Source organism: Sinohyriopsis cumingii, chromosome 8 (genome assembly GCF_028554795.1).
Source record: "Sinohyriopsis cumingii isolate HCF-2022 chromosome 8, ASM2855479v2, whole genome shotgun sequence".
Lineage (NCBI taxonomy): Eukaryota > Metazoa > Mollusca > Bivalvia > Unionida > Unionidae > Sinohyriopsis > Sinohyriopsis cumingii.
In genome coordinates this window covers 66,005,982-66,076,291 of record NC_142968.1, presented here as the reverse complement: position 1 = coordinate 66,076,291, position 70,310 = coordinate 66,005,982, and the positions used below count along the sequence as shown (strand labels likewise).

Below are 70,310 nucleotides of genomic sequence, written 5' to 3'. Positions count from 1 at the left end.
ACAATCTATTTATCTAAATACTGTATATTTTTTAAATGCTTAAATAATATTAAACATCATTCAATAATATTAAACAACATTTTATTGAGGAACAGTTTTTGTATTGTCTGATTAAGTACTTTTTTGTTAAGGTATTTTAGAAACATTTTTTATTTGACGTATAACTTCGATTGTCTACGATTGACCATTTTAGAATAGTTTTAGAAACAAAACTTTATTTAAGAGCTTATGCATATTAGGAATTTGAAACTTAGAGAATAGCTCCTGGAAAAGCAGTGTCCATGAGACGTAAATGGAAAAGATGACTACTTTCATGTTTTGTTTGTTAGTGTTGGACACCCTGTGACTCAAAATTAATGTCAGAAATAAATGTTAATCACCTCATGTGTACACTCTACATAATATAAGGACATTTGGAGAGGAGTCAGAAAATAGCCCTTATTCAACATAGTCATTTTCTAACTTAACAGTAGGGCATGACTTTCTTTCGGTACAATGAATCACACACTTTCGTAAACGTTGGAGGTTTCTTCAAAGGACCAAACCTTCCGTGATCTAGAAATAATTGTCGAAAGTTTCCATTACAACGTCATGAACTGTTCACATCGGATCGACAATAATTCAACATGTCTCAATGAGAATCAAAAGGGTACGAACAGTGGGTTTGAATCCAGGCGTAGATTGCTACTTGTTGTCACGTGTACATACCGTAAGGGTCGCAGTCATGAACTTCTGGCAAATGCAGGGGTACGACTTGCTGATTGGTCTGAGTATATTAAAGGTGTATGATAAGGCCTTCAGCCATTTCTATCATTCCAAAAGTTTTAGACATTTAGGCAAAGGTGTCGCTGAGTAACTCATGGAATCTTTGAATTGTAATTGTCCCACTTTCATCAAAATGATTTTGGCTCCGTTGTTGACAACTGATGGCAACTACGCCCATTTTTCCAAATAATGTTTCAAAGAAATTATCCGTAGCATCCCAAGAGATTGTCAGTCATAAAAGTAGCGTATCAATGACATTTCCGGTAACGATTGACCTCATCTTCTCTTCAAGTGTCGTCAGTGGGATGTAAAATCCACTCGGCAAAATCTCAAAGGTGCGAGAGCCACGAAATCACGTCCACTTGGAATCACGCTACAGATCCGACGAGGCTGAAATAAAGGTTCTTGAATGCACTTATCGCATGCAGGATGAGCCACCCAAACGTTTTGAATAATAATAATAATAATAATAATAATAATAATAATAATAATAATGAGGACTTTGTATAGCGCCTAATCTTTAGAAGCTCTAAACGCTTTACAACACCTATAACATACAAAACATATATAATGAGCAGCAGAGAGGGCGAACAGACCCAAGAATTCCGACAAAAAAAATAAACAAAAATAAAATCATCTCGTGGAAAGGTCCAGATTTTTACAAATAAACGTTTCCTTGAGATGTTTTTATTTTTTTTTGAAACCAACCCCATCAATAAAACCTAAGTTCGAAAAGGTAGCTGAAAAATAAAGTACTCTACGTGTTTATTTCCTTTTTGTTTAATTTCCACGGACGACCAACGTTGGTAGGCGCCCTCTCTGCTGCTATTTATTAAAAATTCAGAAACGTTAAAAGAATTTATCAAGACCCACACGATATCTTGTTCTAGGATCATGTAAATTTATTGTTACAAATCCATGCGGAGTAGCTTGCGCTCGTGAGAAGAAATTTCTGAATTTATTATAATCCCTGTCACCACCACACCAAGTTTGATGAATATTTCTAAGTGTGTGTGTGTATACACCATTAAACACAACTAAAATATTGCAGTTGTCTCTGGTCACTTTTGGTATTTGTGTATACCGTTGAGTAACATAGATCACATCTGTATTTTTATGTCTGCCGCGAGAAAATATTATGGCTGGATTTGATTGTTTATCTAGCATCACATCATCATACACAACTAAATTATTAATAAATCCGTCTAATACATCAACGGACGGTGCTTCATCAATATATGTTATAAACTCTATAACATCATTATCTTCGTCCAGTAATCTTGCGTTTTCATTGAAATCTTTAAGTACATCATAACATCGTTGATCATCAACGGCTGGTGCTACTAAATATAATTATCCCATTTCAACCATCTCATTATCAGATTAAGTAATAACTGCGACTTACCCGATCCAGATGGTCCTATGATAATCATTCTGATGGAATTCGGTAGCGCAGGATGATGCTTAACAGGTTCTCGTTTTCTTGTCGCTGAGAAATCAATTATATCCATATATTTTATAACATGAATTTATATTGTTTACGCTGTAAAGTTAAAACTCCAACTACTGATTTAGCTACAGTTACAACAAAAAATAAAAAGATAGCGTATGGTGGAAAACGTTCTGTGTGCGGTAGAAAGAAGTTTTCGTTTTTACCTAATAAGCGCGGTGGTGATATTGCTAATTTGATGTCAAAGTTTCCAGGTACTCCATGGGCTAAATACTCAGGAGAAAAACATCTACCAGGATATAATTATTGTGGTCCTGGTACTCGACTCGATATCAGACTTGATAATCAAGATCAACCAAAACCAGGCGAGGAACCAGTTAACGCTATTATTAAAGCTTGTCATGTTCATGATGTAGGTTATAAAAGTAAAAATTTACAAGACAGGCATATTGCAGAGGTGAAATTAATTCATGCATTAAATTCTATAAAAAAAAATAAAAATATCAGAGAATCATTAGGTAATTGGTTAGTAAGGTCTGCGATTAAAGGTATATTAGCGTTTGGGTCTGGTAATATATAATAGAATTAATTTATTATTCACCAAGAGGATATTGGAGAGGCAAAGCAGCAATTGGTAAACTTGCTGATACAGCAGCGGTTAAACATTCTACTGCTAAAGCGTGGTTATCCAAACAGGCAATATGGCAAATTTATCCACCACCAAAGAAACGAATTCAGTACGCGTATTTCGATGTTAATGTTCCTAATGAAGTTCATCAAGCTGATATTCTGTTTTTACCATATGATACTGTACGCAGAAAAACATATAAATACGCGTTAACCGTAGTTGATGTTGCAAGAAGATATAAAGAGGCAGAGCCGCTATCAATAAAAACAGCATCTGAAGTAGCCGATGCGTTTGAACGAATTTATCAACGAGGACCCGGACCACAAGGTGGTCTGCGATGGCCACAATTATTACAGGTTGATCCTGGTAAGGAATTTCTTAGTCCAGTATCATCGTTGATGAAACAACATAATACCAAAATACGACGAGGTCATACTGCAATTCACCGTGATCAGGCAATTGTTGAGCGATTTAATCGAACACTTGCTGAGCAGTTATTTGGATATCAATACGCGAGGGAATTTATTCAGGATAAAAGATCTCGCGAATGGGTTGCAAGATTACCAAGCGTGATAGCTGCATTAAATAATGAGATTACACGAACAATCAACATGAAACCCATTAATGCAATTACAACAAAAAAATATACCAACACAACGAAAAGATATTGAAAAACAAAACATATTGGGTGATGTTACAGTTAGATATTTATATGAACCGGGTGAACTTGAAGGTGGTAAAGCGAGAGCGACTGATCCTATTTGGAATGTTACCACACACAAAATATCCACCGTGACAAGATCCTCAGGTAGACCTGCAATCTACAGACTAGATTCGGCTGCTCCTCAACGTGGATTTACACGTGAACAGCTACAAATAATTCCCCAGGATACACAACTATCACCGCGATCACTTAACTAGCACTGGTGCCAGCGCCCCGACGTCGATTACACTCGAGACAGGTCAACATCACATTTTCTCGTGTATGACCGCGACTATTATCTTTTCTGTCTACGGTAAATTGTCTTGAATCATTACTCGAATACCTCCACAGCATTATACAATTGCAACTTGCGCAATGATTATTCTGCTGATGTTTTAACTCAATAATAAATTCAACATCAAGATCAAAGTCGCGTTTATTTTTTTAATCAGATTGTTTGTATCCGATTAATTTTTTTCTTATTATATCATCATCGATGATGTTAAATTTATTAACGATTTCAGGAATTATAATTCTACGTAATTGAGATATTTTTCTAACCCTCGATACCGCTAAATAAACTAAATTTGACCACTCGATACGATCGTCCACAATCCAGACTCGTGTATCAGAAATAGTTAATCCTTGAGACGAGTGGATCGTCATAGCGTATCCCAATACCTATGGAGATTTGTCAGCGTGTAATGCATCTTCGACTACACTGATATCAACGGCGACAATATCATTTAATACGAGATTTTGTTTTTCAGTCTGTCTTGGAATATCAACATTAATATTTTGTTTTCGTGTATCGGATGGTCTATAGCACAACGGAACAGGCAATTCTGAATATTTTTCTTTATGCAGTTGAAATAACTGCTGTTGTAAAGCGTCTCTGATTATTTTTCTGCTTGCTACTATCAAATCAGTGGGTCTCCATAAATTTAAAAAATCACTCATTGAGGTCTCTGAGATCACTCCACGTATTATTTCACACTGAATTTTGTTTGATTGTAATCTGATTAATTTTTTAAACTCCTTTAAATTTACATCGAGAGCTCTATGATCATCATCTATTTCTTCGTAATAATCAAAGAAATTTTTTAACCAATCTTGTGGAGATGGTCCAACAAAAGGCGGCGGTTGACCATGATCGCCACACATTATTATAGCGGTATTTTTCGTCAGTAACCAATCAAGAAACGTTTTTAATGTATTCAGTGACACCGTACATATCTCGTCCCAAATAATTATTTTAGGTATATTGATCGCCACACGTTATTATAGCGGTATTTTTCGTCAGTAACCAATCAAGAAACGTTTTTAATGTATTCAATGACACCGTACATATCTCGTCCCAAATAATTATTTTAGGTATATATTTTTCTCCCATTCGTTCAGGAGTCCATGTATCCCCGCGCCACCGAAAGAAACTATGATACGTGCACGATTGTACTTGCCGTTGTTTCATCTCGCGTGCAAGTCTATGTGTGGGTGTCAGCACGATCATATCTGAATTTCTAAAAACAATTGCTCGAGTCGTTTTGCCGCATCCACCAGGTCCATTGAGATATACTGTCTTATATCTAGTTATTGGATCACTCACTGACGGCGCTTTCGACATTTCTGATATTTTATTACACTTACGATAAAAATTTCTTATCAGAACATCTGCTGATTCTGTATAATTGTGTAATATTTCCTTTTTAATCCTCCACGAACCCCATCGTTCATCATTACTTGTAAATTTCATAACAGACTCTAAATATTTGCTCGAAATATGAAACGAATCTGTTGCGACTCTGACTGCGGTCTCAGGAAATCTATTAATCATCGATAATAAATTTATTGAAACATAAGCCAACATAGAAGATCTTAGATGAGTATACTGTGGGGAGACATCATTTATCTAACTAACGATCGTACCCAATTTTGTTCCGTCTAATAAATAAACACCTTCTCGATTTACAAATATATTTCTCGCTGTTGTATCAGCAATTATAAAATCGTATTCGGCATCATCTAGAATTAATCGTGCGTGATGTCTTTTATGAGTAAATTTACCTATAATTTTTGTACCGAGATCTTTTGCGGTTTTAAGTTTAATCTCGAGAATTTTAGGAGCTTCTTTGATGATATCATCTTCGGAAACATCAGGACATTTTTCCTTAAATTCTTTAATAACTTCATCGAGATTGATAGAATCTGGCATGGGCAACCAAACTTCGGTCTGAGCGTGATATGATATAATCGCCTCACTGACAACCAACGATGTCAGTACAGCACAATCTAACATATATCGTAACAAAACTATAGGTACCCAACGTTTTTCACAAAAATGACTGCCAAACCAAACATAACAAATCTTGTGAAGATTTTCATTAAGCTCGAACGATTCAACACAAGCGAATCCAGTTAGATCAAAATCAGGTAATGGTCCATTAATTGCCACTCGCGTCATCTCGTTTGTAGGGTGACCAAATCTTTTAAAGTACACAGAACAATCTCCGTATCCTAGAAAACTTTCCGGATAACATGCAACCATATCAACCGAAATAACATCATTGTAATTATACGTGGTATTCCATAATCCGCCGTGTCCGCATTCGACGCAACTTGCGCGTACGTCCTCGAGTAAATCAAATCGTGTTGGTTTCCATGATTTTTTTTTTCTCTAGCAAAATGAGCCGCAACAGATGGAACGGTAAAACAATTAGTTAGTAATTTATCGGTATTTTCCGCGAAAAACTTCTCCGCGAGATTTTTCATCTCCTCGTGGAGAGATTCTGTTCTTTATATTTCACCATTCGGTCTAACAAACTGATCGAATCCACCTTCCTCACTACTTTTAAATAACCATACCGATACAGGATCGTTTTTACTTATTTCGTTGGTAAAATCAAACATACCTCGGGGTAAAATCTAACAGTTCGATCACGTGGAAATGTTGTTACTGCGATGGTCCATGCGTGCGCGTTATGATCAATAATATTTATTGGAGCTCCTTTCGATTTATATTTTGATTCGTACAGTATTTCTCCCGTTATTGTTGATACTTTTATTGGAAATTTTAATATTTTTCCTAACTCAGCAACATCTTTTATTGTAGCACCGGTATCCTTAACTAAATCAGCCCACGAGTTTATTTTTCACGTCTTAAATCAGTTAATCCGTTTCCACGCATCGCGTTTGTAAAGTGTTCTATTACTCGTTCGGCTACACAATTTAACATTGAAAATTTCATTGGTGCCAGTTCATCAACTTTGGGTTTTTTATTTATCTCATAGATTCCATAAATAACTGCTGTTACAGGATACGCTCGCTCATAATACGGTTTGTCAATACCCGTCAATAGACCCGGTCTGGAATTTTTACTTAATATGGCGATTTTATTATTACCAAGGACAGGATCATATTTATCATGGATAATCCAACTACCTGTTTCTGTTAGTACAATAAATTTTACTCTGAAGAAATATTTTTGATTGCCCTCGTACTCAGCGATGTAGTTAATGATATTTGCCGCTCGCTTGTCATTCATTGTGGCGTCCTTGACAGAGTCAAGGCGTATAATCTTGAACGTTGACCATACATGAGATGCACCATCTGTGTAAAATTCTTTCTTAGCGTCATGAATTTTACTGATCAAACTTTTATTTTTCGGATCAACCAGATCTCGTACTCGTAAGTCAGAAGATAATCTGTCGAGATTAAATTTATATTTAGAAGGCCTAGTTTGGGATAATCTCTCGAATTCGTTCATATAATTAAAACAAATATTTAAATAAAAAATATTATATATACAATGTCTCAATGCAGATGGTTCATGATCGGTTCAGTAAATCGATGCAATAAATCCTGCAGAAAGGAATTTTGCTGGATGCACTTACAAAATATACGTCGAGGAAGTCTAGGACCAATACCGTGTCTGCGATGTGCTGTTGGGGTGCGAGGAAAAACAAAATTATGTGCAAATTTCAGCGCAAAACGATTCAAAGAACTTAAAAGATATTATGACAAAATAAATAATAGTAGTGAAAACGCTGTAAAATCAGTGGAGGATTATATATCAAGATTTCAGACAAACAATGATTTAAACAAATAATATTATTGTATAAATGGAGCAAAATAAATTTGTCCCACATCCTGTCATCAAGAATTACGAATCAGATCCTAATGGCATGATTAGAAATTGCATATTGAAGAGACCGGTTGGTACTGTTGATAATACTGGCTATCTTAGATTTACTGTTGGGAATAAAAGATATCTCTGTCATCGATTTACGTACGAGTGTTTCTTCGGAGTGATCAAAGATGATCTTGTTATTGATCATGCTGACGGGGATCCTCAAAATAACTCCCTATCCAATTTCCAAACTATCTCACAGAGTGAGAATAGTATGCGTGGTAATACTGGAAGATGTAACACAGTTTCTAGAAGGGTGATCAAGGCTACAAACACAGAAACTGGCGAAGAAATTATATTTCGTTCGATATGTTCTGTTGCGAAATACTTTAATATTCACCCATATTCAATACAAAAAGTATCAGAAAATATATATAAAACTGTTTCTCAAAAACATATAAACAGAAAATCATCTTCCAATATCAATAATTATCATCACTACCTTAAATTATATTTATCATTTGAGGAGACCCAGTACTATATAATCGTATACTACTGAATTTTTGATTATACAAAAGGGAGATTACTTTGTAATATATAGTTTTCTTCGTAGATTTCTGATTTTTTTATGGTCGTAATTAGTCAGTTTAATTACGTCGTAATTAATTACTCGTAGAAGTATATTTATGGTTTTTAAATATTCCCATCATGCAACATAGCGGATCCATTACGAGAAATCAGGGCAATGTACAACCGCTGTTATTGATCCGCAGGTAGCTGTATATGCTGCGTTTACAATCAGCTTAGAAACCGTTGTTATGGTGCACAGGTGTATTTCACAATCCGTTATTGATTTCGCAGGTTGTATTTGCAGTCTGCTAAGGAACCGCTGTTTATATATTCAAAAACCGCTGGTATAATGCAAAACCGTTATTTTAATGCAGAAACAGTTATTTAAGTGTAGAAACTATTCTTATTCAGAAACCGTTGTTTTAGTGTAAATATATTTGAAATTAGTTCCTTTTCAATGATTATTAGCTATATATTAACTTCCGAAACAGGTTTGTAACAAGTTTCGATAGCTCAGTCGGTATCGTATTGGACTGTGACGCTCGCTGTCCAGGATCGAATCCCCATGGCTGACAACTGGTCGGTGGTGTGCGCATAATTGCGATTTTTATAATAATTGGGGGCACCGCAAAACCCCCTGCTCGGCAAAACTCAACCACATATCAACCGTTGGTTGATACATATTTTCGTATCACCCACGGGTTTGATTATTGTGGGTGGGGTTTTGCTGAGCGTATATGTTTGTATTGTCCTTTATTTATTATATATATTCATTTCATTCATTCATTGTATATATTCATTTCATAATATATGTTGCGCCGTCCCATGCATAATCTGAGCTCGATAATACACTCGATAGGGGCTCGTCATTCATAATCTGAGCTCGCTAATACACTCGATAGGGGCTCTTCATTCATTGTATATGTTGTGCCGTCCTTGAAACATCCCGACGAACTCGCTAAACACTCGATAGGGGTTCTATAGGGATAATTTTTTTAATTTTAAATATTTATATATTATATAATGAACCATGAAACTATCAAAGACATTATTTCTGCTATCAAAAAACTAGAAGAAAACGGAATTAATATATCTGATGAACTAAATCCTGAAAAGATAATATCTGATTTTGAAACATTAGAAGAACTTAAAAATGAAAATAAGTATGTTCTATCATCTCAATATAAGTTCATAAAGCGAATTCAGGCAGCTATGTTTCAATCACTAGCTATGGTGAACGATGATCAAGTAAATGAATTTGTTCCTCTTTCTGTCGCAGTAGAAAAGGTCAGATCGAGATTATCCAGCGAGTACGAAACGAAAAACAATCAGTACCCGCATAAGATACTTAAGAAAAATTATGTCAACAAGTAACGACCAAAGCAACCCTGTCTGAAATATTATATATTTATTCTGAAATATTTTATTTATTCTGAGATTATATTTATTCTGAGATTATATTTATTCTGAAATATTTTATTTATTCTGAAATATTTTGTTTATTCTGAGATTATATTTTTTTCTGAGATTATATTTATTCTGAGATTATATTTATTCTGAGATCATATTTATTCTGAAATATTATATTTATTCTGAAATATTATACTTATTCTGAGATTATGTTTATTCTGAAATATTTTATATTTATTCTGAGATTATATTTATTCTGAAATATTATATATTTATTCTGAGATTATATTTATTCTGAAATATTATATATTCATTCTGAAATATTTTTTTTTTCTGAAATATTTTATTTTGTTCTGAAATTGATGGGCTAGTTGGTACTCAGAATCATGCAAATCAATCAATTTTGTAATTTTGATGGGCTAGTTGGTACTCAAAATCATGCAGACCAATCAAATTCATAATTTTGATGGGTTAGTTGGTACTCAGATTTATGTAAGATGATCAAATTTGCAATTTTGATGGGTTAGTTGGTACTCAGATTTATTCTGAATTATTATATTTTTTCTGAATTATTATATTTATTCTGAATTATTATTTATTTCTGAAATTGATGAGTTAGTTGGTACTCAGATTTATGTAAAATGATCAAATTTATAATTTTGATGGGTTAGTTGGTACTCAGATTTATTCTGAATTATTTATTTTTTCTGAATTATTATTATTTATTCTGAATTATTATTTATTTTTTCTGAATTATTATTTATTTTTTCTGAATTATTATTTATTTATTCTGAATTATTATTTATTTTTTCTGAATTATTATTATTTATTCTGAATTTGATGGGTTAGTTGGTACTCAGAATCAAACAAACCAATCAAATTTATAACTCTGATGATCTAGTTGGTACTCAGAATCATACAAACCAATCAAATTTATAACTCTGATGGGCTAGTTGGTACTCAGATTTATGTAAAATGATCAAATTTATAATTCTGATGGGTTAGTTGGTACTCAGATTTATTATTTATTTTATTTTCTGAATTGCCAATTAGATCGTCGGGTAAAGTTGCTTGATTCTCTAATTGATTTTAATTGAATAAAATATCAAAACCAGTAAAAATTACAAAAAATCAGTAAAATTAGCTCAAATATCAGTAAAATTAGCTCAAAAAATATGTAATTTTTTACTGATTTACTGGTTTTTACTGGTTTTCATATTTTATTCAATTAAAATCAATTAGAGAATCAGGCAACTTTACCCGACGATCTAATAGACAAAATCACCCAAGATGGATAAAATACCCCTCAAAAACACGAAATGTGTTGATTTTTCACTGAAATTCAGAAAAAAATAAAATATTTCTGATAAAATAAAATAAAATATTCTGATAAAATAAAATAAAATAAAATATTTCTGATCCACCCGTTGTTTTATTTATTCTGGAATATTATTTTTTTATGTTGATCGACTTTAATACAGGAGTGTGCATAATTTAGAATCTGATCTCTGCTACAAATGATCTCGATAATATGTTTTTGACGGAGCTCATCTACCTGTTTCTGTGTTAATAAGAAATCCTCACTTCCGTATTCATCAATAACTAAATTAACGCTAAATTGTTCTGTGTTTTGTGAAAACGCTGTTCTGATGGCGTTTTCAATTACATCTTTGTCATGTATAAAAACCCTCACGTGCTGGTACATTATATAATATTTACTTGATTAATTAAGATTTCACATACAAATTTATCACAAGCTCTTCTCCACGTATGTCAATTAAGCGATTAAGGTGGTCTGTGAGCTTAAAATTTATTCGTGTTAACATATTATTGTGACACCGCAGATACACAGGATTAGTTGGTTCTTGCACGATTAAACTTCCAGGGGAAACTTGTGGTGTAAATGTATATAAAATATATCCCTGTTGAGCCTGATTTGATTTTCCGAGATCTATTTGATAGCTACTATCGACTACGTCACAAACCAGATTGACCACGATCGTGCTGGTTATATTAACGATTCCCGGAGAAACGAGCCTGCCGCCGCCATGTGGATCATTATTATATCTTAAAACAGTTGGAGGTGGTGCTAGTTTTCTCCACGCATCGAGTATTTTAGGAAAATATTCATCAATGACATCATTGACAGATTTTTTTAGTTCATTCGCGTTATATCCGGAGAATTTAAAATTTGGTAGATCAGCTTCCTTTATTTGATACTTGTCTAAAAAATTATTTTTGCCATGGTAGTCTGCTTTAGAATTAATTACTGTATTAATTAATCTCTGGTTAAGATATTCCATGTCGGATACAAGTTGATTTAATATTTCTATACGCGTAATGATTTCTTTGCGTGAGCTTGTTATATCAAAAAGATGTTCTTGAAAGTACTGTTGTAGTTGCTCTAGTTGTTGTTTATGATGTTTATTAATTTCTGTAAATATTTAATAAGTTCAATTGTGTTAATAATAACTAGGGCAGCTGTTCCGAATTGTTTTTTCGGACGAAACTGACCAATAAAATATATCTCTATCAGGGGAATAAAAAAAACGTATCACCAGCTTTTGAATTTTTGGCATCAATTAACGTTTTTTTATACACTGTATCAATTTCGTGATATGATTGTCCATCTGTGATATAATCAGATTTTTTTTATTCTGGTGGTCCTTCATACACCGGGGGAATATCCGGCCAACCTAGTACGGATCTTATCGTGTACTGATTGTACCTGTATTGTGCACCGTCCATATATTTTAATGCAGTAACCAATTGAGGTGTTTCAGCTACAAATTCCAAACACCACCAGTAAGATGTTGAGGTTAATTTCCTATCATCTGCTTCCAGAATAAATATTTCTTCGGTTCCACTATTTAATATAACAGATACAACCCGGGAAAACCTATCCGTTGGATGACGCCATGGATACGTTGTAAATATTTCAAATTTTGCAGCACTAAACACAGACAACCTGTACACGCCAATGACTGTTGCGGTATATTTGATAGTTTTATTTTGCTGCGACCATGTTGCAAATCCCGATGATACCGTGTATACGATGTTGGTAATATGCCCGGGAGTTATTCCATCTGGAATTTTAATCAAATTGGTTTTATTAACGATCTCAGGAATCCCCGCTACGATGTCTTGCTGTGTTCGTTTGATCGTGTCTAGGTTAGTTTTGATATCAATGAGTTTTATGTCAATGGCGTGCGGAGTGCCGAAGAATTCTTCTGCGGTTTTTTGATAGTTTCTGCGAAATCTTGCAAAAGCGCCCACGTGAACGTCATACTCAGCCCGCAGCGTGGATAATTTACCATCTACGGTGTCGACGTATTTTTTTTTGTTGCTGCGTCTTCGTCGGATGTTGGATCTCTTAAAACTACTATTTTATTTCCGTTCATGCTTAGTTCACCCGTCATTGTGTCGCCGGTGTTTCTCACACGATTAGCAGCGCTTCTTGCAATTTCATCTCTGATGGTTGTAAACGATATACTTGAATCCCTGATTTTGCCGCTGTCAGTAAATACGGGGATATTATCCGTAACTGCGCCGAGTACTCGTCGAACTATATCATTCCATCTGATGTTGCTCGTTTTTAGTTTTCCGTATCGATCCTGAAAAATAACAACCTCATATGGGTCAACTCCAGCCAGGTTCATAATATCAGCAAGTTCATCTTTAGTCGCGTACTTCGACAGATCAACGTTGGATTTTTTTTTACTGGTAGAAGAAGATCTTCCGTAAATATCAAACATTATAATAAGACCTATTGTTTAAAACGAAGCGGTTGCTTGTATAATCATGCACGACCTTATGTGGCGGTCTGGATGATTTTGATATAGCGTTAAGCACATTAATTACTTCACGACCACATATTGGCGGATCTATCATTGTTTGTGTGGGTAGCGTTGAATACCAAACTTTTGAACCAGAGGTTCTTGCGTGAAGTGGTGCGACGTACTTGATAAATTCAACGGGTGGAGCTAACCCGTATGAATCAAAATAAACAATTCCACGTGGATCAACCGCGTATGATACCCAATGGGTACCGGGTCCTGAATTCGAGTCTAGATTAATAATACCTGTTTCGAGTTTGTTTGGTCGGTCCGGCAATTGATCTCGCATAAAAACACCTCTAAAGTTTTCTATTTTTAATTTTTTAGCAACATCAAGTAAATCAAAATTTGATGCTGGAACGTCTAACGTGGAAGCCTCAGACCTCTTCCCCAGCGAGATCCCGGTAATCTTAGACCGCGTCCCTTGTTTTTGTTATATCGTCCACCAGTAATTTTTTCGAAAACTTTTTTACCCGCCGCTCCAGCAGCACCTAACGCAGCAGCTTTTGCTAACGCCGGTGCAGCAACTGCTGCAAGTAGTGCTGGTATTGCAGCTAATAGTGGGAAAAATCCACCTATCTTAATCATATCTTTTATAGCACTCGGAGAAAGATGTAATTGAACTCCGGTTTTTGATTCTAGGGCTTTATTGAAATGTTTAATCTGATTATTTGTCAACGATAATTTGTTTGGACCGCCACCAATCTGATCTCGTTTTAGTGATATTTTATTTCCGCATTTGTTTGCGTTTTTTGATTGTAATTTTTTTTTACCTGACCAGGAGTCAGAGTAACATTAACATGACTATACGACATTTTTATATAAATAATATTTTTCTAAATAATTAAAGATTTTCCACTGGTGCATCAACGACTCTCATTCGACCACTACCACCTTCAAGTAACATGGCTTTATCGCTGAGCATGACCGCGATTGCTCTGTAAGGACCATAAACAAATGGTGGACCATCCGCGATTTTTGGCAGGGCATTAACACGAGCTCGAAAGTGTATATCAACGACAGATTGCTTGGATAAATCAAGATGCTCCAGCGAAAAATAATAAATCGGATATAGTTTTGTAAAATCTAGTTGTGATATTTGCAAACCAGTATCTATATTTTGATCACGTCCCATGAATGACATTAAACGATGATATGCACGCGCTACATGATTTTGATCAAAATTTAACAATATATCTTCAGTTGGTTCTTGATGTCCATTTATCCGCAAGGAAACTTCATTAACTTCAAGTTTGTCAAATATCATATGTGAACGTTCTTGATTATTCGTCCGAGCATTATCCTGCAGCGCAATAAAAATATGTCGTGGTGCAGAAACACCTTTTTGTGCTGCTATATGCCATGTAAATAAACCAATAATAGAACTTTGAATAGCATCTGTGGTTACTGTCAACCATGATAGCAATGATTTACCGCCTTGATCCATAAAAGATTTGAATTTTTGTTCTTCAGTAATAGATGGAGTCATTACTGGCATCCACAGTGAAAGTTTCGTTATATTTACTTTACCATCAGCAACACCAGCACCTCGCCAGATTGCATCATTATCACCACCTTTTCTTACGAGCACAACTATGTGTTTAGCTCCAAAGATGACCTTTCTAACATTTTTGCAAAATCCAAAGATGGGAGATAATGGAATTGCACATGAAAAATTTCTATCATTTCCTGACAACGCTGCTTGGCGTGTTGCAAATCCCAAGTTGAAAGTCGTATTAACACTTTTTATCATATCAAATTCACCTGCTGGTCTATCCCCATGTTCAAAATCAACTGGTTGATTAGCAACTGAAATATTTTCTGGTGCTCGTAACTTAGTATATTGAACATGATCAGAGTGATTAGTAATATCCTTGGCAAACATCATTGTTGGACCGGCTGATCTTGTAAAGTCGTCAGAATATCTCGCTAATCCTATTATTGTTGTAGCAACATCAACATCCTTCTGAATCGATTCGATATTTTTTGGCGCTATCAAACAACGCCATAATCCCGTTGTTGACAAAACCAACACGCAAATTAGCAGCATATGGCGTATTAGCTACAACATTCGTCACAAGTCTACCTTCTACTTCAATAAACGCCTCAGCAGGCAAGAAATATCTACTTGTATCGTGAACCTGTAATTCGATTCTTCCCCGCTGATTTGGTTGTCTTGCGTCATAAGAATAAAACTGATAATCACGTACCTATTCATACTTAAGGACAGGTGCCTCCATATCAAATGCTGTGTCTGATTCGCGCTTGAACATTTTTTATTATAATTACCATTTTTCCAAATGGTGATCTAACTTATCGTCGACGAAGACCACTTCCTGCTATTAAATTTGCTGTTATATTTTTTCTGCTTCTTCAGATAATTCTGCTAATTTTTTATTTGCAGCCTGATTTATTATTCTACTGACATCTGCTGGCATCACCTCAGTACTTGCCAGTTTTACTGGTTGTGATCTTCGTCGCAATAATCGTGCTAGTCTTTCTTTAATCGCCGAGAAAGCCCTACCAGCAACATTGACAATTGCTCCAGGAGCTTTATCACGAACAATATCAATAGCTTTCATCGATAATTGTTTTGCAACGGGTGCTACTTTTGGAGCTATCCTTGTAAATAATCCCTGTACAACATCACCAAGTCCATCTCCGTAAGTAGCTCTATAAATTGGTAATCGTGAGTTTACCGCTCTGACCTGTACGGGTTTACGATGATTATTATGTATGATCATCTTATTTTATTTGTTATTTATCTAACAACTAGTCATCAACAAGTTCATCGATAAGTTCTCGGTAAACGCCGATATCCATGATACCACCTTGAAATAATCGTCGACAAATATCAGATGCTTCATTAATTATTTCTGGTGAATTATTTCCAGCTCGTTTTCCTCCTATGAGAACTTCTAACCGTGACACATCATTAATAATATTATCAGGACAAACAAAATTATTTCCCAGACCACTACCAGTAGCACCGAGTACATCATCGTCAGGATCTTCTTTTTTAGAATCTATTTTACTTGATAAAAGAGACAATTTCTTTTTCCGCTCAGTCTCTCTCTCACTCAATTCTTCTTTTTTTTGTCTCGCTCTTTCTTTTTTTTTTTTTTGTTCCATTTCTGCCAGCATCCTTTCCCTTTCTTTTTTAAACTCTTCAATTGATGAAGAAGATTGTTGTTGTTCTATTTGTTGCAGAGGTGGAGGAAGTTGATACTGGGAGAATTCTTCTTGTTTTTGTTGTCTTATTCTCTCTCTATGAAGTATTTCTAATTCTTCACGAAGAGAATTTGTTTTTTCATAAGGGGGATCTAAAATACCAGATTTGTCAGATATATAATCTAATATTTTTTCGGGTAATTTTTCTCTTTCAGTATTTCTAATTTCTTCAACAACCCCTTCTCTGAAATTTGTAATTAATTTTATATTTTCTTTTACTGGCCAGGGTTCAGGTGTATGTTTTTTTCTCACGTCGGCGACTTCAGTACGAAGTTTTCTAATACTTTCAAGCATTTCTTCGCCGACAGGTGGAGGTTGAGCCGCAGCTATATCAACTGGAAGATCTCGTAAAATCTTCTTTGTCTGTTTAGTTCTTCTTGCTATTTTTTCAGCTTGTGCCGCAGTTTGTTCTAATACCGGAAAAATACCCTTTTTCCTCTTCTCATCTTCCTCCGCAATATCTCCCCATATAGTTTTTTCAACAGCCGCTGAAACTTTCTTAGTAGCTGCAGTGATAGGTTTAAACAGTTTTTTAGTGTCTTCTTCGTACTCAACTTGTGCTTCTTGCTGCGCTTGTAGATTTTTTCTAAATTAGTCTCTGACAGGAAGAAATTTTTTAATTGCTTCTAATGGTTCTCGTGCTATTCTTGCAGTATGAGATTCTGGATGTATCATTATTTTGATATAACAATTTTTTAATTAATAGCAGCAGAGAGGGCGCCTACCAACGTTGGTCGTCCGTGGAAATTAAACAAAAAGTAAATAAACACGTAGAGTACTTTATTTTTCAGCTACCTTTTCGAACTAAGGTTTTATTGATGGGGTTGGTTTCAACAAAAATAAAAACATCTCAATCAATCGTTTATTTGTAAAAATCTGGACCTTTCTACGAGATGATTTTATTTTTGTTTATTTTTTTTTTGTCGGAATTCTTGGGTCTGTTCGCCCTCTCTGCTGCTTAATGACATGATTACAAAAAACAAACACCATGAAATTAAAAAACATAAAAACATGCTGAAAATATTTTACGTCGGAAACACTATTAGGTCTTAAAATTTGTTCTTGCAGTCGAAATAAGTGAGTTTTAATTACACTCTTGAATGGAACTTTTAGTCTCCTGAGAACAATACAAGTCAATAAAGAAAAAATCCACACGATGGTCCCGTTTATTTTTCTTGTTCTGGTCGTCATTAAACACTTCAGTAGCTCATTATCATATCTCTGAATGTTACATTGTTGATCTAGCTCGACGACTTCATCACCATACGTCATTTTTTCTAGTTGATACCCGAGAACATGCTAGCCATCATACCGCCTCAAACCGATCTATCTCTCAGCCAAAAGGTTCGCGCTGAATACTTTTACAGTGTGACACACACATCAAGTGGATACAATCTGCTAGAAAGGCAGTGAAGAAAGGAAAAGTGGATCCTATTTCGTGCATAGTAAACCTCGTTTCAGGCACCCTTCCATCTCCACGTAAAGTCTTTTTTTTTCCATATCGCCGCATCTACTCCTGGTAATGGATCACGATGCCTTTATATACAAAGGGTAATCGAGTTTAAACATCATGCCTATGAACGACGGTTAAAGACCTGAAATGTTGACATAACCCGTTGATCAGTAACCCATTCGTCAATTCGAAGGTTTGATCAAGTGCAAAGTGGTACCTCCAGCTCAGTTGGACTATCTTGTTTTACCACATTCTTGCCATGGGAAATTGATGTTTCTTTAACGCCGCTCATGTGCTAAAACATGTACTCAAGATCAACTTTGTTAACACAAGGAGGAAATAAGGACTCTGTTTGAATGTCGAATTGTTTGGTGATCTGGATCGAGGTCTCCAAAATATACGAAAACTTTGGCACATTCCGACCACAACACAACGCCTAAACGACGATGAATTCAATAACTTTTTCAAAATGAAAAAAAATTTATAGTAGCAATCCTATCATCTGCAGAAGACAAAAACATTTTCAAAGAATAGTACCGATCCTTATGAGGCATCACCTTTCAGCACGAAGACGATCGTTTGCTAATGTCATTTCAAATTGTTTGTTGGGAAACCTGGCGCAACGTACTATATTATCGAAGACAGAATACTTGTCAGATCCAAGTAGTTACTTTCATCTGGTTGCCGACAAAGGAAAACTCATAAAAGACGTGGAGGTTGTATTTTCCACGAGTTTGGAAATGTAATCATTATTGCAGCGTACGTCACGTCACAGTAAATGCCTGCTTAAAATTGTATGATGCCTTGGAATCGAGTCCTCTACTTTCACACCTACAATTGCATGTACATTAAGCGGCATGATAGCCATCAGTGAAACATCAAATGAGACCATTCAGATGCATAGACGTACGAATAACCAGAAAACACTATCGTAAATTGTACTAGCGGTGGCCCCAAACATTACGGATACCAATAACGAGAGCGACATTGACAAATTGCTTACCAAGTTCAAAGTCAAACGGCTGATACTGTACTATTGTTCCAGTCAAATACCTAACCTTTGACGTGATGAAAGAAGTTTTAGTGTTAGGGCAAGATCGATAATATTTCATGAAAACATTAGATCCACATAAAATTGTATTTGCAAAACCACTAAAGTGTTCGATTGTGTACCAGATTATTGTAAGTAATTATCAGGAGTACAGACACAGCGATATGGAAAGGAACAATTTATGTGGAGATGGGAGGGTGACTGAAACGGGTTTTACTATGCACGAAATAAGATACACTCTTCGTTTCTTCACTGCCATTCTTAGCATATTGTATCCATCAGACTGTGCATGGCTTCCCGATAACAACACTTTATCATGTGAAACGCAGAGCTCCAGTATAAATAGGGAAAATGTCCAAGACCAACACTTCATGGTAAATACAACCACCGACATGAAAAGATAATGAATAATTCAAAACAGCAATTGAGCGAGAGACTCGCTAGCAACTCAATGCACTCGCAAACCACTTTGGATACCACTAACTCGTGGAGATGTACAAATTAAAGAAATATTCTTGTTGCGTGTGTTGTAGCATGGCTATTGCGACTTTAAAAGTCAACTCAAGTTGTTCAAAACATGGCCTACAGACCTGGACAGAATGCCTAGTACCAAAGCGTTGGCCATAACCAGATTTGTCTCCTCTGGACTATCTTACCAAAATATAGCAATTTAAAAGAGCTTGTACAGAATCGCGTTAAATTCTCAGAACAATTACATCCTTTACGACACAAATTTGTAAATCAGTAGTACCCGAATGCTATATGAGCGTGATTACTTTGAAATTGTTCCGGAAGATGAAGACGTTCAGAATTGCAACAAAAAAAAAACATTTACAAGATGTGTCTCCTCAAGACAAAGCATCTTCGAGACATATAGTCTGTGCTAGTGACTGAGATAATCCTGTTCCACACTGCAACAGTAGATACACTGAGTAAAAAGTATGATATTTTCCTAAATAAAAAGACATTATTGTGTGTCACTATTGTAAAAGCTATCCATGCCAGGGCTTTTGTCCTTGGTGCTGGAAAGAAGTTGACTGTTTCCATCTACGATTGGACAACTTGCAGCGTGTGCCGTAGTCAATACATTTCTCGGATTTATATTACTAGTAACTTCATCGTGGACTTTTAAAAACAGCACTTGGAGAACAACGTAACCTCCAAAACTCTTTATGTGAAGGAAAGATAAACTGTGTTAAAAATGTTGATAACATTGATAAATACGAGATGTGTATCTCTGTGTGAAGAAAACAGCTTTATGTTTGCCAAGAAATGTGTATCGTAAGTAAGTTAAACAAACAAATTATGTATGACTGGAAAGATGTAGGTGAGTGGAAAAGTCTTGGCTTCAATTTCTGGATACAAACCGTGGCTGACTATGCCAAACACTTTGTGTATCACTAATCTAATAAAGGAATTAACTCAGAACAAGTAGAAGACGTATAAATGAAATCAGAAACAATTTTATAAATAGGTGAAGAAGAACCTGAAACAGAAAAATATGTTACAATGGTAAAAGAGTAGTCGCAGTACCATTGTACAAATAGAAAAGAATAAGGTAGAAATGAAGTTTCCTGAGAAATTTGAGGTAGTGAATTTTATAGATAATAGACTATAACCGGAGCGTGTACATATATTTCATGGAAAACAAATAAAGCGAGAATATTACGCACTTATTTGTTTATATGCAGTTGTGGTCATTGTAATTTGTGCCACATTTATGTACGGCGTCATTTATGCCTAGTGTGTTCCGCGTTTTAATTATACAAATGTAAATACATTTTTTGTGGCTGCACATTTTGCAAAACCATTAAAAGTGTATCAGATGTATCAAATGTATAATGTTGTTGATGGTATTTTCAGAGTTCTCCGCACCATACTTATTTCGTCACCATCCCTTTAACATCTTGATTGCTGGACAGAATGGCTCAAACAAAGGCGAACTTGAAAAACATTTGATCAAACACACATTAGATTTGTTTCATCGTCCACACAGATATATATTGTGGTATTACAAAGAGTGGAAATCTGAATACACATTACTCCTAAAAAGTCAATAAACATCCATTTTGTTTACAGGTTGCATTCCTCACGATGACGGTTGGATCGTCTCGGACTTTTATTCAAACGCATTTGGTCTCCCTTGATGACGTGTTAGGAGAGGACGAAGAAAAAATGAAACGTTGGTTAAGACAAAAGTTACATCATCGTAGTAACAGTATTATTTATACTACTCAAAATGTATAAAACCACAATATGGTACATCCCACTACCAGTCTATCTGCACATTATGTGGCATTGTTTAAAGGTCCAATATATCAATTGCAGTGCAATTTTAGCCGGATAGTTCCATCGTTGCTGAATTTTGTGTATGAAGATATCACGTAAAAACCGCGTCCGTTTTTACCCATCGGTTTAAAACGTGCCTCTCCAGATTATTTAAGATTTCTTACCAATTTGTTTGGACATTAGTGCCAAGAAAGAGGTCCTGTAATGTGCTTTTAACCTTTGGCGTCTATCTCAAGAATATTTTATATTAAAATATCATACTAAAACACTTAATTTCTGTAAAACAGTATTCAACTTGACACCCTTTCAATCTAATCCTCATGCCAAACAGATTCGGGCACAGTATGACATCAGTAGAGTGTGCAAAACTCACACGCCCATGGACATTTCTAGATGCCGAACTAAAAGAAATGATACGATGGTCTACTTTATCAGCATGTCAATTACTACAAAGAATCATTCACGAAACGCTTTCTCGAAAAATATTATAATGAAAATGCCGTGGAATTTGTTAATTCGGCATATAGTCTATGAATTCTGCTGTTACAATGCGTGATAACAACAGACTGGTTACTGCAAACGATACTAATAATAAACCCCCACAACGCAGGAGGTGCACAGCAGGAACAGTTCGAAAGAATTAAATGAATGGAGGTGCATGTAGTTCTATGGAGCTTTGCAGACTAAAGTTAGAGCAAAATTACTAGGTGCAAAATAATTAAAGAGCTGTTTAAAGGAACAATGCATCAGTATCTGCTATATTCACTTTGCTAGGTATAATAATATTTGTTGCTTTTTCTGAAGCAAGTTGTTCAAAATTTATATCAAATTTGATTCGCTAGTTGACAACATTACAAACGGTTCATTAAAGTGCATATTCGCTTGAGTTAGCTGCCCTCCTCGTCAAGAAACACACACAGACATACACATACACACATATAGTCATAAACACACATATATGCACACATATACTCGCTTGAGTTAGCCGTCCTCACCCTCAAGACACAACCTCATATATATACATACACATACATAGAATACATACACGCATTCACACACAGACACAAACACAGATATACATATACAAATATATACACATACACACACACACAAAATCTACAGCAAAGACTAGAATTATTTGGTGGTTTAGTTAAACTGGTTGCTTACGATTGCTTATAATTGCTTCCATACTGGTTAAAAGTGTCATTTTGCCTCTGTCAGTGGGAGGGTTGTTGTTTTGTTTAATCAGAAGTGGAAACTAAGAAAACGTCGGATTATAGATTCGTGTTTTTGTTTAATGTAAACTGTATCAGCTTTTGCAAAAATCCATATCAACATAAATGATTACCCGCTGAATTGCAAATATTGTTCTATCTCTCATTTAATTTTATTATATTTGTACGTCATTTCTAAATAGCTAGATGTCGTTACAACGTCTAACCATCTATTTTTACTGTGTATATTCGCCAAATAAGTCTTAACCTTACTGTCCTAAAATAACACGTAGCACCATTAACGTATTGACCAAGTCTGTAACTGTGTTTAAGTAGCTTATGTGCTTCCAACATATGCAACTACTATACAGATCATTTAAGACCCGATTCGGTGAGCACTTTGAAGTCTTGCAGGAAAAAAGTAGATCTAGCTAGTTGTTTAATTTTTACGTAATAAATTATTAATCTTGTTCAGCGATAGTTTAGTCATCAATACAGCTATCACATGTCAAGTATTGTTTGTCTTGCAATAAGATGATTTTGTTCTTCGCTGCTTCTATGAATTTGTTGATAACATATTTAATGGCATACTATTTTCAGCTAGTTTTGAGCCGTTAAACGGTTCATTTTAACGTACCTATTTCATTAGCATATATTGTTTCCTTTGCATTTGTTTTGTTTTGAAATGTTTATCAACTATACTTATATCATCCTATTTCTGATGTACAGAGCAGTCTTGTCGGTAAAATATACTCTCTATAAAGTATCCTTTCAAGGCATCAAATTTATCAAGAGATGGACCACCTAAACCGCTCCCATAATGTTAAACATATCATCGGTAAAGATAAAGGGTAGTTTTTAAATATATTGGTATGTATTTTCGAATTCAAACTACGTTATAGATAATAACGTTTTGGTTGTCCCAATGTATCAATTGTCAAGTTACCGACCTGACTGATTTATACTTTGACATGTTCTCCTCTTTCAATGCTTGAGCTGAAGATACGTCTATCGATCTACAAAGAGATTTATCTTATCTATCAACAAGCATTGTTAAAATTAAAACCCTTTTACTGGTTTCATTTTTATTATCATTCTTTCAGATTGTAACCTTTCCTCAACAGACACATGCTTGCCTGAGTAAGCTGAAAACTAATCAATATTGTACATTCGCATCGACTCCTTGACGTTTTGGTTGCAAAGCTCTTTTGCTTCATTACACTTTTAATTTCGTTTTAAGGTTTCAGTCCAACAGCATTTCCAGGGTATGTCTATAATCCTGAAACTGTTCTTGTATCCATTGTGGTATTTTTAGTATGTTTGAATCTCTAACATGTCTACCTGGCTCGTTGATTGAATTCGTATTGAGATTGATGAAGTACATAAAAGGCAGCCAAGGCTGTCATGCAGGCAAGGGTTTGCTAATAAAAATGTTTATCTAGTGACTTCAAAATGTTATATACAACAGTACTCTGCATATAAACTCCATACACTATCATCACAACATCTAAACCAACATTGGATAGTGGTATCCATCATACAGAACTAGATGCTTGGTTTGGATTGTGCTATGTGAATCCCGTTTGGACATCAGAAGCATGTGTTCAGCAGTGGCAAAATCTCGACCATAGCACATTCTTTGTCAGTGTCCACTGATAGTGGAATACTGTCTTGTCAAGTGTATATAATTCCATCCTGTGAGGCAGAAGATTTTTTTATTATCTGAATTCAAATTCGGCATTATATTTTCATGCACCATCAGTGTAAACGTTGGACTTTCTGAGCCTATAAGATTTGTTACATGTTTAAGCTCTTATAAACAGCAACCAGAAAAAAGTGAAGACAACATGTTTTGTAAAATTTAACATATAATTTATTTCTCTAGAACACAAGGTAAAATGAGGAAAATAACTTATGGTTTTAAGAATCAAATGCAAAAGTAATGCAAGAATAATCCAAGAATTAAAACTTAGAACTCCTAGTAATAAAATGGTCTAATCGATTTGAGTTCTAGTCCCGACGAAAATCCACAAGAATTCTGTCTGAGCACTTAAATATTCCCAGGGAAAATAATAAATAAATCCATAAAATATAAGTTCAACTCAAACTGGTCACAACAAATCAAACACCTTAACGTCTAAATGTTTAAAAGCCCAACTAAAATTATTTCTCAAAATTTCACTATTAAATCTGGCTACTGCGTAAAAAAGACGCCCGGATAAGGTTCAACCCTCCGGTAAAACCAGAATTTCTAGATGTTTAAAGTCAGGTACTTCCAGCACAGCCTCAATATTTCTCTAAATTTCACACTAAAATTGAATTTAATAAAAAAGTTGTTTACTTATTATGAATCAATGTCAGGAACTAGGTCAGCGTTTGAGGCAAAGTTCTAATATTAGGTTTTCGAAAAACTGAACTGAATTTCTGGAAAATATCAAATTTAATAAACAAAGTTATATTACAATAGCATGTAACAGAATAAAAAAAATATAAAACTAACAAACAAACAATTAAATTAAATCAAATATAAACTAAATCAAATATACATAACAGTTTATATAAGTATGTCGATAAATAGATAGATAGATAGATCATCTTATAATTTAAATGTTTTTCGTTATTTGCCTTTCAGCATCTTACCATTCAGCTTTATTGTACTTAATTATAGTCATCATTGTACAAACGTACACTTAAAATCTGAAACATATATATATATATATATATATATATATATATATATATATATATATATATATATATATATATATATATATATATATATATATATATATATATATATATATATATATTGTACACTGACCACTGCAGACGTTTCACATAATAAAACATGTTTGAAACATTTTTTTGAAAAATCTTTAAAAATTAATTGATTTCATTAGCACAGACACACAATGATAGTGATGTTTTCTGAATTCTCTCCTTACGCTACATACACTGTAGGACTACATGTTTGTAAGAATCTTTATCATACTATTTTTTGTTTTGTTATTATTATTATTCTTTGAAACTATTTTCTGTATATTTTTTAGAACTTAACCTGTAACATGATTTTTGGATTTTAACATGCAACATCTTATCATGATTGTGTTGACGTGTCGGTAAACCATATTCGTACATATATAGTCCTAAAATCCATTCTTATGTTTCGTTTTGTTTTGTTAAATTGTATTTTTTAACTTGGGGTCAGCTGTTATCTATATAGCCATATGTGGTCCCCAACGATTCAACAACGTTCAAAAGAATGACAACGCAACTTGTTTATTAAAGATGAGGCGATACGGATCGATTGCATCTGTGAAGGTCTGTTTGATTCCTTCAGTATGCGGTTGAGGAAATAAAAGCTGTTATAACAATCTAACAAACTTTGAGCGGAAATAATGGAGATCGCACAGAAATTTCTTATAAGTATTCTTTTCGAAAAGCACTTCAGTTAAGTATATCCTATACATGTACTGTGTATTCATTCTCGACAGGATAACTATCCTACTTCTGCATTATACAGGTGTCGGAAGAAAATAGCTATCCATAACATATATTTTGTTCAGACAGAAAGACTTAATTGTGGCAGTCCCAGTGTTTCAGTCAGTTTTGAGTGAAGTAAAGCCGTGAGGACATGTCAAAATATTTTATTTTCATAGAAACAGACGGCATAAAATTGTGCAGGGTCATTTTTCGAATACTAAACGTATCTATACAAATGTTCATAACTGTTTCAATAGTCCCTGGTACAGTTTAAGATTGGGTAATTATGATGAAGCGTTGCTGGCCTAGCATACGTTTTTCGTATATGAAGTAGAATTCTTCAGTAGGTATGACACTTACAGCATATAAGGTTTAATGTCAGAAGCTCAAGAAAGACTATTAAAACGTTGATATCGTCAATTTACAGTAAATAATAGGAATACAGCTTTTGTTCTGCAAAGAATTTTAACGTTGCTAGTATTCTTGTCGGTATGTAAGAAATATAATATGAATAAATGTATATCGCTATCTAAGGATGTGTATATGTCCTAGAGTATCGCTGAAATATTAATTATGTTATTGTATTAACATATTTGCCGCAAATTTCAACGTGTTCATTTTGTCATCTTTAATATGTCGTTTAAAATACTCCTTAGCATAATATACAGTGGGCTGTCCTAATTATATTACGTTACAATCATATTAATAAGGTCAATATAAGACTTTGCCAGTTCGTAAAACATATTGTTGAACTAAATATGCATATCATTTCCTTCGGTTCTAAAATGGTCCTTTGTAAATCTTTATGTTCTGCAACATTTTAGGACTTTCACAGTAATATCCTTTAAGATTGTTTAGGGAAAATTGCATTTTTTAAACATATCCTTACGAGCAAAGAACGGCATTTTCCACTTTAAATTAATTAGAGTGTTCCAAAATTGTTTATACAAAAGGACATGGACAGCTAGAGGATTCATAATAATTACCACTAGTATTGTGACACTAGAGCTGCGTCAAAATCTGAACGTAGATGGTTGGAAAGATGGATAGAAGGTTAGAGCAGCCCTTGCAGCGCAACATGGCAACTATCTCCATCCAGTTACAGGATAAAGCATCAATTTTAATGCAGAAATTACAGTAATGCTCAGAAAATATATTGCATTGTCTTTTCAGATACTTTTTCCACACTGAAAGCGTTGCAAAACCTTAAATTTGACTAGCCGTCAATATCACAGATTGCACTGAACCATTATTTGCTCATGCAATCTGGAAAATGTATTCCGTTCTAATAGGAAGTATATACCACTTTTCAATCATTTGGTTGTCAAATTATTTTCAAACTTTGTGTATGTCATCTTGTTTCTCATAGAAAGAGAACTCTTGGTCATTTTGTTCGAATCTTCCAATTTGAAAACAAATGGTTCGCCGATTATAATTTACATGTTTTTAAATATTTTAAATATGTATTGGGTAAAATTAGGAAAGTAACCATTTACACACATTCGTTTGCGTTTGCATACTCAAAACTGCTCGTCTGGTTCTAAATAGTGGCGATAGAAATATATCAGTTTCAGCGAAACCAAAAAGATTACTTCCCTCGTTTAGATTTGTAAGGCGACAACCCATTTTTCCAGTATCATCTGAAGTTAAATTGTTTTACATTCTGGTGTTTAAGTTTCTGTTAAACCTTTCCACGACAGATTTGTTGTTGTTGTTTTTGTTTTGTTTCCAGCTAACTCTTAAAAATGTTTTTATTCTCTCTAACCTATAACGATTATGTTGTAAACCTAATATTATTCATCAAAGTGTATTTTGTTAGGTTTTCGATATTTGAAGCTCTTTAACTGCATCATGTACGTAATGTTTTAACGACAACATGGTAACTAATCTAAATTACGCGTGATATATATGTATCCATAGAGAGACAGACAGAGACAGACAGACAGAGATTGAAAAGGGCACTTCGTCAAGGTAATAACAAAAATTATTTTTAAAAAATCCTCAGAATGTACGAAAACGACTGGACTCCTATATGTTGGACTCACTAATGGCAATTTACAACAAGACATAACAATACAAATTTGTGCACAAATAATAGATGAGCAGGTTCGTGTCTCTATAGCACAGCAAACCAATATGTTTTTGTGGTCTTGTTTTAAGTTATCGTGGCACGTACCAGATGGTCCTTCCGATGTTTAGATCTACGGTACGCAATCATAGGAACTTCTTGAAATATATCCTGGAAAGGTTCAGACGATTTAATATGGTGTGTGTGCGTTTGTGTGCTTTTGTCTGTAGGCGTGTCCTAGATGTGTGTTTCATTTTGTTCTGTTATAGTTGTATTGTTTCATCAGCTTTCAAAGCACCCCATAACATAAGAATTGTGTTTGTTATCAAATGGCTCTATATCTTTGGTCACGGTGTGAATGATTCCTTCAGTAGACGGTACAGCAAAAAAGAATGTCATTGATATTCTCTGACCAACCTGGAGTCAGCAGATAGAGATTTTCAAATATGTACAGACATAACATGTGTGCTACTACAAACGTTCTTCAGTCACGTAATCTATCATTTTCGGTGTCTCTGACTAAGAAATACCATTACGTACGAGCAATGTCACTCTGTGTAATGGAAGTGTAAAGAAATAAAACAAATGGTGTCAATTATCAGCATCCCGATCTGCAAATAGGTGTAATTTTAAATTTACGAAAATAAACCTACGAAAGCCTGTAAATAAGCTTTCATTGTGGAAAACAAAACGTTTGAAAATAGACATTACTAATATTTTGAATACAAAGAAAGTTTACAAATGCATTTATAATTGATTCATTTATATCCCGTGCATTATAAATACGAGATGGGGTATTTTTCTAACATTTATTAAAATATGGTGAAGTTACATAACAGTAAGACATACCGCGGACTGATTTTTTCTGACCTGGTCAATTCTGAATGTGTTGGGTATTTTGCTAAGAAGTGTAATTTATCTTTAATTTCCCTGTTGTGACATAAATAGAGTAATCTACGTAGCCTACCTGTAACTATATGAATAGGGAATGTATAGCTGTCATGTTTTGTTATAGCCAATAACATTTTCATATTCTATAAGAATTATTGCATTCCTTTATTTATAAACAGCTTAAACCATTTACTTCATCGTGCCATTTTTTGCAAGTTAAAACCCATTAACAGTTGTCTAAATAAATCAATTTCGACATTAGCATAAGTCGCCCATGTTACTCTGTCGCTATCATCCAGTGACTCAAGGAGCATTTCCTATATATATATATATATATATATATATATATATATATATATATATATATATATATATATATATATATATATATATATATATATATATAGTTACACGCACAGGGGTATTTACTTGACCGAGCGGTTGTCAAACCCTGGCGCGATCCTCGCTAGAAGTCATAAGTTTACCCCGAATTTAAAAAGACTTCCATACAACTTCACTTGTAAATTAGAAAGCCCGACGTGTCCATTCTATACCTAAATTTTTCTCTAATTCATGCAAGACCACAGATAAAACAACCTGCCAAATATCTATCAACCGCACATCTGCATGTTTTATCTTCATCATGTTTCCGTACCGCCAACCGTTCACGCCTTAGAAGATATATGAGTATCCCCTAACAATGGGAACTATTTTAACTCCGCCACCTTACGCCAGTCAATGAATGCCTTCCATGCACATTTCGCCCATATAACTGCACCATATTTCCCCGCATGGCGACATAAACGGTATCTGCCAAGTCCCTTCTTATTTATTCCCTTAGTGTAATTTACCGGTTTCCTACCGTAAATACTGCTATTGTAGTCACACCACCAATGTACACCACTAGATTTTAATATGGACTATCTTACGAGAGGGACATTCATTCGGTTTTGGCCTGAATTCACTACTAGTGAACCACGGCATCATGGAAACTCACGAACACTTCACTCCGTGACGTTTGCTCATAATAACTAGCTGATTATTTCGGGCTAGGAATATTTCCAAGGCGCCGAATTCCAATAATCACACAAGTAATCACACAAATCGAAGAATTCCTTAAAACGGGGCGCTATAACCAAATGCGCATAAGCTAAATTTATTACTATATATATATGTATATATATATATATATATATATATATATATATATATATATATATATATATATATATATATATATATATATATATATATATATATACATTATAAGTTAAACCGATATCTTATACATTTAAAATAAAACCAACATACATAATACAACGTTCACATTCACACACTCACGTTTGAAGATTGTCTTCCAAGGGACAATTACACTTTACAGAACTCTGAGTGGATTTTTTTTTACAGATTTTCTATTCTTGTATCCCCATATCTCGAATGAATAGAGGAGAATGGGCTTAATACGTATATAAAATAATTTCACATTGTCTGGTGATGGTGATCTGAGTTCTCTTATTAATTTCTTGAGAGCAATTAAACCTTGATTAACTTGAATAACAAGTTTTTCAATTGCTTTTGACCAATTTAATCTGCTGGAAACTTTACTCCAAAAAGTTCTAGTAAGTTAACATATTTGGTCCACTTTTCAGACTTCTTACGTCTACCTCCGTTTCTAAAACCAAAGATACATGTATAGGTCTGATCCATGATTACAATAAAGCCCCATTTTACAAAACAATAGATCCGATGTCTCCATCTTTCTCATCATTCTAAAACAATATCAGCAAAAATACACATGTCATCAACATCAGGTAACAAAATCATATTTTGTAATTCATTGTCAACAAAGATTCCAGTTTCATCATTTGCATTCATTATTGGTAACATATCATGTTTTAAAAATCATGGTGAAAAGCAGACAGATTCTAACCCTTATATTACAAGTATCGACAGCATAATAATCAATCGCATTATATAACGAGAGTGCACTACTATATTGGTTTGGTAATAATGTTCTTTAATTACAAGGACCCTGCCAAATGCATTAATCTGTACTGTGCGAAAATCCTTGCTGAACATAAATAATATATGTTTCTATGCTATGACTAACTTATTTCCCTTACTGGTAGTTCTAAAAGATGCATTCAGAAATTTGAATATTTAAATGACTTTCGAAACATAATTATATACAGTCATGCATTTTATGCTATTTGGGGGAAACTCTCAAAATTTTTTAACGATCCTTAAGTAAAAACAAAGGATATTTTTGACATAAATAATTATATTTGTCAAAATCGTTTTCCTGAGAGAGAGAGACGGACAGAGAGACTGAGACACAGAGAGGGAGGACTTGCATCACTTTCATATTGTATTCATGATAATTCATATTATGACACTGACCTACTCCAGATTTAAATGAAAAGCAAATCAACACCGCATATGCAATCTTTACCCAATATTCAAGCCACAACCCTCACATTTTTAATACCAGCCTGAAGGTTATATAGTATGTTAGTCATCTAACACCAAGGTCACTTCCAATCTGGGAAGTAGTTTTGACGTACTTTTTGGAAAAAATTCTATTTCTGTAAATGAAATTTTCTTTCCTCCTAAACCATCGATGTGCTATGGAGAGATCCAATCGAATGAGTGACAGTCGGTTCAAATTAACCTTTTACAGCTAATATTTAAGTAATAATTGTAATCTTTCTTTTTCACGTTACCTTTAATAGTAACCTTTGCAAATATGTTGCTATTTTAAATGTATATTAGGTTGGGTCTGAGCACGGCAGGCCTCACACTTAAGAATTAATTGTCTATTGACGTTGCGAATAGACGAAGGTTAATTAGAACTGACGAGTTACAATGGATTTGTGTATAGGACAATTTCATACATTTGCGTCACTTGGATGTACTCAAAAGGCTATTTCTCTGAGAAAGTCGTTCAGTATTTCACTCTATCAGGAAGGGGTGGCGAACGAACCGGGAGTTTTCTAAAATAAGCATTCTTAAAAGTTTAATGTTTCAAATTATTTCCAGGAAACGCTTAAAATGTAGCTGCTTCCGGAGCACAACTGGGCTAGGACAAGGCGATCGTCTCATGCCCGCGCCTTCGGGGTCACGCGGTCCAGCTGATAATAGCTGACAAAGTCACACCATAGCCTTAAGTTAAGAAATTTGCCAGGGGCCAATTTACGAAACTGGACCCTGCCAACTAGGGTTCATTCAGACCCTTTTTCCAGTGAATAAACAGCATGTGAAAGGCGTGTACCAATTTCTCCGCCTTCATAGGCTGCACATGTGCCACAAGTTTACAAGCTTGCGACGACGAATCGCTCAAAAACCTAACACAGTTATGTAGATGAGGTGAAAGAACATCGTCAGATGGATGATTTGGTATGACAATCACAACGATGAAAAAGACTTGTCCATTGATGAGGTGAAAGAACATATGGATGACTGACTGCGGTGATGACAATGATGAACAGAGATGTCAGAAGAGATACCCGTGGACAAACTCCGACACTCCGACATGTCGCCTTTTCCTCATAGTTTAGCGTAGGTTAGTTCGCACAAATGAGGTCGTGATTTGGAAGTGCAGGTACATTCCAGTAGTATGGTACTGCTCCACCTTAAAGCCTTCTACCCATCCGCCTCGGCGAATCAACGGAATAAAGATATCATGCCATAGAGTAGTCATATGGGGTAAAAGACTTTGACATGAGTCAGTAACCAAATAAACCGCTATTATCATTCTACTTTCCACGTATCTGACAGAGTGGCATAAACTCCAGCAATTTCACAAGAACATGCACAAATACAGACATAACAATAACTACATACACAAAAATATGCACAAATACAAGCTCAAGTACATGCACACAGGCAACTATGATTATTGATTAAGATCCTCATTTGCGTCAACGCTCTCGTGGTGAACAAAACGACTGAAATGGAAATGGCCAATCCGATGGCTGAAAATCGTTATGAAGAAACAAATATTTAATTATCAATTTTTCTTTCTTCGAACCATATATGTGTCACATGTGTCACCGTTCCATGTAAACTATTTTAGCCAAATAAGTGGCTTATTTCAGTTTTACTTCGTATTGTTGCAATTGTTTATCTAACCACGTATATGAGACTTGAACTTCACCATTGTATCTATTCGCTATGAGCGGTATTACCTGTATACTGATTTACTGCCGTATTTTTCCGGTGGCATGTACCACGGTACTTTTTCACTGTACCGCTTCGACCGTAGTTTCGGTTGGTAAAAATGAAGAAAACTCAACGGAATCTTGTTTCAACATTATTAATATTAACAGCGAGTGTTAATTATTCACGACAAAATTGTCTTAAAAACTATGTTTTTGACAAATCAGTTTATCTGTCAGAAATTAATTGTGAATATTACCAATATAATTATATTTGTGATCCTTTAATCATGTGTGACACGTGTCACGTATGCCAACGCAATGGCCAAATGGAATGTTGTGAAGATATTCGGGTTAAATCGAACTTCCGTGAAAAATTTGGATTCAATAAACCAGACCATAGGTTAGAAACAAAGACACGTATCATGTTTTAGTTATTTGCTAGAATATGTGAATGTGTTGAGTACAGAGGAACCTTGTTAATCATAATTCCGTTTACCTGGAAACCTCGATATCCGGACATAGTTCAACAGGGGTGGAAGTCCTGAAAGGTTAATTTGCTCCGTTAATCCAGAAATCCGCGTTGCGGATCCGGAAATCAAAATCGGGGAATAAAGTGTAAAATTAAGATAAAACTCGCCTCGATAATACGGAATGAATCTGCCCAGATATAAGGAAATTCGAAGAATTGTATATGAAAATATAGCCAGTCGAATAACACAGATTCACCTTCACACATTTGGAAGTGTAGATTGGTCAGTTTCTGACTGGTCATATACTATTGGCATATTAAATTTAGAAATTGATCACGTGATCTTGTATGTGGAAAAACTTCAAGTAACATAATCTTATTGCAACCAGCGAATGTATAAACAATGTCTGTTTTGTTACATGCTAACGTCGATGTTAATAATGCATGAAATCGTCCATACTTGTAACCTAATATATGGTATAACGGTACCAATTGCGCAAGTCCAGGTGGGCGGAGCTTAAGGTGTATGGAACATTGTATTCAGAATTAAAGAACAACACTAGCTGTGATTGGTGCATTATGTAAGAGTTGTACTTTCTGTTTGGCTTAAAAACAAGTTGAGTCTCTTGGCAACATGTGAGTTTGTGTTAATTTCTATCTAGATCATATGAATGTATAAACAATGTCTGTTTTGTTACATGCTAACGTCGATGTTAATAATGCATGAAATCGTCCATACTTGTAACCTAATATATGGTATAACGGTACCAATTGCGCAAGTCCAGGTGGGCGGAGTTTAAGGTGTATGGAACATTGTATTCAGAATTAAAGAACAACACTAGCTGTGATTGGTGCATTATGTAAGAGTTGTACTTTCTGTTTGGCTTAAAAACAAGTTGAGTCTCTTGGCAACATGTGAGTTTGTGTTAATTTCTATCTAGATCATATTTTGTATTTTTTATGATTTTTTTAAAATATGGTACACATGGCTGAAAATGTGCTTGTTGTGACTAGATAACTCTTACCCCTGTCTAGTTCCAGTAGAGTTATCTCTCTTAAATGCAATGGAGTACCTGGTTATGTCATTGTCAAATTGACAATCTAGCATTGTTCTATATGACAGTGTGTGACATGCATGCCCAAGTAGGACAGAAAGTATATTTATTTCACAAAACATTAGCATTGAGGTATATGGAAAAACAATTGGTACCGTGATACCATATGGTGTCATTAGTCTATCTGCTGTTTTCATACTGTACTTAACAATCATTGTTTGTTCATGTTTTTGGCAGCAATAACAGTTGTAAATTACGACTTTTAATAATGTCTGCATTTTATTAGTTTACCATGTTGCAATAAACTGAGAGATAACAGTTGTATTAGTTATTTTTTTTTTTACATTATTATGGCGACACCATCAAGTAAGCGGAGATGAGTAGAGATACGGAGCCGGCATCACCATTCAAAATATCTGAGAAAATTATGTCTGACTTATCGTTAGACATTGACAATTAAACCCAAAGACAAATGGTTACCCTCCCTTGCCTGCCGACTCATGAGACTTAACCTGTGCACGTCACGCCAAATATCAGCAAGTCGAAGATACCATATTCTTGTTGTTCTCTGATATGTCGGTGCATGTTATAATAAAGTGAAATAAACATAAAGACAATAGATGTATTCATGCATTTATTTCAACCTTTATTCAGTATACAGTACATGCACAATGTCCCAGAACATTGAATTGTTGGCCCCTAATATAAGTGCGGTATACTGTAGTACGTATCGCATTACGTTCAGAAATATCCCAGTACAAAACTGTTTAAGATACCAAGCAGTAGTATTTATTCATTCTAAACGTAGAAATTTAGAATAAGTCGCTATGTCTAAGTGGAAAGAGATACATCGGTATAAAAGATTGAAATTACTTATGCACAACTTATGTTGTTGGGCGTTAACTTTATTCCCAGATATATGAAGTTCCAAACTTTTACAATGATACAGGTTACGTAACGGAAACAAATCAAATGATTGTGTACAATACATAACTTGTTATCGTGGTGTTTTCATTCACAAATATCCAAAATATGACTTTGTTATATTTAACAGGGCAACTGTTTCCTCCATGACGAAGACTAAGTCCTCGGAAGCATATTAGGAAAACAAATCCAGAGTGAACTGTCTTACCTTAGAATTAAAGCGATTATATTTCATTAAGATATAAGGAAACCAGTACAATGGAAACGACTCTTCTTATTTAATTTTTCATTCATATGTTGGATATTCTCACAATTTTATAGTAATAATAACAATAGTCATAAAAATAATAATACTATGCTTTATTCATTGATTTAGGCCACCGACCCATGTGACAAAATACAAGCAAATACAATGTGCGGTATCGTATAAAGCAGTCAAATATAGTGTTCATTATAAGTATACATACACAATCTCCTATAATTGATGCAATCTATTTTTAACATGTTACTACCTCTAAGTATATTATTCACCATTCATTGGAGTTATCAAAGGTTGTCTAAAACGAAAGCCGAATTGATATAGTAAGAAAGGTTTCGTATAATTAATGCATTACTATGACTCATGAGAAATACACATTGTTTCTACAGACAAATAGAGATAATAAACTTCATTAGATTATTTTATGCTCATAAGCTGGACAAACACAAACAAATTGGAATTCATCTTCTCCCAAATGATCTTTATTTTTCCGCCATAATTCACAAATAGAGGATCTAAAATGGGTAATGATTTAATATTGAATTTATTAAACGAGTTGAATATTGTCCAGTTTTGTGAGCCTTGACGATAAAAAAGCTGGACATTATTAAGAGTTTCATAAAGTTAATATTAAATCATTACCCGTTTGAGATTCTTTTTACAGTTTTTATTTCATTGGAAATTATTTAGATGGAAAGAAGAACGAATAATTTTGTTCATTCTAACAGACGTTGCACTTTTCATTTGGTGTGCGTAAAAAATAGTCCCATCCAAAGTTGAACTAGTATTGACATTTAAAAGTCGATTATACTTTTCTTACAAACTATAAATCAAGGAACAAGCGTCCGTCCGATTAAACAGAACATTTTATACAGACAAAATCATTTTCATCACATAATGTCCAAAGCACGTGATGTATTGTTTGATGTACTACCCGTTAGGTTAAATTTGAGGATTAATGTTTACGTAACCTCAAGAGTCACTGTTACAATAAAACATTACATTGTAGCCATATTCATGTGGAAATAAGGTTTACCGGACGCAGAAATTACCATATTTAATGTATGTGTGACCAGATATTTACAGTGTTTGTTTTGGGGCAGTAGACTACAGAATATGAAAATAAATTTCATTTTTGACTCGGAATTGTATCACATATTTACCTCGTAAATATGCAGTGGTTGGATAAACTTCTGTCAGTTTGAACAAAAGGCACACAAAAAATGTACAGGTTCTCTCAGACTTCTTTCATGCTTCATTTCCAGCATGAATACTGGGTTCATTTTCAGCTATTATCCCATGTGCATACCGAGCCATTAAGACGAAGTAAATTAGTACAAAATAAAGTCTGATAAATGCATCGTGGATAGTATCTGGCATGCTTTTGCAATTTAATATGACGTAGACTTGATGCAATAACTGCTTTCTATGATTTGTGCAAAACATTTATGTAAGGACTCATCTCTTTGAATCCTTGGGACCTTTTGACATTTTGCAAGACCATTATGTAAGGACTCGTCTCTTTGAATCGTTGGGAACTTTTGACTTTTTGCAAGATCATTATGTAAGGACTCGTCTCTTTGAATCGTTGGGACCTTTTGACTTTTTGCAAGACCATTATGTAAGGACTCTCTCTTTGAATCCTTGGGACCTTTTGACTTTTTGCAAGATCATTGTGTAAGGACTCGTCTCTTTGAATCGTTGGGACCTTTTTGACTTTTTGCAAGACCATTATGTAAGGACTCTCTCTTTTAATCCTTGGGAACTTTTGACTTTTTGCAAGATCATTATGTAAGGACTCGTCTCTTTGAATCGTTGGGACCTTTTTGACGTTTTGCAAGACCATTATGTAAGGACTCTCTCTTTGAATCCTTGGGAACTTTTGACTTTTTGCAAGACCATTATGTAAGGACTCGTCGGACCTTTTTGACTTTTTGCAAGACCATTATGTAAGGACTCTTTCTTTGAATCGTTGGGAACTTTTGACTCTTAGCAAGATCATTATGTAAGGACTCGTCTCTTTGAATCGTTGGGACCTTTCTGACTTTTTGCAAGACCATTATGTAAGGACTCTCTCTTTGAATCGTTGGGAACTTTTGACTTTTTGCAAGATCATTATGTAAGGACTCGTCTCTTTGAATCGTTGGGACCTTTTTGACTTTTTGCAAGACCATTATGTAAGGACTCTCTCTTTGAATCGTTGGGACCTTTTTGACTTTTTGCAAGACCATTATGTAAGGACTCGTCTCTTTGAATCGTTGGGACGTTTTTACTTTTTGCGGTCAGATAAGCATGTGCTGAATATTTACTTAAAGTCGAACTATTTTATGTTTACCTGGTGCTGAAACTATGTCAATCTGTCTTCTTGGTAAAAGACAATACGATCCCATCGATAGTTACCTCCGTTTCGCAATATCAAAACAAAGACTTTTATTGTTTTGTAATTAAAAGAAGTTAGTATTAACAAAAAAGTTATAAATATTTTCTTTTGAGATGTATTTTCTTCTGACCTTACCGCGTGTTTTCAATTTTGTTTATAAGGCGTCTGTTGTAATTCTTGAAAATTCTAAATCATGTAGTATTAATTAGTATAATATTGCGTATCACTGTGTGGCAAATCAAATAGTTCAATTGTGATTTGTATTATACATAATACAAATGATGGAAAAAGAAAAACGTTTGTCTAACTGCCTGGCCAATGTAACAGTGTTCATATGCACCAAAACGATGTCCATAGGGATGATTTTCTAATCGAAAGATGAACGTTTTTTATTGCCACGCAATGATAGAGGATATTTTATTTTTCTTTGTTAATACAGGACATGTTTCATTATATGGTACAAAGCGTGATATTTAAAGGAGTCTATTTGAAAACATAACGTGAAGGATGTGACCCTTTTATACATACTAGGACCATTTAAGAACTGCAGAAATTTCAAAGCGACTATACCAAAAAGGTTTTATGAGAAAAATCAGAAAAGTTTCATAGTTTCAAATCACCTGATTATTTCCTTTCACTTTAAGGCTATATATTGTTTTGTAGGCTTGCAATATTTAACGTAAGGTCGGAAACCCTAACGATATATTAGGATCATCTCCCAAGAATTAGTAGAGTATTTTCCAATTGATTTGTTGTAATTCTGCCTTCTCTGCCCTCGCATGATTAATTTTCATTAAGGCTCTTTTATTCAGATGTGACTAATACTTTGACATTCTCCATTTTTCATATGTAGATCCATTTCGATTAGTCAAAACAAACATTAGATACAACCTTCCTAGATGGCGGATGTATAAGTTCACAGGGTTGTAGGTTGTCGTTCAACATCAAAATGTAAAAGACACGTATAACGAACGGTTGTTACTCTTACAGCCTGCTTACGTTATTTATAGCAGAAAAAAAAGACTGGAACAGGAGGAGCACGAGAATAGGAGATAAAGTGGATCATAATCTTCCAAACTTACAAAATGAAGAATGATGCTAACATTTTTCAAAGTATACTTACTGCAATTATTACATATAATAGTATATGTATATTAAAATGTATTACTACAGATATTTGACATTATAAGATAAATTATTAAAACTGCTTGGTTAGATGTTTTTAATTTCTTGAATATATTATGGCTTATATGCAATTTTCATTATTTTATTTCTGCAATTATCTGTTAATGTGCGTGACTAATTGAAATAGTATGGCAGTATGGTTCTGAGTAACATTGTCAAAACAACATTCTTTAGTACCAGTTAGAACGACCTAAACTGGAATCATAATTTAATTTAGATAAAGCATTTACAGTTTGATAAAATAAAGAATAATGTGGCGCACGATTAAATGTGGCTTGATAATCATAGTAAACAATTAAGTATAGATACCAATTTGTCACGTTACATTTCAATGCCATTTTGCAAATGTACACAGACATAGGTACGGGTTATGTATTTCTCCATTTAACGAGAGCTAAGTTTTCTGACCTTCATATCTGCGTATACCATAGACGTTTGATACCCAGCATATGCATTCCAGTTTATTCCTTTTCCATACGTAGTAGACCCATAGATACCATTCAAATTTGAAAAATGGCAAGATTTGTACCACCATCCACCTTTATACAATTCAGCACAATTCACAGTATTAGCGTCATTGTCTCGATCGTTTGTTGTAAATTTAGATCCGGAATGGTACGAGAAGGAATCACCAGCAGTTCCACTGTATCCTCCTACGGTGAGAAAATAACCGCTATTCTCGTTTCCAACTTTAAAAGAATTGTATCTGGCGTAGCTTTTGTTTCTGCTTGAAACAGCCAGTTCAATAAACAACTCATAGCTGTCCTGTGCTGTGAGAGCAAAAATGTTTTCATTTCCAAGCCAGAAGTTTTCATTCAAGTCACCAAAACCCATTTTATAATCTGACCAATCGCGATAGAAATCCACGTCCCCGTTGACTCTTCTCTGAATTACCGTCCATCCACCACCGGCTGTATCCATGTCACAACGGACATAAATTCCCTCGGGAAGCCCCTCTGGAAAAATAACATACACGCCTGTCTTGAAATACTCTTGTTGGTACAGTTCTTGACAATCCCTCGGTCTTCCAAGGAAATTTCTGAGCCATCCACCACAATTGGGATAATAATACGGACAAGCAGGTCCAGGAACGTACTCACGTGCATCATTATATTTGCACGTGCATTGACATGTGTTTGGGTTAGTACTGTATGGATTTTGTTGTCTCAGTTCAATCAGACCACTCTTCTCTCTGGCCTCGTTGGAGTTTTGTGGAAGGTCGGTGAGTTCAGAAACTAATTCGCCTATGGTTTCCGATTTTGTCTCTACAACAGTAGACACCCCTACACAATGCGAAGCCAAGAGTGTCAGAAACAGTTCAAGACGACCCATTGTTATGCTAGAAATAAGCGTTAGGTTTGCAGTTACTTTGCGTGGCTCCTGCTATGTTCAATATTCTTTTGCTGTCCAATGTATATGGTTTTTCAATTTAACTTCAATTATTCTTTCCTATGATTGAATCTGAAACGCCTGCAACTCAAGCCTGAGAAGAATTGTCCAATAGGTACCAGTTTGCTGTATAAAAACATATGGTAACTTACTACCTTGTTTAATGTCCTTGTGATTTATAATAATTTTCTTAAGATCTCTGATCAAACCAATATTTCTGGCAATTTTAAGGATTTACACTACTGCCTGCACGTTTAATATAACACGTTTTCAAAATCCTTGTTTAAACATGGAGTGGTTAGACTGACACACAATAAAACGCACTGGCATTTTTATGTATAAGCGTCCACTTCTGGTAAGATTTATTTCAGTAACCATATAATCATATATAGGCTGTCCTCTTCACTAAAGCAATTTATGATACTAGTGTATATTTAGCTCATCAAGGGTCACATAGTTATCATAAGGCGTGCATCTAATCGGTATACAATCTACCATTTAAAATCATGGAACAATATATGAATTATTCCTACCATTGGACAAACTGCAGCTGGTGCAAAATGGTCTTTTAAATTTCTAGCTTGGACAATTAAGTCAAAAGTAGTGTGTCTATTACTTTATTTTATTGTATTTGCATAAACATAAATTGTATTCGGTTGGAAATAACTATATTTATTGCGGTGATAGTAAATCGATTACCGCCTTTTACAAATGTAAAGTAAAACGTAAAGAATTTGTCATTGTTCCTTAGGGTAAAAATATAATGTAACTTAGTAATATATTCTAAAAGACATAGCTCCTAAACTTCGCAGGTACATGTACGACCTCGCTTTGAATAGTTAAACTTAGGTGCAATGACTGTGAAGCAATCATAATAACGAATGGTTTCAGATGCTTGCAAAATACTTTTTACATTTCGAAAGAACAAATTGGTTTGGTTTTGATTTTAAAACAATCGTTATTACAACCAATGAATATACTCAGTTTGAAAGTGGATCAAATCTTTTTCACAAAATAATAAAAGGTTATTTGACGATATGTTTGGTAATGTGAAGATTTGCAGTGCAATGTAAGCAGGAAGCGATCAGCAGTCTCATTCCTCATCATCGTGTGGTATTTGTACGGTGGTTATGAATAGGGATCATATCATAATTTTATAGGCACAATAGGTAGGACACAAAGAGATGACACGTGTAGGTCCTATGATAATTATGTAGGCGCCCATACCTTTATCATCGGAGTTAAACGGTAACATTGTTTAGAAGTGGCTGACCTCAAATGAAGTTACACAGTAAAACTATTAAAGTTAACATAAAAGTATGGTGGCCGGACAAAATGGTACGGACAAAATGGTATGGGCAAAATGTTAAGTGGATATAATGGTATTGGACAAATTGGTATGGATAAAATGGTGCGGACAAAATACTATGGACAAAATGGTATGGGACAAAATGGTACTAGGATTAAATGGTATAGACAAAATGGTATGGATAAAATGTTGCAGACAAAATGGTATGGGACAAAACAGAATAAAATGGTACATATATTAGAATTTCGCTTACTAATGAAAATAATAATTACCTAAAATCATAATAAAATTTGATTTTTATGCACATATTAAAATATTCACGCATCATTAACTAACTGAAAAAGATACCAATACAAATGGTTTTTATTAAATTCGTGTAACTTTGGAAATGTTAATTGTACTTTATTTTAAAAAAATCAAGTGAAACTGCAACTAACTTATGCCGAATCTACAAAATGCAACGATAACAAATAGTAATTCAATGCAATTTTAATGACTGAAAATATTCGCAACAATTAAAAAACCAATTCATGTCAATATACCTGTGCATTCAACCCAGACATAAACTAATGGACTATGGTTATTCATATCATCTGAGATAGAGTTTGTGTTGGTCTCATTATTAAATCAGACAACTAAAAATAACTGTATGATGACCTTCAGCATCCTGGCTTTTTGGCATTGAAATTAAGCATTTACCATGAAGCCTAGGAATAACTTGATCTAGTGTTTGTGTCACGCTTACATGCTCTTCCTTGCCTTTAAAAGTTCTTCTAACGACACTTAACTTTTGGTATCCCGTCGTTTGCGCGCATGTCAAAAATATGCCGACAATATATTGCAGCAATTGTGACATTTGTGATTAGAGGAAAAGTGACACCCTAGAAAGCCTGGTAAGACTTACGAGACCTGTGTACTGTCAGCGTCTAGGTTAAATAACGTTTGACCTTATATGATAAATTTTATTTGAGTATGCCTTGGATGTGTTACATTTTTTAGTTTATTTTTTCTATTTCTAAAATATTTTATAGTTGTCAGAGGTTTTGTACTTGTCTTTTGTCATGTAGCTTTATAGTTTGCACTTTATTTTTCTTGACTTGCTTTTTTATTTCAAAACTTTAAAAAAATTGTTTGTATAGGTAATTATTATAAATCATCCATGGTCAGTTCACAATAGCAGTCTATTAATGTTATTTAGTAAATACTTGTCTGTTTTGTTTACATTTCGTATTAATAAAACTGTAGTTGTACCATTTTGTCTGTACCATTTAATCCTAGTACCATTTTGTCCCATACCATTTTGTCCGTAGTATTTTGTCCGCACCATTTTATCCTTACCAATTTGTCCAATACCATTATGTCCACTTAACATTTTATCCATACCATTTTTGTCCGAACCAATTTGTCCGCTACCATTTTGTCCTAGTACCAAAAGTATTCAATAGACTTATACGAGATGACAATGCGGGTGTCAAAAGTGTTTACAGAGTGAAACATTTTATAGGGTTAAAAGGAAATGATAATGTTAAAATGGTGAATGGAAAACAAAAAGGGTAGGAATGTTTATTGACGCATACTGTGACACAAACATACAAACATGTTATAACACACAAGGCGTTTAAGTATTTATAGACACTTGCTTGCACACAAACATACTATCATAAACAAGAGTAGGAAGTGTTTATTGGCACACTACTATATTATTGCATACAAACAAACACTTGTAAATATTAGGCTTAAAACTACAGGCACATATACAAACTCATGCATGCAAAAACATGCATACAACACAACTTAATTTGAAAATAAGATTAGTGTTTAGAGATATGTTTGGCCATGAATTTGGATGTTGGAGTTGTTAAGCAAAGTTAGTTAACATATACCACACCTCTTCGCTCGTCTTCTTTTCCACAATCTCTGTCTCCATAGACTAGGACCATCTTCAGACACCCATGCCTTTCCACATACACTCATATGGTCCATATTACTCTGACCGTATTGGTGGTGATGGCCCATGATGCCCTCACATAGGCTAGGTAGTCCGGGTTAAATAGCCTTTTCGACATAAATATAGAAGATTCTAGAGTAGTCCAGATCTTGCATAGGAAAAGGTGAAACAAGGGGACAATGTACTTGTGTATCTAGCCTAAGTCCTGACCGAAACGAATTCAAATATTCAGCCAATCCAAACGCACTTTATAAATTCAATAGTCGGGAGAGAGTGCACCCGTGGCATATAACGTTCGGTATGCATGCGCACCAGCGTTCGTACGATTTATGATTGTGGCACGCTTTGAGTACCATAACTGTCACGGCAAAAATGAAGACATTATATTGGGCTGCACCTGTTGTAGATACCATGTGTTCTAGGAGTAAAGTAATGTAACTACTAATTCAGCTGTAAAAAGTATTTTGCTTCCAGTAGAGGATGACTTTAATTTAGTTTTGGCTGATTTACTGTTGTCTCCGCAAAAATGCATGTTAGGAGCGATTGTACTACCTTCATCTTTTTCTCTATTGTTACCATTGGTGGATGATTTCAGAAAGAGAGAGAATCAAGAATTGGTGAATTTTTACAATGACAGCGGAAAGCAGAAGTATTTAGTCAACAGCAGCAAGAAGAGAAAAGGAGAAAGGGAGAAAGCGAAAAAGGAGAAGAAGAAAAGGAGAAGAGATAACTTTGAAATTTCAATGGCTGAATTTACAGGAGTAAAAGCAAAACACTGTTTGTGCTACAAAACATTGTGGTGGAGTTGAGGTATCTTGTACAAATGTATCAGACTTCTTTAACTAACCCCATCAGCAAGAGACCTTCAAGTACCAAGATTTCGAGTCCTTACTTTACTACATCCATGCTTATTTCCACTGAGACGCCAGCAGCTGTAGCAGCAACATCAGTTGCTACGGCTACTATCAAGTCAGCAGTAGAAACAGGAGTAGTAGGGCTTGGCCGTTGAAACATTTAAAGCTGATTATGTCAAGTCTATTTGTTTGTTGTTGTTTTTCTCTTCAACAAAATAAATCATCCAAGGGTCCTTTTCAGGGCCATGTATATCTCTTATAAAATAGCTACTACTCAATGAATGTCAAATCAAATAAGACTTAAATCCATTTCCTTATCATTCGATGGTGTGCGTGTGCAAGTGTGCTGTTTGTCTCTTTAAGTAGCGTATCAATAGCATACAAAAATCAAGACAAAAATACATGTAATATTTTCTTTTGAATCACAATGAAAATTTCTAAAGTTACTGTTCTTTCTTTGTCAATGTCTGTCGCTTTTTCAATTTCTTCACTGGTTTTGGTCCTACCTCTTCAATGTCTTTTGAATGTCTTGCATTCTTAAATTTCTTGAATGGTTTCTTCTTCTGTTTCTGAAGAACTCTGCTATTCCCAGTTCACCTTCTGTTTGTTGTCGTGTTTCTTAGGACACTCTGAAAACCGATGTTTATTTTCATGATACTTAATGATAGCATGTATCTTTGCTTTTTTTTCCTTTACCTGCCTTTTCTTTTCTTTAACGTTGTAGACATTCTGGAGCCCTAAATTTATTATTTTGACAGATATCGCAGGTATCGGGACTTTAATCTGAAATGGAGCAGTTAGTAGTCTTGTCTGAAGTACACTTCTGGCTCTGTGTAAATCTCTATCCAGAAGAGGACGAGTATATGTAAAGCATTTGCAGATCAAACTGGGAGTCAAGATAAACCATTTGCTAAGACGAAACCAGAATCAAAAGAAAGAATCAAAAATATAACCTGAACCTCAACGTGTTTTGCAAAATCAAGTGAGTCCAAATCCTCCAGAAAAAAATGTCTTTTAGTAGCTCCACAAATTGTCATTTGAGCCACGGATTACACCTACAATGTTAAATTTAAAGGGTTCAAGTCTGAAGTTCACACTACAAATCAGCAGGTGTTCATCAGAGATTTCCAGAATTCCAAGTATGAGACAATGAAACGACATTGCAAGGCTAATGATGTCAATTAGTTAAGGCTCTCAAATACTCACGACAGCCTGAATTCTAATATCTGAATCGATTTTAAAACACCGACATAATTAGAACCGTCCAATTCGCAACATCAAACACAGAATTGTCCAAACTGAAAACTCCAAAGACCAATTATACTTAGCCAGTGCCATCAACGTCGGGTGAAATTATGCCGAGAAGAACGAGACCCCAGAATGGTAAACATTACGGGAGTGCATTCGAGAACCGGACAAAGACAAACACGATGAGAAGCAGAACTCTTTTAAAAGCATGCAGGCGTATCTAAAGATACGTTTTTTATCATTCCGGAAATGCAGAAACCTCAGGACATTGGCTCCTCTGTATACCTTAAAAGTGCAACCTCAAGTGTTTTGCGGAGATATCGTGTTTCGAGTGCCCACTTTCACAAACGGAACATACATTCACCTGTATAATCATCACGAACATTTTGATATCATTACTATTATCACAAGAATTTATGGATACGTTTCATTATTGTAAGAAATGTCACGAACGTTTTCCCAATCAGCACCAACACATTCATTGCCGAGGGAGATGTCGGGACTGTTTAGCGTCCAAACCCATGCATCTCTGAAGGAAAAGAACGAATTCGTTGCTCTCATTGCGAGAGAATCTTGGTCATCCACATCTTGTACAGCAGCAGAAAGGTGCTTGCGAATTTGTATGATTGTGACCCCTTGTGGACCTGTTATTCGAAACAATAACTCCAAGGCAACGATTATCCAGGAAAGAAAAGATACCGTTTTGTGACCATATCGTTTTCATTGAATATCAGTGATTCAGCTAAAACCTTGAGCATCAGCTGGAGGAAGACTTTAAGGAAGACCAAAACAGGAAGAAGAAGATAAAGAAATTGTGTGTTTCATCATTTTATACTTGAATGTACGCATCATAGTGGCATTCACGTTCCTAATGTGTGTGAAGCTGATATGGCTAGACAGAAGAACATATATTTTTTATTGTCCCAATTGTTATAAGATCCCATTAGGAAATTTTGCAGAATGTATCATAGACCCTACTAACGAAATATGGATCGAAGAGGACAGCTAACGCTACCGGGACTACCTCACAATAGCTCACAATTGCTGGGGATAAGAAATAATATTGAGAATATGGTGCCTAATGTCCCAATGTCACCACGAACGGATTCAAACTCATCTACATGAAGGTATGAGAAACTCAGCTTACGGATGCTATGAGTTATTTCGCCATGCTTTTGAGTAACATGCTTAGAACGATTGGATTGAAAGAAACAGAAATAATGGATATTTGCCATACTTTTTAATACGGAAGCTAATGAACACGTTGTACTTCCAAATTGTATTGACGTCCACTTTTACGACCCTGATTGTATACACACAAAACATGCACTCTTGGTACCAAACTGTTACTTCAAACTTGTGTCACCTTCAAGAAGGCTTAATTACTTATGTGACAGTTAAGATAAACGGATGCAACATGCTGGAAAATGTGGAGAAGAAAACATTCGAAGTCTTTCTGTGAATGGTTGAGATCTTTTATATAAAAAAAACAAATTGTACAAATTCTAGGGATGCCTATTTTACGGATGACCCACGTGGTTCCCTCAACGAAACTTTAACGTTCTGCGTTGGAGCATACCATGGAAAATTTGTATGGGCACACATACCAAAAACGCTTGTGGTCAGAAAGACGAGGATACAAAGTGGTAGAAATGTGGCTAGTGTGCTGGATAGTGGAATACGAAGTAATTCGATAGTAGATACATTAGTATTGGATAATAAAAAGTATAAGAGAGCATATAATTAAGTAATTTAATAGCAGATAACTATTTCCATGTTAAATGCTCGTAAACATCATAAGCTTTATATTGTTTGAAGCTACATTCTTTCTATTTTCTCCATATTAAATTCCCGTATACACCTATAAGTGATGGGAGGTAATCAAACTGTGGATTCGGCATTGTATATGTAGTGTGCCTGGATTATAGATATTATAAAGTGACTTTATATATTCCCTTATTCCTATAAACTGACGAGCCTTTATCCCCACGCAATTTTAACATTACCATTATACCTCATAAACAGTACACTCTTTTATCCTTTACCATTTTAACATTACCATTCTCGTTTGACCCTATAACATTTTTACCTCATAAACACTTTTGAACCATAAGTAATTTTGACCCCATAATACAATTCCCATTTTAAACATATGGACGGCTATGTACTTGTAGCCCCAAGTGTCATCTCCATCTACGTCTAAGGGGAGCCTATGCTTTCACAATTATCGTTTGAGCCACGTGTCGTCTCCATATACGTTTATGGAGGCCTAAAGAGCATTTGACCCACAAGTGTCATCTCCTAGTGAGACTATTGATGTTGATATAATTATGATCTGCCCCAAATGCAAATACTTACACAAAATTTGTTGTTTTTTTAAAATGTCGAATTGGGTCAATCAGAAATAAACTCAAATTTTGGATAAGGTCAAGGCCACCATACAATGTTTCATAACAGTAGGATATAATAAATTACAAAATAAAAACTAACAAACAATTAAATGAAAAATGTATAACAATTATATAATATTTTTTTATTTCAGATGTAATGAAACATATCCTTGGTTTACATAAAACATTGTATTACTCAGCAGGTGTATGCTTAACATTTGTCCATGATTGTAGATTGTACTTATAGGTTGAATTCGAGTGAAGTATTCATCCGAGAAAACAAGTTCATATTGTCCCATATAAATACAATAACCTTCTAATTATCTACTCATTTTCTTATTCTACCTAAGTCACCATTATAAAAAATACACTACAAGAAATACTAATTGAGTTTATGCTCTATTCTATAATAAATACACAACTGTAAATAATCAATAACAATATTAATGGGCATATACCCCCTCCCAGCTTCCTTTGAACTATGTACCACGCTCGACAAAAGTTTCAAAAACAATTTTTTATTTTTGTCTACTTAAAATTGAAAGTTTGATTCATATTGTTAATGAATGCATATTGCAACAGCTTTTCCACTTAGTCTGAAATGAATGAATTTCGGGGTTTCATGTCGATTCTACAAGTTAGGACTGGGTTTATTAGTTGTGTTAATTCATTACCAAATACATGTGTCTGCGATTTTAGCAGGACAGACCTGTTGATTCAGCTGATTGTGCTTCTGTTCTGTCACTGGATGTTTGGAATCAGGATGTGGAGAAAATATAAACTTTCACAAAGTAAATTATCAACAAGACGCTATGTGATATAACTTTCATTTCATTTTGAGTGCAATAAGGTGAATGCTATTGCAGTTGGAAATGTAGTCGAAAGTATAGTACAATTTCGGTGCGGAATCAAGATTTATAACGCATGACATAGATCATGTAATTCCTATTTGTGGAACTAAGAAAGTTTGAGGAAATTTAAGATGCAAAACTTTAAGTATACTTTTTGCAATTCGCGTTACCAGCTAAAAAAGATATGTTATGCTTTGTCACTTGCATTTATTTGTAGGGACCACAGCTATATCATGACCTGCACGGCGTCTATTGAAGGTCTAAGTCCGAAACATTGTATCAAAACAGTTAAGATATTACAAAGCATCTGATATGTGACAGTCCAATTAACCAGTAACGAACATTTCTCCTGAGAGAAGTCAGGCCAATCTAACAATGGTTCTGAACCAGTCTCATATGTTGCCTCTGACGCGAACTGCGCAAGTTGTCTTATCATACATGTTCTATATAGTGTTGATTAGTTTTACGTTTATGTTGTATATCAACATGGTAACCCGCAACGTTGCATACATTGTCGAAAGCCTTCTTGGAGTCAATGAAGACATGACAGAGGTCATGCTGAGGCTGCAGGTATTTTTCACCAATCATTCTAAGACTAAAGATCTATTCTATAACCTTGCTAGGGTGACTGGTGTGGCTGATTATTAGGTATTTCTGGCACAGCTGCAGATTCAATTTATGAGGAAAAAGGATTATCAGAGACTGGGTCCATTTGGGTGTGCCGTTCTCCTGTTTGCCAGATTTTATTGTGAGGACATCTGTCGGGGAGGTTCCTCCTGCTTAAACAGATTCTGGAATATTGTCTAGTTTAGCTGATATCACTTTCTTTAGTGCCTTTGATGCGGTCGCCATGTTTTTCATCATGAAATAATTCCTTGCGATAGAATGAAACTATAAATTTTACAACTTTGGATATTAATCCAGACTTTCTCAAATTTTAATATCATTAATTCCATTTGCGATGTTTTCAGCATTATCTAAGATGGGTCTGCAAGCTCCTTTTTGCAAGGGGTATAATTTGCAAATATTCTTTTCGGACGTCTTTTGATAAATAACATGTCAGTTGTTTATGTATGGATGTGTATAGATCTAGTAATATATTAACCTTTGTGCAATTAATGAATATGGCCTTAACATGCTTAATAAACATATACATAAATTAAATTATGTCAAGTGGCTTGAATGTTTATTCATTTTCAGATTGTTCTCCCTTCGATCATCCCAAGATTTTGTCCTGGCTAACCATTCCAAGGGGTTTGCAGTTAATGTCATTTTTACTGCCGTTCTTATGAAAGAGATTAGGGATATCACGTTTAAAAAAGTTCTCTGTCAGAGGAAACATTCAGGTGGATCTGAATAAGTCACATATGTAACCTATGATATTATATATCATGTTTACATGTCATGATTGGACACATGGTACAATATTGTCCAGGTCTTCTCAATTTAGTTGTCGCCATCTTTGCATACCCTTTTTAACTTTCTCAGTTGATATTGTACAGATATATACAATTTGTGTCATCCGGGAATATTTTGGACCGAAATTGCTTAGTCCATCAAGTTACAATTGGTTTCTTACTTCTGGAAGCTATAGTGACAACAAATTCTTTGAATGTGTTAGTGTTTACTACATCCTGATGAATAATCTGTCATTTCCTACTATGTTGTTGGACTTTGTATGCCATTGTGAAATGTTTATCTGCATGTAGTTTGTTAAGTACGTTCAACTGTAATTCTAATTGCAATTATTTTCCAGAGATGACTGATATTAATTCCTTTTCTTTGTCCCATTGCTCTTTTGGGTGAATTAATTTCTCTGTGCATTATAAGATGCTTTTTTGCAAAACAGATTTAAAATAATCGCACGTTATTATATCACACGCTTTTTTCATATCATTTACAGTGCCAGTAATTAACTAATAAGGTTAAAAGTCACTGCTACTATGAACTTTACTTTGTCATATGTTCTGTGCATTTGTATAGACATGGTCTGTTAGAGTTTTTGAGTGGTCAGCTTCTCGTGTGATAGGCTTCTTGTGTTGGCTGGTCCACAAACTGGTTTAGACCAGAAGTTCCTGTGAAAATGAACCAATTTGTGTTAATTTGACTGTTCATAAATTCCATGTTTATGTAACCTAAAATATACATTTCATTTCGGTCATCAAATTCATTCTTAAGTTGCTTTTGAACAAACCGTTGCAGAAGTGCCAAAGGTCAAAGCGATTGCAGCATTTCCTTAGCATGTCCGGTTTGCTGAAAGTGTTATCTTGGTCCCTGTCATATCTTTTATTAATTATTCGCCTTTGAGCATGCATGACGATATATTAATTTGTAGATATTTAGATATACTTAGTTGTTTTATTTTGCAAACATTCCGAGGGAAAAGTCAGTTATATTCTATGAAAAAGAAGTGTATTTCTGAACACCCGATAGAGCAGTCAGGTGCTTTGCGAGGTTTTCGTAAATCAAGGAGACGAATATTGAGTTGAAAACTAAGTATCTAGTCAAAAGAGCTGAGTATCAAGCTACAAAATGGGAATATCGGTCTAAAACATAAACTATAAATGAGACGAAATGCAGTAAGCAGAGAATACTCAGGCATAAAATGATAGATATAAAAATTACTAGCTCTTGTTAACTGAAAACACCTTACATACAGTGCATTACATTTTTTATGATAAAACTTCGTCTTATATTTCACTCCGTTTACCACTAACATTCGTGTGAGCTATACATTTGAAAATTATCCTCTCCGCATACCACATGCATGTGTAAGAGCTACAGAAAATTTTAGAATTTTTTGCTTTACATATCTAACCCATGTTCCTTTTTGTATATCACAGTCATTATACAGAGGTCTAGGATTGTGTACATTGTTTCTTTTTCAGCAGTGCTAATCAGTTATGAGTCAATTTATGCAATGTTGTTTGATTTGTGAATAAATATTAAAAAGTCATCACAATAGATAGTTGCCTACCTTCCTATAGTACAAGTAAAATGGGTCTTGTATGTGCATTTACTCATTTTAAACAAAATATAAATTGTTCTTTTAAAATTTATCACAAATGTTCTTTAACAAAAATCTATTCAATCATGATTATTGATTATTTAATGATCTGCAACTTAAGTGTCGCGAAGAAACTTCCAGACGAAAATTGTATATCGCTATGGACTTTCACAATGGTGGCTATGCAATAACCTTGGGTCAAAATAAGAGTTTGTCGAGTGGAATCGTCACAATCGAAGCTAGTACGAATTTGTTTATCAATATGTGTAGCTGTTATTGTGACTATATATATATATGCAAATACATCAGTTATAATGACAGTTTATATCTCACATAAAATAGATAATACACATACCCCTGCATGCGTTCACATCCACAAACACTCCCATAGTTGAAGGCTGTCTTCAAAAAGACCAATTAAATGTACAGAACTGTTAATTGAATTTTGTTGTAGATGTTCTATTTTATATCCCCACATTTCAGACGAATACAGTAGAATGTGCTTGATACGAAAATCAAATAATTTGAACACAATGCTTGTTGATTGAGAAAGAAGTTTTCATAATAATTATTGTTTTTACTGGAATTAACCCTTTATGCGCCTTTCACTAAAGCACATGTAACGTCGAGATGTAATGGGGTAATCGTGCTTTTGATTCTAGACAGATCAACATGGGCCTATTGACATCAACTAGGTTATCATTGCGGAAAAGTTCGTGCTGACACGCTTTAAATGCAACCGCGATCTAGTGCTGCTGCGTTGGTGAATCTCTTGAGATCCTCGTGATGATTTTTACTTGCGGCAGACGAAATCTGCCGTCGTAATTGTGTATCACATTCAATTCCTCACATATAAAACCATGCTGAGGGGTTTCTCCTATTGTACCATTGCCAGATAATATTTCACTGGTGCATCACTGCGACAGGTCATGTGTGAAATTGTGTTCGTGCTAAAACTGTTAAATGTATCAGTAGCACCCCTTGCTCCACCTTCAAGTGGAGTGTAAATATCTCACGACGTCTTCTTGTCCCAGTATAGATTCGCGCAGACCAATCACTTGTAGCAGCAGGCGGGGGGGGGGGCCGAGGGGGTACGGAGGGCGAATCCTACAACTTTTATAGGGCCTCCAAATGCCAAATAAACTCTTTAAAAAATCGCGAGGACGCTTCATTGTCGCCGTCGTTGCTGCCCTTTGTTGTCGTTGCCCTCCCTGCTGCTATGAATTAAAAAATTTTATCTAACCCTATTCGATACCGTGTTCGAGAATCATGCAAATTTATCGTTACAAACCCATGTGGAGTTAATTGAGCGCGGCTAAAGAAATGTTTAAACTTATTTATATCCATATCACCACTACACCAATTCTGATAAATATATCGTAGCGTGTGTACACCAATTCCATTAAACACAGCAAAAATATTACAATTCTCTCTGATTACTGGCGGTATTTGTGTTAGTTTTTGAGTAACATAAATCACATCTGTGTTTTTATGTCTACCTCTGGAAAATATCCTAGCTGGATTTGATTGTTTATCCAACATTATATCATCATACACGACTAAATTGTTAACTGACCCGTCAAGATCATCCACAGACGGTGATTCATCAATACTAGTAATAAATTCAACAACATCATCACCGTTTTCATTTAATGATTTTGCACTTTCATTCAAATCTTTTAACACTTCGTAGCATCGTTGATCGTCTATACTTGGTGCTACCAAATACAACTTGTCCCCCTTTATCCTTTCATTATTAAATTAAGTAACAACTGTGTCGTACCACTCCCAGATGGGCGAATTATAATCATACGAACAGAATTTGGTAGCGCTGCGTTATGTTTAACTGGTTCTCGTTTCCTTGTAGCAGAAAAGTCAGTGATCTCTATTAGAATAATATAATATAAATATGGATTTATATTGTGTGAAATGTAGAGCACGTTCCCCAACAAGTGATCTAACAACCACTGTAACAAAAAATAATCGACAGGCACTTACAGACAAGTGTGAACGATGCGGTATAACAAAAATTAAATTTATAGATATAAAAAAAACGAGGAGGTGATATTGCCGCCAAGTTAGGAAAACTTCCGGGAGCTCCGTGGGCGAAATATCCAGGAGAAAAACATCTACCAGGATATAATTATTGTGGTCCTGGAACCCGACTTGATATCAGACTTGATGACCAAGATCGACCAAAACCCGGAGAGGAACCAATAAATGCTATCGATAAAGCATGTCATGTGCATGATGTAGCTTACCGAAGTAAGGATCTGCAGCAGCGACATCTCGCGGATGTGAAATTAATTCACGCGCTAAATTCCATCACTGATAAATCTTTCAAGGAGAGGTTAGCTAGTTGGTTAATAAAATCTGCGATGAAATGTAAGCTTGTATTAGGTGCTTGTAATTAATTATAGTGGAGTCGATTTATTATTCCCCAAGAGGATACTGGAGGGGTAGCGCAGCAATTAGTAAACTTGCCAGTGCAGCAAAAGTCACACGTGATACTGCTAAGAATTGGTTATCCAAACAGGCAATATGGCAAATTTATCTACCGCGTCCTAAGAAAATTCACTTTGCACATTTTGATGTTAGTGTTCCTAATGAAGTTCACCAAGCTGATATATTATTTCTACTACATCATACCGTTCGTCGTCGAACATACAAGTACGCGTTAACTGTCTTTGATGTTGCGAGTAAATACAAAGATGCAGAACCGTTAACAACTAAAACAACGTCTAAGGTTACTTCTGCTTTTGAACGAATTTATCAACGAGGACCTCTACGATGGCCACATCTCTTACAAGTTGATCCTGGCAAAGAATTTCAGGGTGCAGTATCATCGCTGATGAAGCAACATAATGTCACCATCAGACGAGAGCATACTGAAAATCACCGTGATCAGGCAATTGTTGAACGATTTAATCGAACACTTGCTTAGCGGTTATTTGGATATCAGCACGCGAAGGAATTCATTCAGGACAAGAGATCTCGCGAATGGGTTGCACGATTACCAAGTGTGATAACTGCATTAAATAATGAAATAACTCGAACAACCAACATGAAACCTATTAACGCATTACCAAAAATCTTATACCCGTACGACGTGATTTTTCAGCACAACCAATACTGGGTAATGTCACTGTGAGATTTTTATATGAACCAGGTGAACTTGAAGGTGGTAAAAAAAGAGCGACTGATCCTATCTGGAGGATCGCCACACACAAGATATCTAACATAACTAGATCCACTGGTAGACTGGTAGACCAGCAATCTACAGGCTGGATTCAACTGCTCCTCAACGTGGATTCACACGTGAACAATTACAAGTAATTCCCGAAGACACACAATTACCACCCAAATCACTTAACTAGCCAGCACCACGACTTCGATTACACTCAAGACAGGTCAGCATCACATTTTGTCGTGTATGACCAAGATTGTTATCTTTTCTGTCTACGGTAAATTGTTTTGGATTTTTATTAGTGTAACACCACAGCATTATACAATTACAGCTCGCACAGTGATTATTCTGTTGTTGTTTCAGTGTCATGATAAATTCAACATCGAGGTCAAAGTCACGATTATTTTTTTTTGTCACTCTGTTTGTAACCGGCTAAATTTTTTCTTATTATATCGACTTGACATTTATCGTTGTCATCAGCCCTTGACTCTTCCAAGACAATTCTCCGCAGTTGAGATATTCTTCTGACTCTGGACACAGCTAAGTAAACTAAGTTTGACCACTCGATTCGATCATCAACGATCCAAACAACTGTATCAGTAATAGTCAATCCTTGAGACGAATGAATTGTCATTGCGTATCCTAGCGTCCACGGGGATTTGTTCATTTTTAGTGCATCTTCAACAACATTGACATCAACTGTGACAATATCATTTAATACTAAATTCTGTTTCTCTGTTTTCCCAGGAATATCAACGTCAATATTTTGTAGTCGTGTATCAGCTGGTCTATAACACAACGGCACTGGCAACATTGGAAACTTCTCCCGTTGTAACTGAAACAACCGTTGTTGAAGTGTGTCTCTGACTATCTTTCTACTTGCCACTATCAAATCGTTTGGTTTCCACGTTTGCAGAAAGTCGCTCATTGAAGTCTCTGAAATTATTTTACGCATAATTTCACATTGAATTTTATTCGGTTGTAATCTGATTAATGTTTTAAATCCCTTCAACGTTGCATCAAGAGATCTGTAATCATCAGACACTTCTTCATAATAATCAACAAAATCTTTTAACCACAAATGCGGAGATGGACCAACAAAGGGTGGTGGCTGACCGTGATCGCCGCAGATAACGACTGCAGTATTTTTTGTTAGCAGCCAATCCAGGAACAATTTTAATGTATCTAACGACACTGTTTACACTTCATCCCAAATAATATTCCGCGGAATATATTTCTCTCCCATTCGATCTGGAGTCCACACACCACCGCTGTATTTGAAAAAGCTGTGATAAGTACAAGAATTAACTCCTCGTTGTTTCATCTCCCTGGCGAGTCTGTTTGTTGGTGTTAGCACCATTAAATCAGAATTCCGAAATAATTCAATCGCTCGAGTTGTCTTACTAGAACATCCCGGTCCGTTCAAATAAACGGTTTTGTGTCTATTGATTGGATCATTCACAGACGGTGCAGAAAACACTTCTGATAATTCTGATTTGCAATAATTATCCTTAACCGCAACATCACAATAACAATGTAACATCTCCTTTTTTATTCTCCACGAACTCCATGATTCATCATTGCTTGTAAAACGAGCCAGTAATTCTGAGTATCTTTTATCGATATAAAATGAATCCGTTGCAACTCTAACTGCAGTGTCGGAGAATCTATTGATCATTGATATCAAATTTATAGAAACATAAGCCAGCATCGAAGATCTTAGATGTGTGTATTGAGGTGATTCTCCATTAATGTAACTTACAATTGTGCCCAACCGTGTTCCATCGGACAAGTAAGCGTCCTCCCGATTACAAAATATATTTCTCGCAGCGGCATCAGCAATTATAAAATTTAATTCAGCATCATCCATAATCAATCGTGAGCGATGCTGTTTATGATCATACGCACCACCTTGAGTAAACTTACCGATTATTCTTCTACCGAGATCCTATGCTGTTTTTTCACTGTTGTTGAGTTTAATCTTAAGAATATTAGGAGCGTTATTGTTAATGACATCAACAGGAGTATTTGGACATTCTCGCGCATATTCTTCAATGACTTCATTGAGACTGATACGCTCAGGTATTGGTAACCAAACTGAAGTCTGCGGTCGATATGATATGATTGCTTCACTGACCGTCAACGATACCAGTATTCGGCTGTCAAGCTTATATCGCAACAACACTATTGGTGTCCAACGTTTTTCACTAAGATGTCTGCCAAACGAAACATAACAAATTGGATGAAGTTTTTCAGCTAGCCCAAACGACGTTACACGAGTAAATCCTGTCAAGTCAAAATCGGGTAGAGGACCATTTATAGCAACTCGCGTCATTGAGTTCGTGGGATGTCCAAATCTTCTAAAAATATCCACTACACTCGCCCATCCCAAGAAAGCTTCCCGGATAACACGCAATCATGTCTACGGATATCATCTCGCTGGTATTATACTTGGTATTCCACAAACCGCCGTGTCCATATTCGACACAACTCAATTGTATATCTTCAAGGAACTCAGCGCGTGTTGGTCTTCATGAATTTCTCTCTCTGGCAGCATGGGCAGCAACTGATGGAACTGTAAAACAATTAGTTAATAACTGCTCAGTGTTTTCTGAATATCTCTGTGCGAGTTTTTCCATTTCCTGTTGCAGAGACTCCTTCAGGTATAATTCACCGTTAGATCTTACAAATTGATCATACTCGCCATCCTCGGAACTTTTAAACAACCACATTGACACAGGGTCGTTTTTGCTTATCTGTTTAATAAAATCAAACATATTTTTACCAGCTGGCTAGTAATATTTCACAACACGATCCCGCGGAAATATCGTAACTGCATTAGTCCAAGCGTGAGCGTTATGATCAATGATATTTATTGGAGCTCCGTTCCGATTATATTTCGATTTGTATAATACTTCCTCTGTTATCGTTGTTACGGTTATGGGAAATCTAAGTGCTTTTTCTAGCTCGGCAACATCGTTTATTGATCCTTGACTTTTTCAGCCCACGCTGCTATCTTGGAACGTCTTAGATCAGTTAGACCGTTTCCGCGCATCGCATTTTTGAAATATTCCATTACCCGCTCGGCTACACAATTTAGCTTTGAGAATCTCATTGGGGTAAGTTTATTGATTTTTTGGTGTTTTTATCGCATAGATTCCATAAATGACCGCGGTCACAGGATACGCTCGAGCGTAATATGGTTTATCAATCCCAGTCAACATTCCTGGTTTGGAATCTTTACTTAACAGAACGGTTTTTCCATTAGCAAAGACAGGGTCATTTTTATCACGGATAATCCACGTATCGGAATCTGCTTGCACAACAAATTTTATTCTGAAAAAATATTTCTGATTACTTTGATATCCATCAAAGAGGTAATCGATAATTGTTTTCGCTCGTGCATCATTCATTGTAGCTTCAACGTCTTCGTCGACGACGTCAGTGTCACGTATAACTTTGAATGTAGACCATACGGGAGATACTCCATCATTACGAAATTCTTTTTTGGCATTCCTGATAATATCAAACAGATCAGTCAGGGCTCGTCTCCGCGAGTCAGGGGTTAGTCTGTCAAGATCGAATCTAGAAGCTTTCCAGGGTTTGATTGCAGATAATCTTCCAAACTCCTCCATATTATATTTAAGACAAACATTTAAATAAAAAATATTATATATATATATATATATATATATATATATATATATATATATATATATATATATATATATATATATATATATATATATATATATATATATATATATATATATATATAATGAAACAATGCAAGTGGTTTAAAGTTGGATCTGTAACTCCTTGTAATAAATCCTGCAGAAAAGAATTCTGCGGGGAACATTCCCAAAGCATCCGAAGGGGTAGTTTAGGACCAATACCCTGTCTGCGATGTGGTGTTGGGGTCAGGGATAAAGCACAGTTATGTGCAAGTTGCGTAGAAAAAAGATACCGTGAACTTAAAAGATATTATAACAAAAAAAATAACGATGATGCGCTAAAATGTGAGCGCGATTATATAACTAGGTTCTCAGATAAATTATAAATTAGACAAATGACATTACTATTATATAATGAATCAAGAATTTGTCCCACACCCCATCATCAATTATTACGAAGCGAATCGTGAGGGAATAGTTAGAAATTGCAGGTTGAAAAAACAGTTGGTTTTGTTACTAATGCTGGTTATCTAATGTTTACTGTTGTATTTGAGGTATTTAACGGAGAGATCAAAGACGGTCTTGTGATTGATTACGTTGATGGCAGAAACTTAATAATGAATTATCTAATCTACAAGCCATCACACAAAGCGAGAATTCTGCACGAGGAGGAACCGGGAAATTTAAAAGCGTTGCAAGGAGAACTGTCAGATCTTTCAATATAAATACCGGTGAAGAGAGAATTTTTCAGTCAATGACCGCGGCTGGCAAGTATTTTGGTATTCACCCGATGTCAGTCCATAAAGTTGCAGAAAATATATACAAATCTGCTCTGTCTAAAAAATATAATAAGCAAAAGATTGTTTTTCATTATTGTTAGATCCGAGGTTTTTTAACGTAATTTTCAGCGTTATTTTGCAACAACTATAACGTATTGTCTATTGTATATATATATGAATTACGAAAATATAAATGATGTAATTGTTGCTATTAAAAAATTATAAGAGCGCGGATTTAATATATTCGATGAACTAAATCCTGAAAAAATCATGTCTGATTTTGAAACACTACATGAAGCTAAATACGCAGGGCGTTATATTTTGCCTGCTCAGTACCGATTTATAAAGATCATCCAGACGAATTTATATAAGTCACTGGCTACAGTAGAAGAAGCACAAATAAATGAATTTGTTTCGTTGTCTTGTGCAATTGAAAAAATTAGGTTGGAATTAGCTCAAGAATATGAAACAAGGAAGGTTATAAATACTCGTGTAAGACAGCTAAAAAAATTGTATGAGTAACGAAGTCAAGGAACTAAATACCTCGCTTTGATTTCATCAAAAATCAAGAAGGTGGCCAGACTGGTCTGTTAGTTTGAAATTTATTCTGGTCAACCAAGGATTATGACATCGTAGATAGACTGGATTGATCGACTCTTGCACGATTAGAAATCCAGGTGGTACATCTTTCGGGGTGAATGAATAAAGAACAAATCCCTGCTGGACTTGATTTGATAATGTCGTGTCGGTGCTGTAGCTACCATCGATTACATCACATACAAGATTGACCGCGACCACTTCGGTTATATTTACGATGCCCGGAGATACATGTCGGCCTTGCCCTTCAAGGTCATTGTTATGTCTGAGGATAGTTGCCAGTGGTAGTGTTCCCTTGTACTGTGCGAGTATGTCGTCGAGGAACTCACTGATGAGGTCGTTAACTGATTTCTTTAACTCGGCTGCATTATACCCGGGGAACTTGAAATTCGGCAGCGTAGCCTCTGTTATTTTATATTTATCTAAGAAACTTTGTTTAGGGCGATGTCTGTCACCGTCGGTGTAATCAATTGTTGCCTGGATTTCTCGCTGGTTAATATATTCCACGTCGGATACAAGCTGATTTAATATTTCAATGTGTTTAATGATTTCGCTGCGTAGCGATGTATCAAAAAGATGTTCTTGAAAAAGTTGCCGTAGTCGCTCTAGTGTGTGTTCATGTTCTTGATTAATAATTTTAAAATATCTAATAACATTTTCTGTGGTAATAAAGACCCTTCCTTCTTCGTGACTTCGTTCATCAGTAAACGACCACTTAAAATTATTCCCAAGGAAGAAGTCCAACTGACTACCCAACTTTGCATTTTTATATCGTATAGACGATCTTTATACGACGGGGAAATTCCGTGATATGACTTATTATCAGTGACATAATCAGACTTTTTAGGTTCTGGTGGTATTGGTGGTGCCGGTGGTGGAATTTCAGGCCATCCTAACACTGTTCTGATCGAACTCTTTTCCTGTGATATTTTTTATTCGACGTTGTAATTCTTCATCGATTTCTTCGATTTGATAAGACCAGGTTGGTAACCCAATGACATTCCAGTCTGGTGTACCATCTTCTTTATTTTTATTTGCAAACACAAACGAATTATTTGCTGGTAATCCACCGAACGATTTTGATCTGATATTGGGCCAACTGTGATATACTCGTAATTGTGCTAACGCGATCTCCTTTACTGGAATTGCAGTTGGAAAATTAATACTGAATTCTGATTTAGTCGAGGTTACTGTTATCAAAGAAGTTCGTTTTTGGTTTGTATTTTCGACTATCTGTTGAAGTAATTCCGTCGATGTCGCATCTCTTAACGCCGCAATTGATATCAGCGAATCTCTGATTTTTCCGCTATCAGTGAACACAGGGATGTTACCCGAAGTAGCTCCAATAACCCTACGAATTATTTCATGCCATGTGATATCGCTAGTTTTTAGTTTTCCGTGTCGGTCCTGAAAAATAACAACCTCATCTTTGGTCGCATATTTTGATAAATCTATATCGGTGCGCTTTACTTTTCTGTTGAGAAGAGATCTTCCGTAAATATCAACCATTATTTGATAGGAAACTGTTTAAATTGACCCGCGATATACTCGTGCACGACTTTGTGAGGTGGTTTGATTGATTTTGATATCGCGGTGAGAACATTTAATACTTGTTGACCACATATCGGAGGATCGGTTAGTGTCTGTGTTGGTAGCGTTGAGTACCAAACTTTTGTCCCTGTCTTTGACAGGGGGATGTCTTTTGTATATTTTAGAAATTCAACTGGCGGCGCTAACCCATACGAATCGAAATAGATAATTCCACGTGGATGTATCGCGTAAGCAATCCATTGAGTTCCTGGACCGTTACTGTTATCAAGATTAATAATTCCGGTTTCTGGATTATTCGGTTGTTGTGGTAACTGATCTCGCATGATGACTCCTCTGAAATTTTTTATATTTAATTGTTTAACAGCATCGAGTAAATCAAAATTTGACATTGGTGTTAAAACACTTTGTGTTTTTAGAACCGTTTTGGGTACCATGATGGTGGAGTTCATGGAAGTCTTAGACCACGTCCTTTTTTGTATCCTTTTCCTGTTGCTTTCTTCAGTGCCATTTCAGCAGCTGTTCCAACAGCTCCTAACGAGGCGGCCTTAGCGACAGCTGGGGCAGCAGCAGCTATCAGTGCTGCTATCGCGGCGAGAAAGGGAAATATACCACCGGTTTTAATCATGTCTTTGACGGCTTTTGGAGCAAAACTAAGTTGAACCCCAGTTTTTGCTTGCTTTGCTTTATTGAAATGGTTAAGTTGTGTTTTTGTCAGTGATAGCTTGCTTGGACCGCCAGCGATTTGATCATGTTTTAGCGTTATTGTTGCCACACATGTGGTCGCGTTTTTTATTGTAATTTTTTCGCCTGACCAGGAGTCAGAGTAACATTAACGTGACTGTGTGACATTTTATTTAATACGAGATTGATCTAATTGTCTCCATGTTTTCAACTGGTGCATCAATGACTCTCATTCGACCACTAGTGCCTTCGAGTAACATCGCATTGTCACTGAGAATGACCGCGATTGCTCTATAGGAGCCATAAACAATTGGCGGACCATCCGCGAGTTTTGGTGGGGCACCTACGCGAGCTCTGAAGTGTATATCAACAACAGACTGCTTGGATAAATCAAGATGCTCCAGCGAAAAGTAATAAATCGGGTACAAATTTGTAAAATCAAACTGTGATATTTGCGTTCCAGTATCTATATTTATATTACGCGACAGAAACGTCAGCCAGCGATTATATGCGCGCTACATGATTATCTGTAAAACTTAACGATATATCCTCAGACGTTCTTGTTGCCCGTTTATCCTCAACGAAACCTCGGTAACATCGAGTTTGTCAAATATCATATGCGAACGTTCCTGATTACTCAGTCGACGCTTATCCTGCTTCGCAATAAAAATATGTCGTGGCGCAGAAACCCCTTGTTGAGATGCTATATGCCAAGTAAATACATCTTTGACGAGACTTTGGATAGCATCTGTGGTTACTGTAAGCCATGATAACAGTAATTTACCGCCTTGATTCATAAAAGAGAGCAATCGCGGTTCTTCTGTGACCGATGGAGTTAATACCGGCATCCACAATGAAAGTTTTGTTATTCTTACCATACCAGCATCGACACCAGCTCCTCGCCAGATCGTATCACTGTCATCATTTTTTCTTACGAGCACAACTGTGTGTTTAGCTCCAAAGATATCCTTTCTAACATCTCTGCAAAATCCGAAGATGTCAGAGAGTGGAATCGCGCACGAAAAATTTCTTCGTGTTCCTGACAACATTGTTTGGCGTGTTGCAAATCCTAAGTTGTAAGTCGCACTAATACCTTTTATAATATCAAAAACATCAGCTGGTCTAGCTTCGTATACAGGGTCAGCAGGTGGCTGTGGATCAGATGCAGTATTTCGTGGTGTTCGTAACTTAATATACTGAATATGATCGGCGTTGTCGGTAATATCTTTATGATATATGTGGCGCTACTAAACAGTGCCATAATTCCATTATTGACAAAACCAACTCGTATATTGGGATCGTATGCAGTATTATCCGCCTTTACAAGTTCACCTTATACTTCAATAAACGCCTCAGATGGCAAGAAATATCTACTTGTATCATGAACTTGAAGTTCGATACGCCCTCGTTGATTTGGCTCTCGTACGTCATAGGAATAAAATTGATAATCACGCACTGAGTTATATCGCTGAACCGGCTCATCTATATTGAATGATGGGTCGGATATGCGCTTGAACATTTTATACTATTGCGTATTTTTCCAAATGGTGCTTATCTTCGTCGCGCACGAAGTCCATTTCCTGCTATCAAATTTGCTGTGATATTTCTTTGTGCGTCAGATTCCCGATCTATCAACGCCACTAGTTTTTCTTTAATTGCCGAGAGTGCCTTACCAGCAGCACTAACAATTGCACCAGGAGCTTTTTCACCAACAACATTAATGGCTTTCATTGATAACTGTTTTGCAAGAGGACCAATTTTTGGTGCTAATCCCGTAAATAAACCCTGAACGACATCGCCAAGTCCGTCTCCATACGTTGCTCTATATACTGGTAACCGTGAGTTTACTGCTCTGACCTGCACGGGTATATAGTGTCTGCTGTATGTGACCATATTATGTTATTTACTACTGTTTAATCGCTGTAATCGTCAACGAGTTCATCAATGAGTTCTTGGTAAATACTAGTATCCATGACACCACCTTAAAATAATCGCCGACAAATATCAGCGGCTTCATTAATTATCTCTGGTGAGTTGTTTCCAGCGCGTCTTCCTCCTATGAGAACTTCTAACCGCGAAACGTTATTAAAAATATTATCAGGGCAAGTAATTTCCAAACCACCGCCAGTAACGGTAGAATCATTTTTTAACTTACTTATATAACGCTTACTTGAAATGCGGGAGAAAACTTGCGTTTTAAAAAATTTTTATATCCAGGATCATCATCATCAATTAGTGTGTTTTTGGAGGCAAAATATACCAATGGAATCCAATCTTTTTTTTTCCACGAATTTAACATATTTAGGTTTTACATAATTTTCCCTTGAGTCATAACCAAATGCAGCTATCTTTTTTAATTCATCCTCGTCATCAAAACTTTTAAGAGTATTATCAGTAAAGATGTCTACAGGGGACATAACAGCTACTTCTCCCTCTGGAGACGCAAGGTTTGAGTCTCGCATCCTCTCAGTTCTTTTTACTCGTGTTTCTTCTTTTATCTGTTGCAGGGGCGGAGGAAATGAAAGATCTACGCCCACGTGTGGCACTGTTATTGATTTTTTTTTTGGTCTTCCTGGTCCTCGTCGTTCTGGCGGAGGTAATTTCTCAACTTCTTGCAACAGCGGACGATCTTTCTGATGTTTTTCTTTGGTGGGTTTTTTTCAGCCTTTTCTTTTTGTTTTTGTTCTCTTGTTATTTTTTGTTGTTCTTTTCTCTCCGCTATTTGCTGTTGTCGTTGTGTTTTTTGTTGTTCTTGTCGTGTCTTTAAATCAGTATTATATTTGTCCACCGCACGTAAATAAATTGGATAATCAAAACTTTTTTATCTATCTTTTCAACATCCTTATTTATTTTATACAACCAATCACTCCAAGTACTACGGTTTACACCTTAACAAATTCGGGTTTTAAAAATAAATCTTTGCGCTGATAATTATCGGCGGCGAATTCACCCAAGTAATTGTATCAGGGGCAGATTCTGTGTTATATTTTCTAATTTCTTCTATACCCGCTTCAGTAAATCTTTCTCTAATCTTTATATTTTTGTAAGAGGTTTTTTAACAGTGGCAGTGGGTTTTCTTAATAATTGAATAAGACTTTCTCCTTCTTCCTCTGGTCCCCTAATAGCAGTTAAAACCTTTTCAGTAATCGCAGTGACAGGTTTAAATAATTCTTTTGCTTCAGTTGCAAACTCAACTTGTGCTTCCTGTTGCGATTGCACATCTTTTTTTAAACTTCTCATGTACAGGAATATATTTTTAAGTGCTTCTTCTTGCTCTCTAGATAGTCTAGCTGTGTAAGATTCCGCATGTACCATTATTTGGTATAGTAATTTTTAATTTGCATGATTTTCGAACACGGTATCGAATCGGGTTAGATAAAAAAATTTAATTCATAGCAGCAGGGAGGGCAACGACAACAAAGGGCAGCAACGACGGCGACAATGAAGCGTCCTCGCGATTTTTTAAAGGGCTTATTTCGGCATATGGGGGCTTCTAAAAGTTGTAGGATTCGCCCTCCCTGCTGCTCTTGTCCATAATACCGCGCACGGTTGTTACTTATCTTTTTTCACTCCTTCAGCAGGCTGCCTGAGAGAAGTCTCCCCCAACGTTATCCGCAGGATCGATGATAGTGATTACCATCGAGCCAACTATCAGTGACCGACCCACTGGTATGCTATGTTAGACGAACACGACCACGTATTTAACAAAATTATTTAGATGTATATCAGATCCTCATTTGACATGGACGAAATGGTGCTCAAAGGCATGAATATCAATAGTATTCTTTTGACGAACTCCTTCCGAACCATCGTTGATGGAGGTAACTGCAAGTTCATGACAAAAACAAGTATTTCCTGCCCGTAGAATCTGTAATTAATGCTGGGGGACGAATCGTGCTCGAAAACAATAATCCACCTGCGGATTTCTTGAATCCTCGTTCGAAAATTATCATTTGGCTGCACGAGAACTGCGTACAACCACCTTGCAGTCTAAATTTCACCTTACTACTCCTCACTGGCGGATAACGGTGGTGACACCTTGGTTGCTTCTAGGGTACAAAGGATCCCAAAATTATTATTATTATTATTATTATTATTATTATTATTATTATTATTTCTTTACATCCCATTTGCACCATATTTGGAACATATATCATTATATCCATCCATTGTTCCTTGTGTGATTCCTGCCCTGAGGCCATACCCTTTGTTGGGGCCAAGGGGTCAGATCCTCGGATAGGCTGACAATTTGTGTCGGGGAAAGACCAGTTATTTCATAAAACAGCTCTTTTTGTAGTTTTCTTCTAATGAACAAGTCAATTATTACCTTAACACCGAATTCCTGATTTATCTTCATAATTTGGACTACCTTAAAGAGCGGATATGTACTGAAAATTGTATATCATCATCATCTTTATTTCCTTCCATGAAAGATTACATGATATAAGAATAAATCATCTGAATACAATCAATAAATATTATGAAAAAAAAATTATATATTAGAATACAAATTCTTACACAATATCAGCCAACAAAGTGTTCGTCAACTGCATAAGTTGCAAGTTTCAGTACCTTATTTACAGAAGATAGCTGAACACTGCATGACAAAGTATGCTGCATAACGGACGAATAGCTTGGAGTTTTCTTTGTCGATTACACCTAATGGTAACCTTTTACCTGAAAGATATTGTAGTTGCAGCTGATCTTCTGCATTAAATAACGTAATGTGCAGGCTCAGGGGAAATTTATCAGTAAGGAAGTCCCAGAAAGAATTTCTAAAGTTCGACATATAAGGACAACTTACACAACAATGAAGTTTCAAGTCTGTATAAACATTCCCACATCTAATACACATATCAAGCTGTGTTTGTGGAACAGCAGCCCATAGTTTAGCTACATATGTAAATACCTTAGTGTGTTGTCTGGTTTTAGCCGACTGCCACACTGAGGCAGATCGTAAGTATTCGTGTATCGAAGAGAATCTATCAAAATCTGCTTGATTAGACATACGAACTCTTCAGAGGCTATTTTTAAGACCAACAATTTTTGACCTTACAATTTCTTTCCAATTATGTTTATCTGGAATTTCAGAATGATGTAAATAATCAGTTAGATACCCGAGCAAGTCAAACTTGTTTGAGGTATAATATAAATTTGAAATTAACCCACAGCTTGACATGCATCCGCTCAAAATGAAGTGAAATAACGCAACGTTGAACATACGTTTAGTATGTTCATTGTTAGGCATCAAACACAATCTGTGTAAAAACAGAACCAAGGGAGACAGAAACGGGGATTATAACTGAAGAGAAAAGTAAACATAGACATGTTACAATCAATTAATATTTTTAATCAATATATATAATCAACATTTTATTAAGTTAAGAGACCAGAAACAATAATTATTTCTGACAAATAATAATAACAATATATGAAGTCAAAACTGTTTTATGTATTTCTATCCATCACTTCTCCATTTAAATGACAAGTCAAGAAAGCAAGTGACACAATTCTCAAATACTTGTCTTTTTCTACAGTGTACACTATTTCTTGTCAAATTATTTATCTACTGTTTAACAGAGCAATTGTATACTTTGACATATCCATCCCGGTACATGAAAGGAAGCAGAGATAAAGGAAAAGAAGGACAACATTTGTAGTATTTGAGTCAGTATTGTTCGCACTGAAGAGCTTATTTTAGATCTGATTGGATACGATGATATTATTCATCGCCATGTTTGGCATTGTCAGAGTGTCTTTGATATAAATAAGCAGAGGTCCCGCACTAAAAAGTAAGACTCATGAGTGAGATAAAGTCAAAACGATAATACATCTCTAACATACGGCCAAACAATCTGAGCGGTCACTTGTAAAACGTTGCGTTATTTTGCAGCATGTATTTAATATAATGTTCACTAATATTACGGAAAATATGTGACCCGGGTTTTGTACATATAAATTATAATCAGGACTTGGATCATGGGGATTTCCGTTGTAATTTTGACGTTTATAGTTTTGTTCTTGTTGTTTTTTAAATTAGTATTACTTTTATTCCGTTCACCTTTGATTTTTCCTTTTCATAGACAAAACCTCAAGATTTTAAATATATTGCAGAGCTTCATTATTCATCAACGCCTTCCCTGACACATTTTGTCGTTAAGCGACAGAAGTCTTGCGTTTTTATCAATAAAATACGGCAACATTTATGACAACACGAAATAACCATATCTGTACCAAGATACACAAGAAGCGGAAGCGAGACCCCATCCGACCTTTTGTCGCCTCAGAAAAACTGAAGACTGATAAAGCTACACGCATGTAAACAGCAGACATTAACGTACCAACGCATGTCTCCGAGATGACCATAATATGAATCCAGTACCGTGAATCAACCGTTTTTTGCGTTACCCGTCAAACATTCTTTATGCATGACTCCATCAGGCGGAAGTAGCCGATTGCCCTATGGGCTGAATACAAACATGAAAGTGATCTCACAAAGTCGAATGTTTGTCTTGATTTTATTTCATGATGAATCATATGACAATTTTATACAAATTTCCAGGAGAGAAATATTTCGTTACAAATACAGATAGTAGAAAAGATGGTTGATGACATTTTCAAACTTCAAATATGAAAGCCGTGATAGATGCTGGACTCTAGATTTAAAAATGTGTTCCATCGACTTCATGTAATTTGCTACATAGTGACTGAAAAAATCAGTACGGTATACGATATATTACAATTGATGGTGATGGTGATGATGTGTGAGAGAGAACTGTCACAAGTCTATCTTCTTAAAATAAGTAACAGGAAAGAGTGACGACAAAAAGTTACGTATATGTATTCATATGTATGTATGTATGTATGTACGTACGTACGTACGTGTGTGTATATGTACGTATGTATGTATGTATGTATTAGATATCGCAACAATACAGTAAGAACACAGATGCAAGGAATTTATGTATAATACAAAAACTGAAATCATATACCCGATAAAACAATCTTACTTGAAAATATCAAGACCTTTCAAAATGTGTTGCAAAATCAATGGTTGTAGGTATGTATGTATGTATGTAAGCGCTATGTAAGCTATGCGAGCCGGCAACTGACAGTTTATACCACGATAAACTCAGAGAAAACAACATTAATATAATTGCAATTATTTAAGATGTTTTTGTTCTTCAAATGTCACTTTTAGAGCCTTATTCCCGCCGATCCCTGCTCGTAACTATCAGGGTCGGC

The 70,310-nt window shown here is 35.4% G+C and overlaps 1 pseudogene; it reads right to left on the bottom strand.

Annotated features, from left to right (window-relative positions):
- Positions 1–36,119: 36,119 nt before the first annotated feature.
- On the bottom strand, positions 36,120–41,192 carry LOC149793718 (microfibril-associated glycoprotein 4 pseudogene; annotated as a pseudogene).
- Positions 41,193–70,310: the final 29,118 nt, after the last annotated feature.